Raw genomic sequence first — 72089 nt, 5'->3', positions numbered from 1 at the left:
CGAGTTTTATATAAATTATCTTGATTTCAGTATGAAGATACGCTTACACGTACGAACAAAGCTATTACATCACTTTCAAGCACATAGTTTTTATAATAGGTTGGGTTATGAATGCAACTAAGTTGACTTTTACCAAAACACTATCTTCTTGAACAAAACCACTATAACGTGTTGTTTATCAGTAGGTGTCTCAATGAACAATTAAAAACAAAAGGTCAATGACCCAGAATGGGCTTAGTTAGGCCTACGTGTTTTTATTTATTTTCATTTATCTGTTATCGACATTTTTCTAATGTTTCTTCTGCAAATAAATGAGGCTACACTTCATTATCTGAAGTTCCAGCCACACCAACAAATCGACTCTTAACCGACCAATGGAATGCCATTCGAAATTATGTAATAAATCTGATCGCCTTAAAATCGGTTTCATCTGAGTGACTCTAGCATTATTTGTAGAGGCAGATCTATTTCAGTCACTCAGGGGGTGCTGCAAGAATATATTTGCAATCAATTGCAAATATTCTGTTGCAATTTTACAACTGATAGATGAACGTTAACTTTATAACAGATTAAATTTCTTGTTTCTAGGAGCAAATTAGCAATCAATCACTAATTTGCAATTAATTACAAGACATACGACTGACTTAGGGATCTAAAATAGACTTGCTAGTTTCGCAAGTTTCTTGTAACACCCCATAAGTATCCCATTTCAAAAGTACGTCATTCAGATTATGTCATGCTAGGATCGTACACCTATCACCAAATCAACAATTGGGGTGGCATGGCGGTGCAAATATTGACAGTATTCTATTTTCAAGCACATTCGCGAAGCACGTTTGTCAACACGGATTACCGGATCGCTTGCTTTGAAAACAAACCGAGGTTTTTCGGTTCACGTATCGTTAAGTGGGAGTAACCGAAGATAGAAAGAGAATGGACCAAATTTGGAATCGCGGTTAATCCGGCGAGGCAATTGAGCCTGCACCTAATTAGCCTAGAGGCAAAATGCTGGACGTTTTTATTTAAAATACATGATTGTTTGTGTCTTGGCGAATTGAGTTGCCGTTACCAATAGAGTAACCGTTTTAAATTCTTGATAAAAAGGATTTGAAAATTGAGTAAAGTTTTAAAACGCTTTGATTTCCTTTTCGGTATGATAATATGCTTGTTAACAGCAATCTGCCTTATCACGGATTCGTAGTTATTGTAGTTGTTTTTTAGCTTTTATTTATTTTTTTCATAAATGTTTTTCACACTTTTGAACGTTATCGATGTTTTTATTTTTCATGCCGAAGTTTCCGTATTCTATTACTTTGAATTAGTTTTACAAGCCTTAGCTGGATATAACAGGAAACAAAGTCACTATAATATCCTCCTTGAACAGGAAAACACTTGATATCACCTGCATGAAATTCCTGGTATAGGAGATTTGCCCTCACCATGGGTAATCACCTGATTTAATTCCAAAATTCATTTAATTTTCCTTGCATCGCATTATCTGTTTAACGACCCATCGCAGATATTTCAGTCCCATCTATAGATAAATGTGTTGTTTCCATCGATGTAGAGATGCGAAGGTATAGCTACCGAGGCGTAAGTGACCTCGTGGACGCACAGGCCACCTGTTATGAGAAGAATCCTACATCTGCCTAAATGTTTACGATTAATAATTGCTTGGAGATCGTTTTACCTGTCTATCTCCCAACTCCCTGTTAATACCAAATACATGGCGCTACATGTGTTTTCCTTCGTTGTTTCTGTTGTCTATTCGGAATATATGCCATATACTTCAAAATAAATATTTATTTAAGGCACAATGTTTGTATGACGTGTGCGTTAGAATTATAGCGTCTGGTAAACGAGACTAGTCGCACAGAACGCAGGTGACCGCGACACGGCGATTATTAAAGCAATTTTTCAGATTAACAATTCCCTTTAATAAAGGCAATTACCAAAACAACAATTTGGTTATTAGAATCCTGATATAGATTAGGTAATGTTTATTGAAGCAGTGATGAGCACTGATCGACTTGGATTCTAGCTAAGGACCTCCACGTATTAAAAGTCCTCAGTCTTACCAATAACCCAATCAAATTGGCGCCGCTATCTTCTAAAAGTCCATCTCCCGGGATCCATCTTTTCCGATTCTTTTATCTACCAACAGTTGCTGTCCTGCTAAAATATATTTATAGTGCAAAGTAACTGCAGATGTATGGGCATCTTGCAAAACATTTATAATCTCTAATCATACTTAAATGCTTTGCCACGTAACCCCAAACATAGACATAACAAAACTGCAATAGGCTACGCGTGATCTTTCTCTTCTCTCTTAACTGCTGGACGGCAAGTATTACAACGTCCATCTCGGACATAATGATCTTCAAAGGGGAAGTTCACCCTGACAAAATTTTATCGTAAAAATTAAAACAAAATATTGGTGAAGTTTTGAGGAAAATCTATGAAAGCTAAAAGTTACTTTATTTTTGCTTGATTTATGACGTCGCATGCGAGCAGTTTACCATGTATCGACAAATAGAAAAATTGATAAAATGTCAATTTCTCAACAAAAATGAAAATGAGCTTCATTGTACCTTTAGTAAAGAAAGCTTATAGTCAGCATGAACCATTCAAAATTAAATTTACTTATACCACATATTAATGTATGCGGTAGCTGCTCGTACACTGTTGAAATAAAACTGTAAAAAAATATATTACTCGCAGCTGGGACTAGCAAAGAGTATGAACACTGTTCAATTGAGATGGGCTGTAAAAATGCAAAAAAAATAACTAAAAAAAACCCACCATTCAACATTCATTTAACATGAAAATCGCCGTTAACTTACAAATACGCACACTATTTACATGATAGATGCGCTGCAATCAACGCAAAAACACGATAGTTCGTTGGTATTTTTACACAGATTATTATTATTTTACTTTTAATTCTTGTAATTTAACTTGTAATTCTACGTTACATATGACTGCATAAATACGTTTGATTTGTTAAATCATTGTGTCGTCTATTTTTAAAAGGTAAACATCCTGTAAATTCATTATTTTTTCTTTATAACTTTATTAGTATTTTTAACAGTGTAGATGACGTCAGAAATCAAAATCTTAAAATTCGAATAACTTTCCTAATCTTTAACTGACTTTCTTGAAACCTTCACCAATATTTTCTTCATAGTTTTTTCTTCTTTTTTTACAATAAAATTATCGTCAGTGTCAACTGGCGCGGTGAGTATTGGGGGCAAACGAGAAATATTCCTTCCCGAAACACTTAGAACCGTTCTACTTTTCATTGCATTTAATAATGCATTCAGAGTAGCACAAACTGACAACAAATCTCTCAATAAAACTGTGTTGATAACGCGAAGGTTCTCTTCATGGCCAAATCGATCGATTTACTAACTCGCTTTGATCTATACTTGTAGTGCTTGATTTTGCCCCTCCTAAAAACAGAAAGAAACTGCATCATCCAAAATATTATTACCATTAATATATTTTTTTTTGGCGTCACCTGTGCCTGGGAGGCACAAACTAGAAAAGTCCACCATTTGATGCCAGTGTATTTTCATTTGGGTATGATGGGGGGGACACCACAAAAGAAAATTTTCATTTATGTTTGTTTGAATAATAAGGGTATCGTAAAAAAAGTGTTAAATCGATAATTACACCATCAATCATTTATCTCTCGCTTTCTTCCTTACATTGGTTTACCCTTTCCTTCTTTTTTTTTAATCACACGAAATCATTATAGGAGGGGCGATCGCCCAACGAAACCAAGGACACTTTGGCAACATTTATTTTCCCTGCGTATTGATCACGACCATAGACATTAAAGATTAGTTCATGACCATTTAATACATCTAACATCACTCCTTAGGAGGGGAAAACTTACACTTTGATTTCCAATTTTCATCTGATTATGAATCAATGCCGGTTCATGGTCTTAGGCAGTAGGTCAATATAACCTTTAAATTAGCCAAAACACACATTGTTCTACCACCGCTACTCGTGTTCTTGAGCTATTAATTGGTAATGAAATAATACCTATTATGACCCGACAGAAAAACACGAATTGATTTGACTGTGAAGTACTCGACTTATTTAATCAGGGTATTTATCACTGCAGTCAACATCAAAGGCAGTGTCATCGTGCCTTTAATTTGTGCATTCATAAATTCAATATTTCCATTTGTCGAAAACGACTCCCCCCCTCCCCCCCCCCTGTGGAAAACGTCATCAGCTGGATGGCGTGCATCCGGGTCACTTCCCATTCCGTGCGATAACAACGCTATATTGCATGGTAAGAATAGCAATGCGAACAGAGTCTCTCCCAACCATAATGGTTATGATTGCATAAAAATGTGCAAATGATGAAATACCAATAAACCAATAAAAGTATTGCACTGTGGATCAAAGGGGCGCCGAAATACCAGATTAACGAGGGGGCGACTGGCGAATAGGCTATGCCTTTAATAGATTTACATGAAGGTGAATGTGAACGATTGGTTACTATCAAATAATATAAAGAACAGATATCCAATAATCATTCAAAGTTCCATGTTCCATGTTGTGGCTTAAGGGGGGGGGGTGATCAATATTGTTCTGGTATTCCATTTACAGTGTGTTAAAAACAGCTAGTGGTAAAAATACACATTTTAGGATGGGTATTACTAAAACAGAGAATATATCAGCTTATTCATCTATACAAAAAGACCAACAATTTTGAGAGGGAAAAAACTTAGTAATCATGGTAAACTACTTGGTAACATATCTTTTACCGCGTACTTACACTAATTGCACAATATTAAACTTATTAATAACAATCACCAAAAGCCACATTCGCGGATGCAATGCATTCTTTGAAACGAAACGGTGTTCATCATATTACAAAAAAACATGTATAATAAAATGCATTTAATACATGTGATAATTGAACTTTTCTTGTATACAATTCTCTACACATGCAAATACAAAAGCGAGGATTTTTTTACGATTTTCTTTGCAACTTAATAATGATAATAATAATAAACAGTTCTTGTATAGCGCATATCACAGTTATGAATAATGTCTCTATGCGCTTCCAAAGGACTTGGATATTATTACCCCAGCTGTAGCTTGGCTGCCGTAATTACTTTGATTACAGCGCACACGCATTTCAAGGAATAAATTCCTGCCAGGTACCCATTCACCTCACCTGGGTTGAGTGCAGCACAATGTGGATAAATTTCTTGCTGAAGGAAATTACGCCATGGCTGGGATTCGAACCCACAACCCCCTGTTTCAAAGTCCGGAGACTAATCCACTGGGCCACACGCTCCACACTTATTTAATCACGGTTTATAAAGCTTGCTTCCAGTTAAAATGTGTGGTTTTTGTCATGTAGGCCGTGATGGATTGACCCAATGAACCATGCACTGTAAAAGTAGCCCAATTTAACACCTTGATGGTAATTATAGCTGGCTCTTATCCTGGCTTTCTAATCATTATTTCCTTTCTTAATTTCTGATAGTCACCGTGTTTGAGTAGGGGGCATGAAAAAGTTCACTTGGGAATGAACGTCAAATATAGCTCCAACGCGGTTTAAATATTCGTCGGGCACCTCTTCCCGAGACACGTCAACTTCCCTACGCTAAGGTGATTAATTAATTAATTGTCAATTAAGAGGTTGTCCTAGCTTAATTTCCGGTTCCTCTTGATTTATCGTTCACTATATAATCGATCAAGATTAGTGTCTCCTAATAGTTTGACCGACGCTCTTATACGTAAATAGATATGTTAGCATATGGCGGTACAAGATCACAAATACGGGCCCGAAGCAAGGGGGGGGGGTAGTAAAATGACTGACCATGAATTTAGAATTGATTGGCCTTTCCATTTACTTTAATCAATTCTTTATTCCATTTTCATTCAAAACATAGTACAAAGTAATATATATAGTAATACAAATAAAGTACCATTTTACAGACGAGCATTCTTACTTCGTAAAAAAAAAAACAGTATAAAATTGAGCATAAATGGAAATTAGGTCAGAACACTAAAAAGCAAAGCTTATAAAGTGTGGATACCCTTTTTTTCTCACACAAACATTAAATAAAAAATAATGAACTAAAATGATGCCAACTCCAAACCAATCTATATTTTCATGCAGAATATCCAGAAAAAATAAATATATATATAATAAAAAATTTTTTTTAAAGAATACTAGAATGAAAAAATGGGCCTACACCAAACAAATTTAAACATTCCGCTTTAAATCTGAGGAGCCAAAATAACAGCAAAAATAAAAAGATTAACGTAATCACCGTCCGGGGACATGAATCTAGTACCCCAGGTCTGGCGAACCAAGTGCCCCAGGCCCCGAGACTTCGAGGGGCAGGATTTTTGGAAAAGATGGTGGCGGCCTCCCTGGATCCTCCTGTAATGTGCTGGGAGGGCGTAGCTTAATTTGGTGATTATTGCACTATTCATTATTAAGTGTAAGAGAGAGAAGTCTGATATGATTATCCGATATGAGAATATGCATGATTTAAAAAAAAATAAACCAAATAAAGTCATGTTGATATTCAGTATTCGATTCAGTAGAATATACATATTAATGATTGCTCTGAAGATTATGATCCAATATAAAAAAAAATACAATTATAATTTTACTACTCTGCTGCTGCTGCTGCTGCTACTACTACTACTACTACTACTACAACAACAACAACTACTACTACCACTATCAATGCTGCTACAACTAATACTACCTCTTTTACTATTACTACTACTGCTACTACTAAGGCCGCTAGTGTTGCTACCACTTCTACTACTACTACTACGTCTACTACCAATACCACCACCACCACCACTACCACTATACTACTACAACTACTACTACTACTACTTCTACTACTACTACTACTACTGCTACAACTACTACTAATACTATTACTACAGTAACTACTCCTATCACAGCTACTAGTGGCGCTACTTATACGACTACCTTAAACTACTTCTAATACTACTTTAATACTCATCACCATAATACCATCATTTTCATTATTTCTTCAATTTCCTTTATGAGAAGCTTGATATCTAAAGCAGATAACTGTACATTTTATACAATTGTCACTACCGCCATCACTACTATTACTACCACTACAACAACAACTACCACTACTGCTACTACTACTACTATACTACTATTACTCTACTACTACTTTAATACCCATTACCACAAAACTATTATTTTCATTATTTTCTTGTCAAATATCTGTATAACTAGCTTAATATCTAACGTAGATAGCTATACATTTCATACAATTACCACTACCATCATCATTACCACTACAACACTACTACTACTACTACTATTATTTTTACTCTTCTACCAATTTAATACCCATTACCATAACACCGTTATTTTAATTATATATTCAAGTTGAATTGCTTAATATCTAAATTAGATACATATGTATTTTATACAATTACCACTACGACCATCACTACTGCTACAAAACTATTACTACTACTACAACACTACTACTACTACTACTACTATTACTATTACTATTACTCTACTACCAATGTAATACCCATTACCATGAAAAGCATTATCTTCATTATATATTCAAGTTTCTTTATAATAGCTTAATATCTAAAGTAGATAACTTTGCATTTCATACAATTACCACTACCACCATCATTACCACTACAACACTATTACTGCTACTACTACTACTACATGTACTACTATTACTACCACTACTACTACTACTATTACTCTACTGCCAATTTAATATCCATTACCATAAAAACCATTATTTCATTATTTATTCAAGTTTTATTTCATAATAGCTTAATATCTTAAGTAGACAACTATAATTTTTATGCAATTACCACTACCACCATCATTACTACTATCGTACTTCTTCTGCTGCTACTACTACTACTACTTTTATGTTATACCTACAAGTACCATCACTATTAACTCATAATTTTCGTCATTTCTTCAACTTTATTTGTAGGTAACTTAATATCTAGAATAGATAGCGACATGCTGCAATTTATACTATAAATGCCACTACTACTACTACTACTACTACTACTACTACAACTACTACTTCTACTTCTACGCTACTACTACTTTAATACCATTCATAATAAAAACTATTGTTTTCAATATTTCTTCGATTTTCGTTATAAATAGCTTAATATCTAAAGTAGATAGCTATACATTTTATTCATTATTTCATATATTATACATTTTTACTATTACTACTACTACTAATTCTTCTACCACCACTACAACTACTACTACTACTGCTGCTACTAATACTACTACTACTACTTCTATGTTATACTAACAAGTACAATCACAATTAAATCGTAACTTTTATTACTTCTTCAAATTTATTTATAGGTAACTTAACGAAGCGACATGCTGCAATTTATACTATAAATGCCACTACTACTACTACTACAACTACTACTTCTTCTTCTACCACTACTGTTACTTCTACTACTACTACTACTACTACTACTACTACTACTACTACTACTACTATTACTCTACTACTACTTTGATACCATTCACCATAAAAAAACATTATTTTCTAATTTCAATATTTCTTCAATTTTTTCGTCATAAATAGCTTAATATCTAAAGTAGATAGCTATACATTTTATTCAATATTTTACTACTACTACTACCAATTCTTCTACCACTACTACTACTACTACTACTACTACTACGACTGCTACTACTACTACTGCTTCTTCTACGTCTGCTGCTGCTACTACTACTATTGTTGATGTTGTAGCTGTTGCTGTGGCTACTTATTGTCCTACTACTATCACTACTACTTCTACGACTACCACCACCACCAACACTAATCATAACTGCTAGTATTAAGATGATATGATATGAGATGGATCAATTATGGTAGCTATATAAAACATTAGAATAAACGGTTTTAGTTACTGTACACTTAAATTTCCAGAATAAAATCAACGAACCGTGTTTGTCAGAGATCACATTTATCATCATTCTAATAACCCCCAAACCATGATTGAGATATCATTGACTCATAAATTATTCTCAGTGATAATAAACAAGTGATGATATATTTGCGTCACCATTCGAGAGTTGCCGGTCTGGTGCCCCCAGTGGGTCGCCATGGAAGAGCCATTTCCATCGAGTTATTAGCCATCTGTGACTAACAAGGCTCCTATCATAGTATTGTATAGCTCTGCACATTATAACATAAATACCTGTATGAATTATTTATTAACTGAGAATAAGATAATAGAGTTACAGATAGTATAATACCTTTTTGTTTGGGCTTGGGGATGATTATTTTTTCTCGATAACTACATGTATTTAAAAAAAAATCTATCTTCTTTAGAAAAATTAACTTAAGGTTAGGGGTGGGAGGGCTGTCAATTTAAAAACAACCATCATTGTCGTCACCATCATCACCGCCACCACCTCCACCATCACTATCACCATCAACATCATCGTCGTCATCATCTCCATCACCTCCAACATCAACATTTAAATTTATAACAGAAATAACAATATCAAAATAATCATTAATTGCCAGAAGTTGTCATCATGATTGCCATTTTTGTCACTAGCATCAAGCTTATTATATTATTACGATAGATCTGATGATTAATGCAATCAAAATAATCCTTTATTTTATCATCTTCAAATTGTTGTTGGCGCTTCAGCTTTCCTTCAATTGATCCCGCCACTTTAATAAAAAAGGATACCCCTAAACAAAGTAAGAGCAAAATCAATTAGAGTCGGTCAAATGATTATTATACCAAATGCACTAACAGAGAGCGTGCCTGACTGTAGCGCGAATATAACAGTGTTTTCAAGCGCCGTACATTAATAATAATGATTTGTGACACCTTTCCAATTGTTGAGACCTTTTCAATGCAGGCATTGACTTCTATTGTTTGCAAAACAAGGGTGATCGATCGGTAATCAATCATTCAGTCAGCCTGGCTTCCGGTTTTATGATGATTTTCATCATTGCCTATGTGGACCAAGCCAAACCAATTTAGATTTCAACAAAATTAGTTAAGGACTGAAGATATATCATTTAGCAGGTATCTCGTTATGGAAAAATATACTGGGGTGATATTTGGAGGAAATAGCGAACAAAGGCTTGTAAGTGCACCCACCAGCACCATGATTTCAGGGCACAAGGTGTGAAGAAACTCGGGAAAGAGGTTAATTATATTCAGGGCTTTGATTCAATAAAGGGTGAAATCCGTGAGGTATTAAAGTTTTCATGATTGACAAAATACTTCAGACAATAAAAAAAATGAGGTCAAATGACATTAGCATCTCCCTGTAAGAATAAAAATACATACACACACACCACCACCTTTTATGACAAGCTTTAAAAGGGTCGTAAAGAGTATTTCGGGGTGGGGTAAACTGCTCCCTACATGTCATATAACGTTTGAAAGATGCAAGCGGGGGAGGATTGGGGGTTCCATGTACACTGTAAAAACTGCGGTGTTAAAACTGACACCCATTGCTGTTTATAGAGGACCGCACCCTGAGGTGTTAAAATTACACCCTAGAGATTAAACATAACACCAACGAGTGTCAATGTAACAGCAAAAGGTGTTGTAATAACACCTATAGGTGTAAAACTAACACCACCAATTTAACACCGGTGTAAAATAACTGGTGTGGTCCTCTATGTACACCGGTTAACACCACAGTTTTTGCTGTGTACCCTTCGCCCTTCTCTGTGTACTCCAGTGCGCGCTCTCCGCCCACGTAAACAACAACGTGCAGTGGTATCCCTCGCGGTAGTCACACCAATGAAACTGACTCGTAATTGATCGATATCATTTCATTCGATATGACGTTACATCTTTGTACGGTCTGGTATCGTTTCACAAGTGTGACTGTCCCATTGGTTGAAGGTGACAAAACAATTAGATAGGCCATCTATTTATCAGAATGGCAAGGCACGCTAATAACCTCACAGGCTGCCTACAGTTTCACCACGCTCGCTGGATTGACACGTCGTAAACATGGCATACAACGTGTTCTCATTTTAAAACTTTTAATTACCAAGAAGGGAAATAGCGTAATCATTAACTGCAGGAGAGCTAACTAATCCCTAGTCACTCTCCTGTTGTAATGGAACTAATTCCTTTAGAGTGAAGCGTACATCCGTATCGAGTGCTTTATTACTCTTTCTGGAGTGAATTGTGCATCTTTTTATCTTTAGATACTTTCACTCAAAAACATATCCAAAGGATGTACAATCTACCCCTAAAAATACAGATTTCACTCAGAAAGGAATGATTCATCGGCTTACTCTTGAAAAGAGTGATCAGGGACAAGACTGACTCTTGTAATCAGAGCGCAAGTGTAAGAATCGTCCAAAATATAGTTGTTTTGGGGATATTTAAGCTATCAAATGTGTATTTATGTTTCTTAGCTGCTGTGAAATGGTCTGGTCAATCCACTCTTCGTCTAAAGGTTTGGGGATTGAAAAATTCACTTTATGATATATAGAGTCCTATGCCAAGACACTTGTCCACTTGTATAAATCTCCATGAGAAAGTGCGTTATTTGAAGATGATGCTTATAAAAAACATTCCAAGGCCCCGTCGCTATAAAAATTACTATCAAAGTAACCTGCGCCATCCAGTGGGATTTACCATGGCAACGATGATCAACAGCTACTCAAAATCAAGGATTCCATTGCAAGTTACAATGCATGGCAAAGTTACCATATTGGTAACTTTTTATGCAACGGAGCCCTTGAGGTTTGTGCACTTGCATGTAGAACAGTTTGTTAATTTGATGAATGGGATATAATAATTGCGTGTTATTTAAATACGTTTGTGCTATCATTCATGTAATTAACAATCCTTAATTTTTTTCATCCTCCCCCTCTTTTTATCATTCTATCTTGCTTTCTTTCTTTCTCACTTCTCCTCCTCCTATCTCTATCCTCTCCTGCTCATAATTCCTCCCCCCCCCCCCTCACTCTACAGAGGAAGAATCAAGGAGATAATTCCGGATAGAAGACGCAGATAGAAACGAGGGGGCCAGCAATCCACACCGGATACCCGCTTGCATTCTTTACACACAAAAAAACAAAACACACACTGACGTCTGCTTTAGCAGAACCGGATAAACCGTCAGCAAATTCGGTTTTAAACTCTTAGACCGGTCTGCCAACGACACGGATCTTTTTGCAAATGCCATATCAATACGAAACTTTATCATGCTAATATTCGTATTCCTATTCTTTAAACATGAATACACCAAGGAAATGTAAAATGTATTAATTATAAGTACATGATAACAAACGCCTAGAACAGAAGAGAAACAAAATAAAGAAAAGGAAATATGAAGAAAAAAAAATGGTGAGCAAAGACCTCATTAAATTCCATTGTTGTTCTCATTTCTTTTCTCTTTGTTATTTTGTTATTGTTTCATCAGCTGTTATGTATATCCCCTCAATCAGAATGAAGATAGTAGTCTATCAAACTATACTCCTAAAATCGTAAAACTTCTTTTGAAAAAATAGATGTTTCATTTGATTATAGGCCTATACATATCACGAATTATTAACCACATTTTCTTTTTGTTTCAGTATACTTTTCCATTGATGCAAACAGTGAATATTATACGTCAATCTATACAACGCTTAAAAGTGTTTCCAAGCCGTTTTGTTCTTATAAAATTGATATCAATAAATGAAATATATTGTGAATAAGATCATTCGGTTCTAGCAGTTTTATCATTACATTTGTGGATTTACTTTTGAAGAAATAAGTGATCAAATGTTTTGCCATCGTTTCTTGCTTGAGGTAAAGACAAAATACACAGGAAAACAAATTAGGAAACAAACGGAATACAAATTATAACAAAACATTATGTAATGTGATATAGGCTATGGTATACCGTCCAGAATTGATTAAGCAAAACTTGTAAGAGCAATGGATAACATGGGCATTATTATATGTAATGTACAAGACTGAAATTTTGGCCATTAAAATAAGTCAAATTTGGCAAATGCTTGTTAGCGCCAACTATACTTTGTTATCCTCACGCCTGTTCCTACGTTCACAATTCTGTGTATCTAATCATTGATCGTAATCACTACGCATTCGCTTTCTACAAAGCACACCAATTCATTTGAAAATGCATGCAGCTGAGAGGGGTTTTTTCAATGGTTGGTGGACCGGGACAGCGGAACTTCGGAAGATTCCGACTGGACGAAAAATTGCAAATATGTCGTGTTTTCCAAGAGTTCAGAACTGCTGTTAAGGTTCACCGATTTTCGACAAAGGCTGTTGTGTCGTTGAAGAACTTTTGACAATAGATCCTATGTGTTATAAAAAGCGTCTGCGTAAAGATTACGAAAACTCCCTACTCCATATTGGAGGTAAGACGTAGCTGGCGTTTCATTCATTTGCTAAATTCAGTCCCCTAATAAACGAAAATCACGACACCACCTTTTACACGTTGATTATTGGAATTTCACTATGATCCCCTTCACTGCACTTTCAATTCAACTAGATAAATGATGTGATTTCCTTGAAACTCCAAACATTAATTTATTATTTGAATATCTATCCTCTGATTGTAACATGGTCATGTAATATATTCGAATTGACCATTTGATGCGAGAGAAGTACGCGCATTCCTGCACTATGGCGAGCGTACTGGGCTATGCAGCTGTTCTCTAAATCCCGTATTCTAAGGTCAGGTTTAATTCAGACCAAAATTATGGAAAGCCAAAACAGGCAACACTTTCCTGACATTGTATGTTTCTAATGGCGTGCTCCGCCAACTTGTAAGTGGTGAAGCAATCTATTTTATTTATCCTTCAGAAAGAGTTAAGAATGATTTGAGAGTCAAATGAGCTGATACTATGAACCTCCACTACTAGAGATTTATTGCACTCTTGGTTATCCATAGTTAAACTACCACTTAAGACCAGAGTTTAAATCAAACCTGGCTTCAGAATACGGGCCAGAGTACATAAATTTCAATGGGTCAATCACTGGTATGGTTTTATTCATTGTCAACCTGTAATTTACAAGCGATACGATGTTTTAAAGACGCTACCTGAATGAATTTTAAGTTATTTCGAAACTTTGGGCAAACTCCCATTGTTCTAAATATTTTTTCATTGCCGACTAGTCTCTTTCCACTCACCTAGCGTGACTGGATACATCATTACAACGTCTCGTTGCCCCGTAGAAAGGCTAGTCAAAATACAAACAGAATGAGCAATTGTAGATTAATGATAAATGCTTACATAAATAAAGATCTTTGCTTTCCATTCTTCCGTACATGTGTCACCTTGCGTATATTAGAAATCTATCACTTATATTAGAAAATTATCATTGTTATTTTTTTTATTTTTGTTCCTAAAACCGGTTTATATACGAGTGTCCTATAACTTACATACAAACCGACATGCGATTTGATTCGGATACTTGATAGTGTCAGATAATCCGATTGCATCACTACTGTCGAGTGATGGCGCTATTATACGAATACTGACAGAAATAAATACATATCACTCGATGTATAATAAAACAAACCTTTTTAAGAAACCATGATGAATTCTTGTCAAAACGTGTCAAATTTCCATAGAAAAGTAGGCGAAATTTCGTAAATTACGTGTACTGCATAAGTTAATTTAGGATATTCCTAACATTAGATAAAGTGGTGTAATTTAAAAACTTATAAAATGATAACGCGTACTTTAATAATACGCATGAATAATATCTAAAGATCAATGTGGTATTGAATAAATCCATCATTAAAATTTGGTGTTAGTAAAAACATTGTTAATATTGTCAAGCCATTCGCATGCTCTTGCGATACATGTGTATATTAAAATTGAAAAATTTACTCGTGAAATGTAGATTGGTATTACTTTATAAGTTATTAAATATATTATAAACGTGGGTTGAAATTTTTATGAACATGGAGAGACTCAGAGTTAGATTAATAAATTAAATTATTAATTAAAAATTTGATTTTTTTATGTATGAGTCGAGTTCTTTGATTTGTCGTGCTTTGGCCGATTCTTTGGAATAAGCTTGATGGTGAGGGAGTACCGGTGGCAGTGATGGCAGTGACGCCGATGGTGGTGATGATGATGATGGTGGTGATGATGATGATGATGATGATGGTGGTGGTGATGAAGATGATGATAATGATGATGATGATACTGGCGATGATGAATAAGATGATGACAATGATGGTGTTGATGACGATGATGATGATGATGGTGGTGGTGATGATGATGATGATGATGATAATGATGATGATGATGATACTGGCGATAAGATGATGACGATGATGGTGTTAATGATGATGATGGTAATGTTGATGATGATGGTAATGTTGATGATGATGGTGATGATGGTGATGATGATGATGATGGTGATGATGATGGTAATGTTGATCATGATGGTGATGATGGTGATAATGATGGTGATGATGATGGTAATGTTGATGATGATGGTGATAATGATGGTGATGCCGATGGTGATGATAATGATGGTGATGATGGCAAAAGATAATGATGATAATGATGACGATGATGATGCTGATGATGGTGATGCCGATGATGATTATGACGATGATGGTCATGGTGATGCTGATGATGATGATGGGGTTCATGGTGATGATGATGATAACGACAACGATGATGGTGATGAAGATAACAGCATTGTTGGTTTTGATGGTTTCACTGATAATGATGATGATGACGTAATAATGATAGTAATAGTTGATGATGCAGTTGCTTCAGGGGAAGAGTGCAAGATGATCCCAGTGACGTTAATCATGTCGAATGATCATAATGGCGATGATGAATAAGATGATGACGATGATGGTGTTGATGATGGTGGTGGTGATGATGATGATGATGATGGTGATGATGATGATGATGAGGAGGAGGAGGATAATGACGATGATGTTGGTGATGATGATGATGGTGGTGGTGGTGGTGGTGATGATGATGATGAGGAGGAGGATAATGACGATGATGGTGGTGATGATGATGATGGTGGTGGTGATGATGATGATGGTGGTGGTGGTGATGATGATGATGAGGAGGAGGAGGAGGATAATGACGATGATGGTGATGATGATGATGATGAGGATAATGACGATGATGGTGATGATGATGATTGATGATGGTGGTGGTGGTGGTGGTGGTGATGATGAGGAGGAGGAAGAGGATAATGACGATGATGGTGGTGATGATGATGATGGTGGTGGTGATGATGATGATGATGGTGGTGGTGGTGATGATGATGATGAGGAGGAGGAGGATAATGACGATGATGGTGATGATGATAATGATGATGGCGATGATGATGATGAGGATAATGACGATGATGGTGATGATGATGATGGTGATGATGATGATGATGATAATGATGATGGTGATAATGAGGAGGATGGTGACGATAATGGTAATGATGACGATGTGATGAAAATAGTAATGATAGATTATGATGATGATTGATGTTGATACTGATAATAACAATTGTGATATTGGTGATCATGAGGATATGATGAAGATGGTGGTGATGAGGAGGAGGAGGGTGAAGAGGAGGACCAACAGGAAGAAGAGGAGGTGGGCAAATTTGTCGTGGCATTGGTGATGCTGATGATGGTGGTGACAATAATCACGGTGACTATGAAAAAGGTAAAGAAGAGGAAGATACGGGGAGGTATGAAGAGGTGAAAGGAGAGAGGGGCAGATGGAATGTGAAAGAAGGGAGGAGGTGATGAAAATGAAATGGGAACAGTGACCTGTAACTTAAAGAAGAAGAGTACAATGCGCCTCATACCACGCCTACACATTCCCCGCGTCAAGAAAAGAGGATAATTATATACTGTCTTCTGGCAACCTCGAGCTTTGCTCGACAAAGCAAACAAATTCTACTCCCAACTCCTTGATATACCATTAGGTGTTGACTAAATACCGACGAAGACAGTTGCAAAGTTGTGAATGACGTCATAAACTTCCACTCAATTAACTTCCCGGGATGATGTCATCGGTAATCATTTAACACCGCTTTCATCGTGACGTATGGAGATGCATTGTGAAAGCATGATTGTATATGGTTTCTCTAGATTCTATATACTCAGTTCACTGTAAAAGAGGGCTGATCTTACCCCCCCCCCCCCCTCATCACCCCTACCCCATGAACATAAATGAATAGATTGTTAAATAAATAAGAAGGAAAAGAAGAGAAAAAATGAAATTTAAACGGGCGAAACATGCGATTTATGACATCACTTTTAGATCACATAAAAATGTTTCAAAAACTATAGATTTTCATTTTAATAAGAGGCCTAATTTCTTGGTAGTTTGAGACTGTTTTTATCTTTAAATGTTGCCCCATTACGTCATCATGCATGTCATGCACCCTCTGAAAATATTTCGTTCATTATACCACTATACATTTGCGTTGCACTGCATACATCTCCGCATGCGTTTACTGTCCCAAATACTATTTTCCCCCATTTCAACATAAGTTTTTTCGAACAAAAATACTCATATCTTAACATTTCATGAAAATTATATATGTTTGGCAAAATTTAGGCAAACGGACAACCCGCCCCCCCCCCCCAAAAAAAAAAAAAAAATTGGGAAAATACACTAACTTGCCCACTGCAGCGGTAGTTCTTCAAGATCCCGTTTTCATCCACACTCGCACGATCAGTGGCGATAAGTGCAGTATGGGGGAAAAGTTACCTTTGGGTGAAGGTAACGGAATCGCGAATGGCCAGTGTTCGGACGGGGGGGGGGGGTAGATTTTGGATTGTTTGTAAAAATTCATGAACGTGATAGGTATTTTACTAAAGCATAATATAAGTTCGAAGCGAGAGCCGATTTCTTTTTTTAAGATACTGATCTGAAGAAATGGGACATTTTAAGGAGTATTTTCAGACATTCAGTATCCTACATACCTCTACTTAATCTAATTTTGTGATAGATTCTGAAATATTCTTGTATAAAATTTTGTTTCCATATTTGAGCCTGTTCGGCTCCCTTTCCCTCTTAAATATTTTTCATTCTAACCCCTTTTGTGGGGCAGTGCCCCCAGCCCCCCCCCCTCCCATTTATACGCTGAGCGTGTATCCGGAAACCAAAATTTTCAAGCTCCGTGAATGAAATTTACCAATAAAACACTAACCGCTATTTATAGACGAAATCATCTTCCAAGAGTAAGTCTTTCAAATTCACTCTTGTAAATAGGCCGACGAAATTAAACCGTCACGCTTCTTTCAATCTTAGTTTGGATTTTAATCGGACGACGCTAATGAAATTTAAATGAAGTTTGACCATCGCAACCGGTAAACTCATCAGCGAAACATTTTTGTACAATTTTGGGCCATTTTGGGCTGATATGAACTCTTCGGGTAAAGTACGCTCTGACAAGAAAAGAATGTGAAAGATTATTGGGAGAGACATTGGCCGGATGTTATCATTATGAGCGATAACCATGGTGAATAAATTGGTTTTCCATGCTCTAAGTACCCCCCCCCCCTCCCCAAAGTATTTTATGTACGTTGTTAGAGAGGGTGAGTTAAACACTAAAAAAAAGGAAAACGTACGTTTCTTGAGTAAATCGTTCGACCAAGGCTCTTGAGTTTTATACCAAATAAGCATTTGTCGAATACACTGTACAAAACTACTATACAACCATGCATTTATTGTCTATGGTTGTCCAGTTTGGGGTAATTGCTCTGAAAAAAAAGAACAGAAAGCTTATCCACACACTTAAAAAAGAGCAGTCCGTATTATTACCAATCAATTCGATTTTTTCGGCGCCGATCTATTATAGGAATTAAAATGGCAGCCTTTTTGAAAAAAAACCCGTGACTATTGTTCAAGTATATTAGCATATCAATGCATTTATGGGCTTGCACCTTCGAGAATGTGTTATGAAATCGAAATGTATTTTGACAGACATTTTATCAATACTACAAATTACAACTCCTTAAACGCAGTCTTGCCAAAACCCAATAAGGAAAATTTTAAACTCCATCCAATTATGCTGCTATAAAAGAATGGAACTCTTTGCCAACATCAACGCAAAATATCCAAGCCCTGCAATCTTTTAAACGTTGTATATAAAGCTGCTTTTTTAAAACTAATCTTATTTTTTATTATTTTGTCAATTGTTACCTTACCTCCTGAATATTGGTTTCATTTAAACATTATTTTTTGTGAATGATTAATATATACTTTGATTTAACTTGTAATTCTGTTAGATTACGATATTATTTTGGGGGGATCTTTCTATTATGATTTCAGTCATTTTGTTAAATTGAATTGTATTTGTTACTTTTAATCTATTTAATGATTTTTATTATATTCAATTTTTGTAATTTTTTGTATCAGGACCATGATGTAAAACAGCTGTGCTGATCATGTTTTTTCCCCTGTTTAAATAAATTCAAATGAATAAATAAATGAATAAATAAATAAATAAATAAGAAAAAACACGCAACATTGTTTTTAAAGTTAGGACTTGGTTTCCTAATGCTAATAAGCAAAATCCACCCATCGAGACGAAGGTCAAGTACAGCGATGAGAAAGCATGCTAGCTTCCTGGGAAAATTGTTAGATAAATCCTGTTTCATGCACACATTTCTTACTCAACATTGAATAAAGTTTACCCAACATGTTGTATCTTAGGGGAACATGTTATCCCTTTATCGGACTGTACCTGGAGTGGTACATTAATTAGCGTCCAACAAGGGGCCCGTAACAAAAAGCTTAGCAATGATCGCAGAACATTTTTCTACGATTTATTGCATTGACTACAATGTATCAATCATGAAAATCAAGAGTACGATTAATCGTTAGCCTTTGTGTTACGGGACCCAGATCAGACTATCGAGCATTTTTTTACTTTCTCTTTTTCTTTCTTATAAAAATCCATTTATTTAATGCTCATTGACCTGTTCAAATCGGTGACTGGGTTTTATTTTGCATCTCTGATGGGTCGGTCGTTCTGAACTTGAAATAGATGAATGAGTTTTCTTCCTAACATTTTGATTTGTATAAATATTCGTGAAAGAAATTGTTATTACTTTTATAGATTATCATAACTTATGTGTAACAAAATATACTACTACTACTACTACTACTAATAATAATAATAATAATGTCAATTTGTTACCCAGGGTAGCCACTTCAGTTCTGAAAACTGTTCTCCCTGCTATAAGCTATAACGTTATTTCTAATGACATAACATCGATCAGTTTGGAGTCGGATTCGGTTACACTCACACCAACAAACCCGACTCCTAACCGAACAAAGCTATTACGTTATTACCAATGACATACCATCGGTCGGTTTGGAGTCGGATTCGGTTACACTCACACCAACAAACCCGACTCCTAACCGAACAAAGCTATTACGTTATTTCCAATGACATACCATCGATCGGTTTGGAGTCGGTTTCGGTTACAGTCACACCAACAAACCCAACTCCAGACCGATCAAATCTATTCCGTTATTACCAATGACATACCATCGGTCGGTTTGGTGTCGGTTTCGGTTACAGTCACTCCAACGAAACCGACTCCAGACCGATCAAAGCTATAACGTTATTACCAATGACATACCATCGGTCGGTTTGGAGTCGGTTTCGTTGGTGTTACTGTATCATCAAAGGTGAGAAGGAAATGAAATCTGGACAATAAGAATCATTTATGAAATTTGTTTGAAGAAGGTCTGGTAAAAAAAACACACCAAACAAACAGGAAAGGCGCCAGGCCACTGGAAATTGACAGCAAAATATTGCGTTGTAATAAATAAAATACTCCTTAGCACTGCTGAAAAACAAAACACGTCCCAATTAACCCCCCCCCCCCAACAAAAAATGTAAAAAATAAATCAGAGCCGCCATAGAGAGGGCGACATTGCGTCGATGATAAACTCCGAGTTTGAGTTTCCCCATTAACGTGGTCAGTGTTTGAACCTACATGTACACCATGGACACTTTATGAGTAAATGCATAGCAAATTATTATTACTTCACCGCATGATTGGCTAATGATTTTACTTTTATCGCTTAAAATAAGACCCTTTTTCATTTCAATATCACAAATAACATAATTGAAAATATTTTTCAAGAAATTCATACAAGTTAATTTATGATTTATCGTTTTATTTCAAATACTTTTCATGACTATTTTTAAGGTATCCAAGCTGAAATTTGTATACAACTCCTTCTATTTCAATATTTAACAGAATCTATGAATGTTCTCAATTTTGACATCCTTGTGTTTATTTTGTACCAAAAAGAGGACTGAAAAATCAGACATTAAAATCGTTCCTCTCAAAAAGCAGATTTTTCATTCCGGTATCTTTTGTGGACGTAAAATAAAAACGATGGCATTAATAACCACTAACATACATAAAAAGATGAAATTAATTGAGTTTAATTATTGTAGAGGCATAGGCGGATCGGGGGAGGGGGGCAAAATAAAAATTTGAAATGTAAATATACCTTTTTACCCAAGTGCGCCCCCCCCCCTCCCGCCCCTATGGAAGTGAGGATCCTTTAAGTTTTTTTGCTTGTATAATTTCTCGGGGACCAAATTATCTTCATTTTTAGACGAAAACCTTTTTTTTCTTTTTCTTTTTTCTTGTCAAATTTATATCAGAAAAATGTGCTCCCTCTTCTTTTATAAAATCCTGCATCCCCCATATTTGGAGGTTCCAGTACAAATCCTATTATCACGCATGCAATCATAATACAGTCATCAACATCTGACACACTTGTTAACAAATCTCAACCTTGCACGCATGTCTGTGAATAGGAGAATGTCTAGTGCATTTCGTGCTGCAGTTCCCGCGAGTATGTTGTCAGGTGACCTCATTGCTAACTTAATACATTGTTGTCTGCTACTACTACTTCGCAAACTATCCCAAATATCATCACAGTACATGAATTCACGTTTTTGAACATTTCTGTGTCTACGTGCATATGTATTAGAGATTTTGTGTAATTTCAGGCGGAACCGCGTCGTACCCGGGGTCGCGAATTTGGTCTCGAAAGTTGAGACTTGATTAAAATAAATACAGTAGTCAGCGAGCTGCGCCATCAACAGATTTTGCGCGGCGGCTTGATCCCGAGAAATATCGGGACTATATCAGCCCCTTGTCTTATTAGGGTTATTCCACAAGCTTAACTTAATAAATAATGCATGAATGATTTTGCATTAAGTCATAATACTTATATCCTCAGTTTGATTTTTTGTTTTGGAGGGGGATCACTCCGACTTATCAATTCAAAAACATGTTTTCAAAATTGTTGGTAAAAAACAGATAGTACGATATTTATATTTATATTCTACTTCTTCTTTAGGTATACTGCCCAACGCCCCACAGTGGGAGCCAACTGGGCAGGAAGTGCGAAGATGTTAATGGCGCGGAGAGAGATGTTTTTTTAGTCTTTGCTTTGCTTTGTATAGATTTGAAATAAGTTTCGCTTGAAGGTTTCTATGTTCTTGATTTCGATGGTTGGGGGAGTGAGGGAGTTCCAGTCTGGGATGGTTCTTGGAATGAACGAGTACTTGTAAGTTTCTGTTGGTCGAGATGGAAATGAAGCTTATGGATGAAGATTTCCGAATGGGCCTTTGGAGCGGGCTCAGGACTTTTCGCACTGGAATGGCTAGGCGACCCGCAAGCGCCTCGCACAGAGTTGTTACTTACTTTTCGGCGCAGTTGCAGCGGCTCCCAGTCAAGCCTCTGCTTCATGGCCGAGACACTGTTATACCTAGAATAGTCTCCGGTTACAAATCGATAGACCAATCATTTTCGTCTTACATCTATGCATTACTTTTTGTGATAGGTTCTGAAATAATCGTGTGTGTAGAATTCAAGTGGAATAACAGCTTCTCTTTTACTTCGAAAAACATTTTTTTTTATCTTACGACACAGGAAATATAACTCTTGGTAAACACTGCCCTCAACGTACATGTATGTAGCAGATGCAACTACTTGAATTAATTGCGGTCAATTCAAAAACACAAATGAACTGGTCACAAGGCACATAATTTTGCACTCATATCTCAACATTTACATAACTACACGAATTAATACTTTAGTATATGAAAAATGAATATCTGATAATTGAAACTTACTTTTTTGGCAGCGTACATACTCGACGGGAATGTACTTTAGGGTCATCATCCTGTACCTCTGGTCTTAATTTCCGACTCGGCTTCAGAATGAGCAAGAAAATGGCTGCCGCGACACATTATATGGTGTCTTCAAAACATACAATTTGCATGGGAAGAAAAATATAAAATCAATTTACGGAAACTTTTGTTGCAATTAAATCAGTATTATGATGTGGTGTATGAAGTATTGGTAACCACTGCAAGCGAATACAAAGCTAAAAAAAATAAATAACAATAATAAAATATAATATCATGAATAAATAACATCGATTGAAAATACGATATTCTTTATTTGCCCAAATTTATTCTCCCTTCTTTCTCCCCTCTTTCCCTCCCTCATGCCCTCTCTCATCTTTCTTCTCCTCTCCCCTTCCCCTCCAATCTCCCTTGATCTCTCTCCCCCTCTCTCATTAGCACTCTCCCCTCTCTTAAGGACTTATCCACGAACAGCCACCAACACTCAATCACAGTCGCACATAGAGCCACTCAAACTTTGCGTAAAGACTCGTAAAAATGCAAGTATATAGGTCGTCTCATCATCATCATCATCACCACCACCGCCATCATCTTCGTCATCCACATCATCATTATCATCATAATCATCATCATCATCATCATCACCACCATCATCTTCAAAATCATCATCGTCCTCATCATCATCATCATCATCATCACCATCACCATCATCATTATCCTCCTGATCATCATCATCGTCATCACCACCATCATCTCAAAATCATCATCGTCTTCATCATCATCATCATTGCCATCATCACCACCATCATCATTATCCTCCTGATCATCATCATTGTCATCACCATCATCATTATCATCACCATCATCATCCTCATCATCCATATCATCATCATCATCACCATCATCATCATCATAATCATTATCATAATCATCATCACCATCAGCATTAACCTCATCTTCATCACCATTATCATCATCATCACCATCATATCTATCATCCTCATCATCATCAGCATCATCATCATCATCAGCATCATCATCATCATCATGCTCATCATCATCATCATGCTCATCATCACCATCATCATCATTCATCATCACCATCATCATTTTCCTCCTGATCATCGTCATCATCATCAACACCGTCATCATCATTATCATCATCACCATCATCATCATCATCATTATCATCATCACCATCATCATCATCATTATCCTCCTCATCATGATCATCCTCACCATCATTGTCATCATGATGATGACAATCATCATGATGATGATGATCATCATCATTATTAGACATCAGTTGCGTATATAATTGCGTCACACCTATTCATGCTATTGTTCAGGGAGGGGATGATCTATTGTTCCATTTTAGAAATACTATCATTATATGCAGTTTACACGATAAAGATGAAATATAATATTTTTATCATAAGGACGCAGGGGATTAAAGATTATTTCCCGCTACAAAACAATGCTTTGACTCATTATTTCTTTCTTTTTAATTGTTTCCGCAAGGCAAATGTCGAGGCCTGGAAAAGACGGCAAATTAATATTCGTCGAAAAGGGAAAAGTCTAAAATCTAAACATACTGAGTATATTCCACTACACGCTTTGCAGTTTAGTCGAATTGGGAATGACAATTGGTTTTGCTATCGATAGTTATCCTTAGTACTATTTGGAACTTTATGGGCTTTATAGGTCAATTGATAAAGAAACGCCGATTTCGGAAATTATATTTTAATGAACCCTCCCTATTTACCGTTTTACGATCGATCCTTATCGTACTCTACACATTTGCATATTCTATGTTATTTGGGCCCATTTAAAAGGAAAATTCACTCTGACAAAATGTTTATTTTGAAAATAGCACAAAAACAATATATATTGCCAAGGTTTGAGGGCTATCTGTCAAAAATTGTAAAAGTTATTAGAATTATATGTTTTTTATGTGTGACCTCATATGCAAGCAGTTCCCATGAATTGTGAATTAAAAAAAATGATTGAAATGTCATTTTCTCTAAAAAAAATGTTAATGGTTTTAATTGTACATTCAGTGTATCAACAAACACATTATTTCATACGCGCTCCTGAAAATAAAAAAATTCTTAACAGTCATGAGCCATTCAATTTTTGTTTCATTTCATATGGCATAACATATTGGGCAGATGCTGGTAAATGACGTCACAAATTAAAACTTCAAAACCTAGTAAGTTTCCTTATCTTTGATGGATTTTCCTCAAACCTTTCACCAATATCTTTGAATTAATTTGCGTCTGCTATTTGTATAACAACCTTTTCCTCAAGGTAAACTTCTCCTTTATATGCCATCGCTCAATTTACAGCATTCGCAATTATTGCATTTTGTTCATGCTGCACCGTTACAGTGTCCGATTTTATGGGGTGCTTATGGCTGTTCTTCACTATAGCGCTTCTATTATGTTAAGAAAAATCCTAATTAAGCATTTTGTCCAGAAATACCGGACACAAAACATAGTGTGTGGTAGCTGGATATCAAAATGAATCATTAAGGCGAAATATTATAATGAATAAAACCATTGGTGTGTAAAGAAAAAGAAGGATAAGATAAACTGATAAGCAGTGAAAAACACCACATAATGATACACTATTAGCCCCCGGTTGCAGATCACCTACAGACATGCAGGTATCATTTTAAAATAAATAATTTATTTCTCCCCTCTTTTCAGTGTGCACGACGTCAATTACCAAGGCTGGAATAAAAATTGAAGAAAGTGAACATATTTATCTAGCGTCCTCTTGTGTCGGTAGCCAAATTGTTGGAGCCTTAAAAACGATATACCTCTAAATTTGAATTCGCATTCTAAGCGATTTTCTGACGGATTCCCTGTTTCTTTTGATATATTCTTGCGAAAATTCCTAAAGTGGCCCAAACTATTATTGTGTTTATACATGCTCTGTTCATTTCTTTTATGACACAGGGAGACAAAGTGAAAATGTTGATATGTACTTATCCAGGTAATATACTGCAACAATTAAAAATGAATTATCAACCCTTCTTTTTTTGGGGGGGTGGGGAGGGTGGTACGCATTATATGCAAAAATAAAGACCCCCGTCACACTTATTAGGAATCGTAAGAATACTTAGAATGCAGTCGGAGAGCAGTCAGAATGCACTTCGAATTTCGTTCGATATTTCTCCACTTCGAATGCACTTCGAAAGTTTTGAACATGAGCAAAACATTCGGGCCGGCAAAGAATGGACCCGAATGTCTGGAACGCACTCAGAATGCAGTCAGAATATTAAGAATACGCTTCAAATATCCAGGAATGTACCAAGAATTTTCATTCTAGCGGCATTCCGGCTCATTCCGCCTCTAGTGTGACGGAGGTTACATACCACACAAAATGATTACACTTGGAGATACTATTGTTATTGGAATGTGGAAATAAATCAAACCATATACATCAAAGTTTTTGCAAAGAAATTGTATCCACGAATTGTTTTCATATAGTTCAATTGGATATCTTTTAATAAAAACAAGATGAATCCATATGAAATAATCACCTCGAATATTTGTTATTGTTTTAATAGCTGTAGTATTAAAGAAAAGATGCAGTGCCGGCGAAATTAGGTGATATGAAAGTAGGATATTTGAAATAGTGCCTACATGTACTTAATGAGGATGATCTGAAGATTTATGCACTATGAACGCACTGTTTGCCTATCAAATATAATTTCTCACTGAATTCGTCACGGAATATGAACAAATAATTCAGATGAATTGCCTCCCGGCAAACAAGCTGACAATTAATTTCTTTAGTAAATGATTACTTCGATAAATGGACATCTGATAGTTATCTTGAAAAAGCAATTACAGTCCATTAAGGATATTCTTTGTTATATTCATTATGATAAATCTATTCCACTTATCATGTCCAGGGACCTTGTTCTTAAATTAGCGCGTACGATTGTGATAACATCGCCGATAATCGAGCACCGTGACGGATTTTATTTTTTTCAATTTCAGTTTTCTTCAAAGGCCAGTTACCATAATAGTTACCTTAATCATTTTAATGAAAAAATACCATCATTGGCAAGCTGTAGTATGTATCTTTCGGACATTGGAGCCAGTTTGATGGGGCTCAAGGGGAAAAAAGATGGCTGGTTGAAATGCAGAAATCTGAAAGCCCCGCCTCCCCCCAAAAAAAAAATAAATAAAAAAAATAATGATAATAATAACAATAATAATAATAAAATAATGATAAATAAATAAATAGATATTAAAAAATAAACAAAGCAAAAACAAAACAAAACGAAAAATCATTGAACAAAGAAACTTTAAAAGTTTAAACTTTACACACATATATAAAAACAAAATTCCCAACAAGCTGCTATTGATTAAATGTCTTGCTCACAAGCATAGCTACCGTGGCTGGGAATCAAATCCCGGACTTGCATGTATCAGTCAGGCGCCATAGACCACTCGGCCGCAGCACATCAGCCTTTATTCATACGCCAATGATACAATTTGTCCCAGGAATAACTTGTAATGCCTCGCAACGAGCAAAAAATATATACATTTGAGTCTCAAGCTTACAGTATACTGACAGTTAAACGACAAGCTCAACTTCTTGCATTTGATGATACAAGAGAATGATAGAAGGAGGAAAATAGAGGGAGAGAAAGAGAAGGAGGTAGAGAGAGAAAGAAAGAGAGGGGAAGAGAGAGAGGGGAAGAGAGAGTGAGGGGAGGGAGAAAGATTAGGGGCGAAGTACGGAGGAGACATGTCAGAGACTTTGAAGAATTTGAATTGCAAACAAACAGATTAAGAAGAAATATTAGATTAGACAAGTTTCAAAAGTTGACTGTATCAATTGTAGTGTTGATTGTATTAACTATTCAATCGATATAATGCATTTGTCATTAAACCATAAAAAAGGGAGTTTATGGATAAATTAACTTTCGAGAGAAAAACATGTTGAGCCTATTAAGAAAAAAGAACGATAAAAACAAACCCCGTGGCATTTAACTTTAATCATCATAGCGATACAAGACTTCTATTAAGCGTATCCTTGTATCGCATACATTCGTAATTCCGAAGGTTCGTTATTGTGAAGGTTCGGATATTCCGAAGGTTCGTTATTCCGAAGATTCGTATTTCCGAAGGTTCGTAAGTCCGAAAACAAAATAAGGTTCGTAATTCCGAAGGTTCGTTAGTCCGAAAACAAAGTGAGATTTGTAATTCCGAAGGTTCGTTAGTCCGAAATTTTAATGATTAACGAACCTTATTTTGTTTTCAGACTAACGAGCCTTCGGAACAATGATCCTTATTTCGTTTTCGGATTAACGAACCTTCGGAACAACGAACCTTATTTCGTTTTCGGATTAACGAACCTTCGGAACATCGATCCTTATTTCGTTTTCGGATTATCGAACCTTCGGAATAACGCCACAAATGTTCGGATTAACGAACAACGAGGTATAGGCAATTTACGTGTTTCGCAATTACGAACCTTCGGAATTACGAAGTGTAACCTCCTTGTATATGGTCAATGAGCGCGTGGGTATGCATTTGCGTGTGTGTGTGTGTGTGAGAGAGAAAGAAAGAGTGTGTGAGAGAGAGAAAGAGGGGGGGGGGAGATGGCACAATTGGATAGTTGCTATGTCATTCTGGAAGTCTATAATATTAACTGAAACAACACGGTGACAATTTTATAGTTTGTTATATTTCATTTGTATGAAAAAAAAATCATCATGATGAAGACGTTAGGTAAAATGACACCTTATGCTAATACCTAACAAAAAAATGCTTGCCCATGATACAAGCGCACACAGGCACAAAACCCCACACACCCCAACTGCGCACACCTTAGACATCCTACCTTAATCTTCCATGGTCTTAGTCTCACGCATCAAATATAATGCGAAACGATACACCTACACACGTATACACACTCACACACACTACGCACACACATACCCTCACACCCTACGCACACCCCACTCACTTCTACTAAAACATTGCGACGTACAATCTTCGTTCTTGTTTATTCATCGGCATATTACAGTTGACCACACGTATACACACATACACAAGATAGACGCACACATTTCCTATATCCCCTCTCTCTCTCACACACACAATTCCTCACCCTCATCCCACACCCTCACAAGAATGAAACGGACAAAGGATTCATGTTAAATTCATGGTGGGATGGTGGTTATTCCTGCACATCAAAACATTTAAGAAAACTTTCAGTGACAAATAATTATTTCAAAACTATTACTCGAAATTTGAACTCATACTTCAGGATAAACTATAACTATCTTGGTGTTAAGCATAGTCGAATCTGCCTAACAGTACATTCTTATCAATAACTGAATTCTGATGCGTAATATAGTGTGGAGGCGCTGGTACCAAATAATAGATCTCCCAATATCGCGTCTATCATTTGAAGAAAAAAAAACCACACACACAAGAAACACATAAAACATTAATATACCAGCATAACGAGAATAACGTTTATTTCTGTTATTTCTGTGTATCAAATCTTCCTAAATATTATATAGTTAACGGAAAAAAAACAACAATTTCTTTAATGCTATATACTTTTTCGATATTGATATTAACGTTTCAAAAAAAGTAGGTAAATTTAAAAATATTAATAAATACATGGGAAAATAAGATGGTGAGAAATATTTTTAAAAATAGGATAAAGCTATTTATATTCACCAAAATTTGATGTTTTCTCAACACCTCGAATTCTGGCCGGAATAATACTAAAAAAAAAAATAAATGCATTTTTTTTGGTTGGTACAAGACAACATATCAACAATGGATTAGACTGAAAATGCTGGTAAAATGATCCTGTTTATTATTGATATGCGTTCTGTTAATTTGTAATTTAAATGTTGAAATGGCAGTTTGAAGCAAAAATCAAAACTTTGGCCCAAAAATCTTTAATTTGCAAAGTCAGCTTTTCAAAAAACAAATAAAAATAAAATAAAAATCAACAGATGCAAAAGGGCATGTAATGATAAATTATACTGATACATTTTCCATTACCTATAATTCATATAAGCACTCAATATAAACATTAACAACAAATATATTGTTGAATTGAAACAAAAACAGCGTACACACAACATTGAGAATAAAAAACCCCAATGATTGTGGATGTAGACTTTACATTCTTCATGTAGATGTATATATGTTTCTTTCCTGTTTGGATAGAAATTTTCGCCGAATAATTTCTTGTTGGTATCCACGAATCTATTCATTACGTGGTTTCAATAAGAAAGGAATAAAGCTCTACTCGTATACTAGGATATACCCCAAAGCGCTATGATATAATAATTTCTTTTCCTTATAAAGACCTTTTTATGATGAAAAGAGAATTGTTTTATCTTCCATAGATATTTTTTTGAAAAATAATCAATTGTATTCACAATACACTTCACGATGGTATGATAACTGAAGTAGAAAAGGATGATACTTACAGTAATCCATCAACTAGGATGGCACTCGACATTATGCCAGAGGTTCTTAAAAATTGCGCGAAAAATCAAGGTAATATACTACAAATACTACAAACGGAGATAGTAATGACTGTTTTAATTTGCTATGGCATTTTAATACGTGAAATTTAGCACAGCTGAGAGCACTTTCAAGAAGCCATTAAGATTTGCAGCCACTTAAACTTTCGTATTTTCATTTTAACATTTAAACCTGATATATTTCACGACTTCTTCATGATATTCGTCCCTCACTATTATCAGTAGAAGAGCGTACTTCACAAGAGGAATTCATGCTAAACAATAATAGACTCATACAATATCAAGGGTCGTTCTAACATTTCATTGCATAATTCTTTATATTAAAGTGTTAATGCCATCTCTTTATTTCTCTTGTATGGGCATAATTACTACACTTTACGCTCATTCGAAGAAATTTAAAAATAAGCTGTTACATAAAGCAAAAATATGTTAAATTACAGAGAAAAGTATTCTCAGAATGAAACGTTCATTCTCATCATGAGTATTTGCGATAGTTTTCCGGTAATCCTCTTTCCGGTTGAAAGAGTGATATTGAAATAAAAATACGCCCGAGGAGAGTTTCTCACATAACATGACAGTTAAGGGTTATGATACCATGGACGTGTTAGGAAGGATTGAATGAAATTATTTTCTTATTAAAGGTCAAGTCCTCCCCAGAAAAATGTTGATTTGAATCAATAGAGAAAAATCGGACAAGCACAATGCTGAAAATTTCATCAAAATTGGATGTAAAATAAAGAAAGTTATGACATTTTGAAGTTTCGCTTATTTTTAACAAAATAGTTATATGAACGAACCAGTTACATCCAAATGAGAGAGTCAATGATGTCACTCACTATTTATTTTGTTTTTTATTGCTTGTATTATACAATATTTTATTTTTTACGAATTTGTTGATTAGGACCTCCTTGCCTGAAGCACTAAGTGTTAAAATGATAAATTTCCACGTGTTCAGGGAGGAATGAAACTTCATTTCACATGACAATGACGAGAAAATTGAAATATTTCATGTTTCATATAATAAAACACAAAAGAAAGAGTGAGTGAGTGATGTCATCAGTTCCCTCATTTGCATACCGACCGAGATGTGCATATAACTGTTTTGTGAAATGAAGCGAAACTTTAAAATGTCATAACTTTCTTATTTTACATCCGATTTTGATGAAATTTTCAGTGTTATGCTTGTTGAATTTTTCTCTTTTTATTCAAATCAAGTTTTTGTTGGGGTGGACTTGTCCTTTTACTATCTTGGTCCTGACTACTGGTGATGAAGCCTAGCGTTTCCCCGCTTCCGATAGCATCCTATCGAGTAGTGATCGATAAAGCCTTCCATTGGCGAGATCCTGTCTTACCATCATATAGTCATTCTGTGCTAGTGATCTCTTATCATTGCTGGAAGAGAAAATGAAAGAAATGAGATTGAAAATAAGAGGTTTAGATTTCGTAAAATGATTATAAAACTAACGGTATTCATCAATTTATACCAATAACTTGACAATAATAATATTATATAGGCATATACACTCCGTTTACAACTTGTGTCATGCATGCCGATGCACATAACTCAACGTACACATGTATTTAAAGCTTTATTGTTGTTTGTTATGAAATAGGGTTCCATGACGTTTGCACTGACGAAAATTGCTCCAATGGGAAATCTCTATGTTAAGCCAAAAATAAAATCTAACGTCCAAAACTAAATAAACCCTATTCATTATTGTTACATTCTCCTCTAAACAAAAACGCCTAACTCTAACTATATTTATGCCCTCTAAGATAATGATCGGAACAAATATCGCGTCAACATGAAATAGACGCTCTAAAAAGTCAAATCTTAATTCCAAAAGTAAATTTCAAAATGATTTCAAATGTCAAATGTCAATTTTCAAATTTCAAATTTAAGTTGGACACTCGGTTCTCCACAGATGGATATGAAAATTTTGAGCAGAAAATGTATCACAGCAAATTACCAACCGCACGTTCTTCGATTCATGAGAATTACTGAGGAAAATTATGTGGGGTATATGTATGTTACACCAAATGCAGGATACATAACTTGGCCCTTGGAAGTGGGGGCTGAAGCACCCAACATTTCCTTGGGGGTGCTGCGTGTTTTATTCTCCATAGGCAGCCCCCCCCCTCCAGGTATTAGAAGATGTGTAAAAAATGAAAAATGTAATCAAAATGGCCTTCATTTTGTAGAGAAAACCCTGTTTTGGCTTTTCAAATTTACTTTAGCACCGCAAATGTAAAATCGTTCCCGGGGTCCTGATACATGTTATAATAAAGCCAAAGACGTACAGACAATTAGACTTCAGGAGAAAAATAAGAAGGCTTAGATTAGGGGAAATACAGAGCAAAGACATTTTCACACCAATACGCAGCCCCCCCCAAAAAAAAAAGGGGGTGACAGGGAGGGAGGAAAGATGACGAAGGTAGAGAGATAGGGGGAAGGGGAAGGAAAGGGGAGTGTGAGGAAGAAAGGGAGAGAGAGAGAGAGAGGGGGGGGGAGAAAGGTGGGAGTGAGGAACAGAAAAAAAGAGATGGGGAAATGTGGTGATACAGGGAGAGAGGAGGAAAGGGGGCGGGGTTCATTTTTTTTCTTGGATTTGGGGACATCAATAATAAATATCACGGATATCATTTCTATCAATTTTGCAATTTTTGACGTATCTTCTTTTTTTCAAATAGACAAATAATCTTCATTATATTCAATTTGATTTATCTAGATAAAAATTGACGTCAAGGGAGTGGAAAGTGGGCTCTTGGGCTTAAAGGCGAAACTTGTGTATACTTACTACGAGCGTTTTCCTGCTTTAGCAAACATTTCGTTCATCGCCTGGAGTACCCGGTTTCGCCTTAAGGAATTCGTTCGTTGCTCATGTCGCATGGCGGCAAAGTCGTTATCAGCTATCCTTTTAGCACTATAAAAAAGTAAGAAAAATGCTTATATATATATATATATATTTATTTATTTAGTAAAAATATTGGGTAAAATGTAGGCCTATACAAGGGCTTTGGAAAGAGCACCATCTATTAAACGCAATGGAGGTTTTTGGTTTGAAGCCAATCCAACTCGTTCTAAATGAATAAATATATGCATAATAATAACAAGAGGAAGATGTTGATGATGATGATGAAGAAGAAGAAGAAAATAAATAAAGATAATGATAAATAATAATGATAACAAAATCAATATGAAAAATAACAATAATGAAAATGGTGATGACCATGATGATAATAATGGTGACGATGATGATGAAGATTAATAATAATACTAATAATAACAATAGTAATAATAATGATAATAATAATAATAATAATAATAATAATAATAAAAACAATAATGATGATAATAATAATCATGACAATAATGATAACAATAATAACAACAATAATGATAATAATAATAATAATGATAATAAGAAGAAGAAGAAAAAAAGAAGAAGAAAAAGAAGAGGAAGAAGAAGAAGAAAAAGAAAAAAAAACAGAAGAAGGCCCAAAATAAAGAAAAAGTAGAAAGAGAAAAAAATAATTGAGCGAGTAAAAGAACCGAGAACAAACAAAATACTGTAACTGTCCCTTTCTTAGTATGTTCCTATTATTATGACATTTTCAAACTTCGCTCATGACTTTTCATTCCGTCTTTGTACTCAAAGTGTTACTTTTAACTTGCTATCATCTATTCAAATATTCAGTGGAATATCAAATATGAATGTGTAATAACCAAGTTAACACAATCCCGATAAAATAAATTATATCAGTAATAGGTTCAGCTTCAAATGAGAACAATAATTGCTTTTCATGTTATTATCCCTTCATGGTGGGCAATGTTCAAGGATGTAAAAAGGCAGGTTAATAAAGTTCACGGAGAATGCAAAATATAAAGATGAAGATGATACGAAAAGGGAAGTGAAAATGTAAGGCGAAAAGAGGAAATACAAGTTAAAAACCCCCCAGAAAGGAATATAATGCGACCAAAAATTGAACCCCAATGACGTGCATAAAATTGACGGAGACAAAGGCACACTTCATAAAAATTAGTAAGAACAAAGAACACTGGTATTTCGTCAAAACATATTCATGACGTTAGCAGATTAGCGAAGAGTCATACAATTTTGCGGCGCTATCTTTTCGCGTTTCGGAAATATCGCGCTGAGCGTCGGGGGAGGGGGGCATCATGCCCCCAGTTCTTTTAGGGTAAGCATACTGTAAAGACAAAGTTTGCAAAGATCTACAAAAAAGTCATGGACTAAAATCAGCTTTCGATGAATAATTTTCTGTGAGTTAATGGCGTGATATCCTGATCAGAATGTCGATCTTTATACATTGAACTATCCTTCGTTCATGGATTGATTTAGAATTCATATTGGATATGAAGGGGGGGGGGTCTATTAAGGGGAGGGGAATGGTCATTCTGGCCATAATCAGTTCATTGAATGAGAAAGTTCCTCAGGCAAGTTATTACATCGAATGGTAATGAGCCTTAAATTCTCAGTCAAGCGATCACTTCTCGCTAGCTCTGACTGCTTACTACGCCTCTTCACTACTGAATGAATAGGATCATCTTGTCAAGTTTGTGTCCATGATCAATGCAATTCCCAACAGATATAGAAATAATCGCCTAAAGGCCAACTCCAATCTTCAATTTTAGTCAATATGCCATTTTCAATTATAATCAAAATGTGAAATAATAAATACTGAAATAATTAGCCAGAATTTCAAGTCTTAGCTGTATGGGATTCCATAGAGCAAGGCATCTGGTTCTTAACCTCGGCCATGACCTTTTATGCAACTGAGTGATGATAGGAGGCTCGGGGAAGCTAAGGTCTCCCAAACTTTACAAGAAATTGTGTGTTTAAACCATTGTGGCTAGTAGGCCTATATAATAGCACTCTTTTCTCATGATCTCAATGATCAATGAATTTCTTTTCTTTAAAATATAGACCTGTCTACTTTTACTTTATTGCATTCAAATCAATTTCAGATTCTGAAGAAACCGAATATTTTGCCTCTGCCCGCCCAGTTTGATCCCCTCCATTACGTAACTTCCGGATGCCCCCACCCCCCTCGTTCCCTACCTTCCCACGCCCCTCTCACGCGAAAGTATATTGCCACAGTCTGACCGGCGCAACCAAACCCAGAGCGACATGAGCTTTTACGTTATTACCATCGGCATTTAATCGGTCAGTTAGGAGCTCTTTTCGCTAGTGTGACTGGGGTGTTGTGTATGACGTGTCGATGATGCGTGTTCTGTCACCTTCCTGATGTTTCAATGGCCATCATCGTGTTATCGTTAACTTGTTTTGGTCAGGCACAGGTGGCATGCTACTCGGTTTCTGATTGGTCACGGCCAGTTGGTCACGTGGGTGTACCGCCGTGTGAAAACGATTTGCGTGGAGGCGCCCATGCGTGGGGATAACGTGGCATGCAATTTGGGCCGATAATAAAGCGGCAGTTTGGTGTTGCTGCAGTCACAGACTATTAACAACACATTTAGATTGACCCATCTTGTTTATCATGAAGGAGGAAAGGAATAGTTCCAAGAGGAAGTGAGATGGAGAGAGAGAAAGAGAGAGAGGAGGGGGAGGGGCAAAGGAATAAATAAAGAGAGGGGGAGAGAGAGGGGGAGTGGAGGATGATTCGACTTGCAGATGGAATGACGGATGAGGAAAATGTAGCTGCATTGAATGTGGGGGGATTCGATGCGGAAAATTTGTGTGTGTGTGTGTGTGTGTGTGTGAGGGTGTGTGTGAAAGAGAGATAAAGAGGGAGAAGGGGGAGGAGGGGAGGAGAGAGAGGAAAAGACACACCTAGACGTAAACAAAGACAGGGAAAGAGAGAGGGGAGAGAGAGGAAGAGAGAGAGAGAGTGTGTGTGTATGTGTGTGAGGGTGTGTGTGCACAGGGGAAAGATAAAGACAGATAGACATAATGTAAAGAGAGAGAAAAAATAATATGAATGGGCACAGACAAAAAATAAATAAAAGAAATATTTAAAAGAAGGCTTAAGTATCATTACTTTAACTCTCTCCACAAATTTCAAGGAGACTTAACTAACAGAGGGTTTCCGCATAACCAGATAACATATACAACGCACTTAAATACCAGTTACCAAAATGGTACAAAGCAATTAAGAGGAAACAAACGAATTAAGAGGGAACCTGGCCCTACATCTACATGATACACTTACAGAAACGATTGTATATATTGGGCGGCAACAAACTTACAAAATGCAAGAACGATCAGTAATACCTAGAAAACCCACAAGTATTTCTTTTATCATTCAAGTTTGTATTTGTAGTAACTGATGACTGATCAAAAGTAGTTAATTTGAACACGTTGACGCTCATTATGCGGCAAGGCTTATGCAGTACAGCATCATGATCATCCATTGCTTATTCATCCTTTACATTGTCAATAAACATCATAAAGTTCATTAAAGTTATTTTCTGCAAAGAGGATTAATACGGGGAGCCCGATTAATTAAATCAATCACGCCCTATTAATGTTAATCTGTCTGAAGGCTCGTTTAATGTTCTACGTATACATTACAGAGAAAATGAAAGACGCCATAAACGCTTTGCTATGCACAATGAATTTCCAATTACATATGATATTCGGAAAAGTGGCATAATATATTGGCCAGCAAGGGGTATCCAGTAGATCGTTTCTGAAGTCAATTTCCCTCAATTGACGTAGCTCAAAGTCGTAGTGGATTAAACTTGATTGAACGGGATAAGAAATTCTCCTCTAATTCATCTTTCATTTAAGTCTACCGAGGCTTGATAAAAACGTTCATTTCTTTCTTTGCATAATCAAATTATGATCTACAATTTTCATTCAAAGTTTTGTAGCGTAAATCGAAAACATTAATTCAATTGTTTCATACATGTATTTTGATACTTCCCCAGCAGTTTGAAGGAGCCGGGGGAATTGCATGTCTTCCGAACTAGCAGTGACGTGCATTTCACCCTCAAAAAGTATTGTTAGGTCAAGAACACCGGATTACGTTTCAGACAGTCGAGTTTCAATACACTTTAAACAAATATTGGGTAAAAGTGCTCCACGACGGTAATATGTGTCCAACCGTCGTTGGGCATTTGTTTGGGGCAGTTTTATTTATCCAGTGTGATGAAAATTTTGCACATTCTAAAGCAATTGCTGCTTATTTTTTTTAACCTTAATGGACAATATGCTTCCCGCATTGGGTAAAATACTGCCTAAAATTGGTTGGACCATGGACCTACCATAGGTCCATGGTTGGACACATAACTACCCTCGTGGTGGTAAAAATTTTTACCCATTTTTTTGTATACAGTGTACTGAAATATTTTGTGTCCGATCGACTTATGAAGAGAGAGAGCTAGAGAGAGAGTGAGAGATTCAGATAGAGGCTATTTCACTTGTTTTAATTTGGTTTAATTCATGAATATATATATATTTTTAATTGATTTAATTTAATTTTTTTAATGACCTAGCATGTCTTATTGTCAAAAATTGTGTACGGTAAGTCATTAATCACTTTTTCAAACACTTCAACAAAATGTAAAATGTTATTTTCGATTGACATTATTTGGAAAATATATGCTGTCTTATGTCTTATGGCTAATTTTAAACTATGGTAATTAACGAGTAACTCGTCTGCTATTTCGTGATTAAGATTAAAAAAGATCCATTTATATTTCGAAGTATGAAGGTATCATTTACACACTGCAAGTCTATTCATATAAATCATTATCAAGATCTACATAAATCATTTGGGCAGAACACACTTCCGTTTCAATTTATGTAGTCCTACGTGTATGTTAGTGCGCGGGCGTGTTGGAGAGTTTTCCTTTTTTCAGGTTAACAAATATTTCTTCCCAAACTAAACGGGTTTGACTGAAATCCCCAAATATGCTAATTCATTCTTTATTTACGTGTGCGTAGGCAATGGGCATGCCACCGCTAAAAACCGCCCTCGGTCTGTTAAATCAAGTTCATTAGGGTAACAATGGGATATACAGTCAAAAAAATCAAGGACGACAAAAGGAACGAAGAAGTGATGGTAGAAACAATAAAAAAAGAACAGTGGCAAGAAAGAATGAGGAAGGGTAAGGAGAAGGAAGAAGAAGAAGACGACGAAGAAGAAGAAGAAGATGAAAAAGAAGAAGAAGACAAATGACCAAAAGAGAAGTATCACGGAAACGAGACACTTACTCCCAATCTGTCATTTTGAAAAGAAAAAAAAAAGAAATGACCGTAATTTTTTTTTGACAAACCGTCAAAATACTCACCGTTATTCATACTTTATTCTTACGGTAAACCCCAAAACACTAAAGAAGTTAAAGGCTGTACAGTGACCGTAAAAGTTACGCTGGAAAGTCGGGCGGCGAGGTGCCAGGAATTTACCGGAATGAATACAGTAAACTATGTATTGTTATATACTACTACTACTACTACTACTACTACTTCTACTACTACTACTACTACTACTACTACTACTACTACTACTACTACTACTACTACTACTACTACTACTACCACCACCACCACCACCACTACTACTACTACTACTACTACTACTACTACTACTACTACTACTACTACTACTACTACTACTACTACTACTTCTACGACTACTACTACTACTACTACTACTACTACTACTACTACTACTACTACTACTACTACTACTACTACTACTACTACTACTACTACTTCTACGACTACTACTACTACTACTACTACTACCACTACTATTATTACTACTACTACTACTACTACTACTACTACTACTACTACTACTACTACTACTACTTCTACTACTACTACTACTACTACTACTACTACTACTACCTCTATGTATGATAGTAACTCACTATTCATTTGGTCTGAAGTCATCTACGTCATCTGTACCATCCCAGGTTGCCGGTTCGAATCCCTCTAGATCATTTGACGGGGCTCTTCTCTCTCGTTGTTGTCTAAACCATTATGATTAGAAAAATAAAACAACAACCAAGATTGATGAAGAAATACCAGGATTACTGATTATCAATATATATTTCATGCGTGACCATGATTATTGCTTTTTAGCAGACATCTTGGACTGCTGGCCTGAATTTCTTTTTTCAAAAATAAAAATCTGCAACATGTTTGCAGCATCCTCCTCCGATGTTGATGTACCCAACAATACTTTTTTAATAAGTTTATTTACAAACAGAGTAACTCTTAATCTACCTGTATTAACGTCTTGAATATTGGCGATTGAGCAAGTATCTATAAGTATCTATTGGCAGATTTTTTTTTCAGGAAAACTCTCTAGAGTCCTCGCGAAAACATTGTCGTTATAATCATTACAGTCGAAGTATGATTATTGACAAACCCCAAAATGTAATACAGTGATAAATTGCTAACACAGAGCTCGCTAACCCACCCCCCCCAAAAAAAAAAAAAACGATTACACTAAGGCGTATAGGGAAGAGATGGGCATGAGATGATACATGGATAAAGATAAGAAAAATACCACTGAGAAAAGGTCAGTCTAAAGGCGACCACACACCTTACGATTGGTCTACGACCCGATTTCAGAATAAAATGTAGTAGAATTTGATGCTAACATTGAGACTTGGAATATCTTACTGTGTTATTTCTAAATCATCATACGAATACCTATGTTCAAATATGTGATTATGCTATCATCCCTCTTAGAATAAAAGCAAATTTAATATCTAGTCGTATGACGTCATAGCAGTCGTACGATTGGCTACGATTTGAAACTAATTTTGCCTTTACTCCCAAATAAAGGCTTGCAATGTTTCAAAATGGTTATATTAGTATTCTTTCAATTAATTTAAACCTCAAATGAAATTACATGTTCCATTCACATTTTCAGAAAATTAGCAAAATGCAATTTGTTCCGAAATCGGATTGCGAACAGTCGTAAGGTGTGCGGTGGCCTTAAAAGTCATGTATATCTTATGTTTGATTATCCCCAAAAAATTATTACTACCAAAATCATTAAGGTTAAAATAGTGATTTAGACATACGTGTTTATTCATCTTAATGTTTGCTATAATGTTGAAATAAACGCAGTGACGTCACATTTGAAATACATTTCTTGAATATTTCGCAGCCACAATCGCGTTTTTGTCGTTAAAAAGGTTTTTATTGAACTACATGTATATTCATTTACTTTTTTTTTTTTGCTTTTGGACATTGGAAGCGACGAGGGAGAAAAGGGGATTTAGTTTGTCCTTCTTTCTTTCCGATGATGTTAAAAATCTACCAAAGTACAAATCCCTGTTACTATCATTGAAATCATAGCAAAAACAAACAGACGTGTATCCCAATTTCCAACGAAACCTCTCAAATGTTACCAATTTTTGCACAAAGGTTGCGACTCCTCCAGCGCCGGTTAGGCGAGTTTGGGGGTGTAATTGCTATGATATGATGATATGTGTGGGATAACGATTATGATTTGTTTTCTTCAAATCCTACCTGCAATTGTCTGATAAAAGGAAACAAATATAAGCAAAAATAGAAACGAGCCACTAATTTACACTGACATGCTAAAACCTTACGACGAATGTCTATATTGGGTGTTTGGTATCAATGAATTTGAATAAAACATGGTTTCTTATGAAAAAAAAATTGAATGTTTTTAGAACCCAATTCAAAAGACACAGAAAAGATGGATAATACATGCAAAATAGTGACGAAATGGAATAGTATTAAATAACCCACTTAACATCAAGAGACGTAGTAAAGGTGGGTTAATAATCCCTAACTTTTATTGTTCGAAAGAGACATGAAATGAAATACTACGAAAATTTGGTTTGCCCAATTGATCGTGGGCCCGGCAGCCGCTGAGCAGCGCCAGATCGACGAGGCTCTATCACTCCCATCTTTTAGCGTCTTTTGGTCTGACGCGGCCGGGGTTTGAACCCTCTACCTCCCGGTTGTGAGACGGACGCTCTACCAACTGAGCCAACACACCGGTTAATGTGTTTAAGACATGTAAGAATAGAAATAGAGATGAAATGCCTTAGCTTTAAGAAACCTTTGTATGCCTTGAATCCTAGTTAGCTACAAACTAGTTAGCTAAATTTGTTTTACGATCTTAATTTAACAAATTTTAACTTACTTCACACACAAAAAGTGTATGAACAAAACAGTCAATAACCTTTCTCAATAAATTGTTAAGATAAGTTTTCAAGAATGTCTAAAATTAATAGCTTAATACTTTTTCATAAATCACACGGATACGTTCATTTGCGCGTACATAAATAAAACTAATCACTCTTTTAAAAGAAAAGGAATGAAGTGTCTGGAATGTATTTTTTTAGCTTTCTTGTCAAATAATGGTTCATAGAAATTTCTGATATGGAGCAATATTTTAAAAGAAATTATATTTGGAGGCCAATACTTTGCTGTATACCTTCTTAGAATCAAGGCTTTTGGGTAAATTGCAAATCCGAATTCGGAGCTTCGTGAAGTTGGGTTTTCCTTTAAACAGCTTTCTGTATCTTCGAGTGCAGAAAGCTGATTGAAATTCAACAAGAATCTCGATTTTTCTATACGGATACTTATAGGATTTCCAACCCATCACATTTCATCTTTCCTTTTCAAAAAACTTTACTTTCAGATGAAGGAAAACAGTGCACTCAGAATATTAAAACAATTTTTTCTGAAAAGAATGTTTCTAAAAAAAAAAAAACTGCTACAACTCATCTAAAGTCGTTAAGCACATTATACACAGACTTGTCATGAATAAACTTTATATGGACAAAGTGGATCTACGTAACAGAAAAGTTGAATAATTTAGGATTTCTAGAATCCGATGAGGGAAATATTTGATATAAAAATGATTGTTACGGGAATTCGAATCGGAACATTTTTTTATAGATTACTTGAAACCGTCTTAAAAGAGGAACAAAAAAAAAAGATCAAGGAAGCGCCCCGTGAAGTATCTCGCCAGCAATTTATTCTGAACCGACCACATGGAATAACTTTAGTTGCCTATAATCATACGAGCTATTAGTATAGTGGCAATTAACATGATTAATGGTCCTCAATTGAAAATTCTACACGAGAAAACGAGTTGCGTTCGATGGTGAGGATGATACATGTAGGTTTAAATGAAGCAAATTTCACATTGTGGCTACCACTGTGGTGTGGATGTCACAGTGGTGTTGGCAATGTAGACTATAGTGGATACATGATTCGCACTGCTGAAATGCTCAAATTTAACAGTGTGAAGGGGAATTCACATCGTGCTCCACACTGTGAATACACACTGTAAAACTGCGGTGTTAAAACTGACACAAATTGGTGTTTATAGAGGACCACACCCTGAGGTGTTAAAATCACATCCTATTGATTAAACATAACACCAAAGAGTGTAAATGTAACAACAAAAGGTGTTGTAATAACACATATAGGTGTAAAACTAACACCACCAATTTAACACCGGTGTAAAATAACTGGTGTGGTCCTCTATGTACGCCGGTTAACACCAGTTTTTGCTGTGCACTGTGGCACACACTGTGGGACACTGTGTTTATTGCCAGAAGGGAGCCATGCTACTATTGCGTAGATTCATGTTGTCCTAACAATTATTTCAAAGTAATGTAGATGGATGCAACAACTCTAAATTTAAGACGGCTGCACCCTGGAAATTGTCATCAAAATATCTTAATAGAAAACAACAAAATCAATTTTGAATATAGAATGGTGTGATTTTTGAAAGATGGCGACGCTATTGAATCACTCACTCAGAGTACGGACGTCTTGCCCACGGAATTTTGTTAAAATACCTTCAATAAAAAAAATTAAAAATCGTAATTTTCAATTTGGAGAACTGTGAATTTTTCAACTTGGAGTAGTCTACTTACGGAAGCACATCTGCGGCTGAAGCCAAGCCTAATAGCACTGCCGCGAAGACGGCTGAAAATACAACTATGGATGACTGCATGATAATGTCGAAGGCAAACCTGTAGAAACATAAAGCAGAATGCAAAAAAAAAATGAATAAAAAATTTCATCATCTCTCCGGATATAACTAATCAAGCTGTAATGTTAAAGATTAAGTTGCAGCACATTTTCATATTATGTCCATTATGTTAACTATGTATTTCCTAGTGTTATATACTTCTATATATTATGAGTATTTGTGTTATCTACTACCTTGTATTCATATAATGATATTGTTAAAATGCATGGCTAAACTTTAGTGATTCCCAAAAATTAACTTACAACATATTTTATTGACTGGCACCTATTATCATTCACCAAATATAGACCATGTTAAGGGCATGTGTGTAACATTTACATACATCGGCTTCACAAACGATCATGTTTGATGCCAATCAAATCTGAAGGAAATAACGTATCGTATTGTTAACATAGGTAAAGGTTACTTTGATAGAAACGCCAGAAACGGAAATCATAATAACCAAATATCAGGCAGTGCCGTGAGGTTTCTAATCAAATCTAGGAAACGTGAACGCGGTGAATCACCGTTCGTTTGAGCGGGAAAGACGCCGGGCCATTTAAATCAACGCTGCGAAGCCAACTCAAACAGGAATAATTTGTTTAAGGAACACAATTATGACGTCATCGTCTCCATGAATAGAAAATAATTATGATCGTGACCAATGGTGACCCCTTGGAAGTGATAGATTTTTTATTCGTATAAACCAACAAAAAAAAATGAGTATGTGATGTGTAGAAACCACGCTTTTGGTGGCATTTTTTAAGTGGGCAGAAGTCCAAAATATTAATATCATGATTATTCTTGCAAGGAATTCTTATTTAAAGGAGAATTTCACCCTGAAGAAATTTTTGTTGTAAAAATAGCAGAAGAAATAGTAAAAAAAAATATTGGTGATGGTTTGAGGAAAATCCTTTAAAGAGTAAGAAAGTTATTAGAGTTCAAAATGTTGGATTTGTGACGTCATAAACGAGCAGGTGCTCCATGTGTTATGTGATATAAAATGTATGAATTTCAAATTTTGTATGGTTCCTGATGACTTAATTTTGTTTTCTTTTCATGATCGGGTGCGAAATGATTTGTCTACTGATATACAAAAGTTACAGTGAAAACCATTTTCAATTTTCATTGATTTTTTACCATTCGCCATGTAGGAATGCTGCTCGCATGTGACGTCACAAATCAAATAATTCAAATTTTAATAACTTTTTAATTATTTGATGATTTTTTTCTCAAACCTTCGGCAATATTTTTTAATCACTTTTTCTGCTATTTTTACAATAAACTTTTTGTCAGGGTGAACTTCCCCTTTAAATTATTGATAGAAAACTGTCGGAAATCTACATCGTGTACTACTGTATATGGCAATGCTATACCTCAGCATACATCAAACGTCTAATTTACCAGAAATATGAGCGGATGCAACAACAGTCTCATGGCTTCTTCTCTTTCTTTTTTGACGTTGGTTTTTCGTTCTTAACATATTCAAAATATATATAATGTTTTTTTTTTACTTTATTCCCTTTTTACTTTATATTTTGTCAGAAACAAAAATCTGTAGCGGATGCAAGTTTGACGTATAGAGCTCAAGAAAATCCTCTGTCTCTTTATTCTTGGAATGGAATATCCTTCCTAATCCCACCCCTTTGAAATGTATCTTATCTTTGGATTTTACATATAATTGACCCTATCAAACGAGGACGTCAGTTGCATAAGAGACGCATTTTTAATTCGAAGATTTGAATAGCTTTATGAGAGTTAACCATAGCTTATTAATATATTTGTATATATACTTGTTTTTTTTTCAGAACTTTTAACTACCATTTCGAATTGTCATTAATATTCATTCTCGGGGTCAGCGTTTTACCTTCCCTCGAGGAAATTAATAAGATCATTTTAACGTCACTGTCACTATCAGCTAAGACGACGACAGCTTTCTTTTTCTTCGAATTTTCATTCGACTGATTTGATCCATAACAGATTTTCAAATTATAAATCAATATTGTGATTGATTTGATCCATAACAGATTTTCAAATTCTAAATCAATATTGTGAACTACGAGACCCTCAGACATGCAAATAAAAAAGTACATCAGAATTAAACAAAAATCTGTGTTCAATTGATATTGATCACGCCGCTCTTATGTCACTAATTTTCCATTAGAATGCTTTATAGATTCCATGGCTATTTATCCGTACTCCCAGAGAAACTTAAGGTGTTACTGATTTGGCGATAAGTCGCTACATTTCTGGACATCACGATCGAGCTATCCCGTTACGTGACTGGAAACATTCCGGTCTTTTATTTCTCTTAAAACACTTTCGTGCTTGTGTTTAACCGCCAGCTACTGAACAAATAACTGAGAAAAAATATCAACTACCAGAGCATGCTATGTTTAGGTCTACACGGTGTCCATCGAAACATATTGATATTATGGGAGATTATTTTTCTCCCTTTTATGCTGAAGTTACACTAACAACACTACCTCCATATTGATTGAAATATTGTAGTAATTTTGATCGGTTTTTATCTAAAAAAAGTCGGAAATTCTGTTTGCTTTTTGAAAGCCCAAATTCGTTCATGAAGGCTCATTTATGATTTTTGGTAGATGACGTCCCCGGTTGGTAGGTAAGACATCAGAAAATGTCCCCATAAGTGGTTCAACACACACTGACACTCACAAACGCGCGCATGAAATACAAATGACCAGAATTTATTTACATTTTGTTTGTTCATTTGTTGATAGAAGGTCGTATTTGCTTCCATTTAATATACAATTCTTAGTATTTCAGTCGGTAGGCTATTTAGTTTCGGAAACGATTTTAAGGAAATCGATATCTGACTGATGTTGCCGCACTGACTATTGTACAGGTGTGTAATTCGATTCAATTTAATTTAATTTCCTGTCAAAATGAATGCAACAAATGAAAAGGATCATTTTTTTATATGAGATAAGATCTCTAGAAAAAAAAGAGAAATAAGTCATGATCGCTGAAACGTTGCGCGCTACGCTCCAATTTGCACACGAACGTATGAAATATGCGTTGCAATCATCCGTGCATTACTGATCACAACTTGCAAGTAGATTAGAAACAAAGGCCTTACTTTTATCGATCATAAATATTATGATACAAAATTACTTAGATTTTATGACAGCCAGGTGATTATTATTTTGTAAGACAGGGCCCTGACAAGTAAGTGAAATAAGTCAACATCAGGAGGACACTATTCCCAATTTTCTTACGGGAAAAGAACGGAGCGGAAACCTGTATCATAAGTACATTCGATTAAACAGGTTGAAATGATAATTGATGTATTTCAATAATAAAACATCCAGTCTCGGATTATCATCACACTTTGTCCTCTGATAACATTTCGATGTTATAGTTGTCACATATAATTCCTTTTTACTATTTGTATTAAAATAATTTTCAATCAAGATTTTTTTAATGGCGTTATGGAATATTAAAATAATTTAAATTAAGCTATATCTGTTTAACAACAATATGCGAAGAGTGAATTCATTACATGTCAACAGATTCATTTGTCTGTTTCTGATGATAGATCAAGCGAAAGGTTACAGCAAAGCCATTTCGCTGATGTCATTTACCTTTTGCTTTCTGAGAAACGGCTAACAGACCAGAAGCGCCGTGGCCAGCGAAACTCTAACTTTACTGAAAATAACAAAATAATATCCGACGCGCAGGTAGTTCCTACAAAAAATCAATTCAAATTCAAGTAGCGTTCCCTGAAAGGCAAAGGGTTATTATGTTGGCCTTTAACTTCTCTCCCCCTAAAGGAATTCAACAAGATTAAATCCTTGCCCTTGTTCAAATAAATCTTTGTCCTCATTTAAACAACACTGTAATGCACTTATCAAGACGGCGACACATCGTGCCATGATACGTGCATTTCTTCTCGAATATATTCCTTGAATTCTCTGTATTCATTCTTTGGCGCTACATGAAAGAACTTGCACCAGAGTGCTACTTTCTTTATACTTGCTCACATTAGGTTTTGTCTTCCTCGCTATAATACTTCATTTCCCCTACGCCGACACCCGACGACTCAAGAGTATTTTAAAATGATTATTTTCTTTCATCACTGGAAAGGGGAAGTATTACTGGTCCCATAAATACCTTTCTTTTTTCCAAATAGTGAATGAGGCTTGCAGAAATCAGCTCTCAAAAAATGATGTTTAATCCATATTTCCGCGAACGGTCTTCCGTCGAGCTACCATTTATGAGTACCAGCTACGTACTGAAATCGGTGGTTTGACGGCTGTTTTCGAGTCGCCGTACGGCTGCCGTAGGGGAAAATGTGACTTATACCTTGGTCACATTTGTTCTACGGCGGCCGTACGGCGAGTCGAAAACAGCCGTTTAAACATTTGTTTGTACCAGCTACATATAGGTGGTTTGAATAAAAATGAATAAAACGACTGTTTTCGACTCGCCGTACGGCCACCGTAGAACAAATGTGACCAAGGTATAAGGTGTAAGTTTCAGTAAAGATCGGTATATCCGTAAGGTGCAGTGGTCGAGTGGTCTTATATATGCATGACTATACACATGCAATTTCGGGGTTCGAACCTCGGTCAAAGTACCTAGTGCCTTAACGTTTGAGCAGACTACGGGCATTTTCACACGCGAATCTTGAATCATCATTGTAATGATAACTGCTATTCGTCTTTTAAAATAGAATCATCGGACCTTTCACACGCTCACTCGAAAACATTGATTTGAATTCGAATTCTCGAGCGAAGGCCTTGGTGACTTGTCAATCAAAGCACTGCATCGCAAATACTATACGATGAATACATGACAATTGTATTATCTACGGAAATGCCTTAAAGGTCACGTAAGCCCCCTCCCCCCAAAAAAAAAAAATGTTTTAGAGGTCAAGCCTTTCACACGCAAAATTCGTACCGTAATTTTTAGCGAAACTCAACTAGAATTCACCTCCGGAGTAGAATTTGAACTCGACGTGATCTTAATTAGTGTTCGTGATTCTAATCATGTTCTAGTTTGGTTTCACACGTGCTAATAATTCGTCATTAGCCTTATTTTTTCACTGGAATGGAAGGGCGGTACATGATCCGGTTATAGAACAATGGTACTTAATTACATGTATGTGAATGAACGAAACTGTATGCAATGACGGCTTTAGATCCACGATCTATTTCATCTCTTATGATCCGTAAAAATGAGACGAATTCTTCGCCGCCAACGATAAAATGGGATGATTGAACGCTTCATGTACGAGAAAGGATTGAAGATTAAATTTAGATACATTTTCATGAATATAATCAACAGCAATACAAAAGAACAATGCTTCTATAATATATCAGCTTATTTATGATATGAACTATACAGTCTGGTTTTCTATCCCCTTTCCTTTCGAGGCCTCCATCACTTTCAAGCTCCAAGCTTAAGATGGAGGTCTCCCACATTTCTATACATATATATATGTTCAGTAATTAAAGAAAAATGTATGTATAAATATAATTTTCACAGTACAGTTGATGTTTTATAATGATTTATGTACATTATTCATTATGTTTGAAAAATATTTGCCTATTATGTAACATTGAAAAAATATTACACTTGTATATACTTTGTTTATGTTTTGAAATGTGGAAATGAAATAAATCAAATCGAATCAAAATCAAATCAACTAGAAATAAGTATGTTTGCAGTGATTGCTGAAATATTCGGCTAGTTATTGAAAGGGTGAATTTCCCCATACGTTATTTTTTCACTATTACAAATTAGATAACGAAATTCAAGGATTGGAAACAAAAACTACAAAATATAATTCATTCAAATTATATTCGTGATTATATAGAGAATTAGAGGTGGTTTTAGATCCCCATCTATATTTTATCTTTAATAGCATGGGTAAAATGGACTACCGTCCAATGGAATGTTTGTGTATTCTTGAATAGAAGCTATCCCCTAAAAAAAATATCCAATAACTTGCATGAACTAATCACCATATTCCACATTTTGCATTTTAAACAATTTGAGTATTTAACCGTTGTATGAATTCAATATAAATAAATAAATATATATATATATATATATATATATATATATATCCTATAGATGTACTTTATATGTTCATATGACTTACAATATCAAAGCAAAGAAAATCAAATTGTTCATCCCTGAGAAGCAGCGAGAAGCAAGACAATAGACCAGTTCGTAATTACTTCATGGACAATTTTGGTCAAATGACCTTTCATTTCTTTCATCATGATAGGCAGATTTCAAAGCAAGATATTACGTAAGCTTGCCTTACATAGCAGGATGAAGAAATTGAATAGACCAGGTGACTAGAATAGCACACCAATGAACACTTAATGAAGGTATTTGTTGCATTCCTACTTTGAAAGCATATCTTAGCATGTTGCACAATGTACTTGACAAACTGTGAAATACCAGTCGTTCGTGGAAACATTGTTGTCTTTTGTGGATGTAAATGAAAACGACAATTCAAAAGAATATATGAATAATCAAGACATCAAATTTGGTGCTTATCTCATTAGATTTTAAAACGCCATGTCACTTTAGTACAAATGACCTTCTGATCATGCGTAGAATCTTTTGATCATGCGCAGAAAGGAACTACGAACTGGCTTATACAAGAAAGGCAGGGGAGGAGGAAGGAGGGGGGGGGGGGTAATCTTATAAGCCAGTTCACTGTTAGCTGATGATCAACTTTTCTCAAATGACCTTTGCGATTTTTTCATTAGGATGAGCACTAACATTTTCAAATGAAGATGTTGCGTAAGTTTTCCCGACAAAGCACTCAAATTCTAAGAATGAAAGGCATTGTATAGAGCAGGTGACTAGAATAGTACATCAGGGGTAAAGGCTTTTTGAAATCTGTTTGTTTTGTTGTCTGGCCTGGAACATTTTTTACTATAGTTTGGGCTACTGTCAAATACCAGTGATTAAGGAGACTTTGTTACTCTTCAGCTTGGATGTGATAAAATGAACATTTTGAAAGGAATACATGAATAATAATCAAATCACAAATGCCTATGTCAGTGAATTTGAAAACCAACTTCATGGTTTATCTCAAATGACCTTTTACTGCTTGTGCGCAGTTTACAACCGTGAACAGGCTTATTCACGTGCCGACGCCATATCTACTGTGCGTTCAAATTACCGGGAATACGAATGAAAGTACGCACTAAAACAGCTAAAGTGGAAGGGATTAGTTAACTACATTTAGCATGTTTTAAAAGTAATAGCTTGAGTTTCGTATGTATGTGATCCGTCAGAGAAAACATTGCATGAATAACAAATTAGATTGAGAGCGAGGCTACAGTCACACCAACAAAAACCGACTCCAAACCGACCGATTGTGAGTAATTGGAAATAACATAACGTAATAGATTCAATCGTTCGGTGTCATTTCCCTGTAATTGTAACTGCGGCTTGTCAATTCATTCGATGTCGTATAAGGGAAAATACTGAAATTGGGTTTTTGAACAATCGGATTGTTTATCATTCTCGAGGAGGCGAAGCGAGCGGGCCGACCAAAGATTATTACAAATAAATCACCGAATTTCAAAGAAATCACCGATTTCGTCCTAAAAGTAGCATTCAAAATACTATTATTCATGTTATTGTATTGATAATCATCCACTGATTTTCGATTGCGTCATGATGTTAGTTTCCACACCTTTTTTAGTGTGGAGACGTTCTCCACAACCATGGACCTATACAACGACTATTTCCTTTGAAAATGGAAGTCAAATCACAAGGGAGAACTGAGAGGCTTTTGTCGAAAGTTGGTGGACCGGGACAGCAGTGGAATCTCTTGACTCTGGACAACGACATATTCGCAACTGTTCGTCCGGTGCAAATCTTCGGATGAAGCTGCAGCTGTCCCAGTCCACCAACTTTCGACAAAAGTTTCTCAGCTCTCCGTTGTGATTTGACTTGCATTTTCAAAGGGACCGGTGCATGGTAGAGATCGGCTCCGTCGTAAATGCCAAAACTCCCTAATAACGATATGGACGTTAATTTTAAATGAAGAATTAAAGATATAAGATCAATTACAATTTACAAACATCTATTTGAGTCTTGGAGTTGGTACACAAGTGAATGGAAGTGATTACAAATACACATGGGCCGCGGAACGGTTTTGAAAAAGAGAGGGCTGAACCAAGGGGGGGGGGTAACATGCCCAAAGATATCATAATGAGATGGTCATTTTTACGTTTTTGTAAACGGTTTTGGTGAAAAGTAAGGGGTATGAAGCCCCCACAGCACCTCCCCCCCCCCCCCCGTTTCTGCGGCCTCTGATACAAATTTCAATCAGATTATCTCGCTACATGTCAGTGTAAATCTAATATTGTCGCATTTTAGTATTCATGTTATTGATCGTATATCACCGGAGCAATTTATTTCATTTTTTTAAGAGTTCGTGAGTAGTAGTGTGGGTGGATTTGTAATGCAGTTGAAGTCACATGCAAATCTGAAAGCCATTTTGCCCCTGGCCTTTTGCCTCTTGTTATGACAATGTCAACCTCTTCCTTTCCTAATCGCCCCCTCTTCCATTTATGGACAAAATGGCGGGGACAGAAGTGTGGGGGGGAGGGTGTATACAGCGCTTGTCTCCGCTTTCCGGTCATAAAGAATGGACATGGAAGATGACAAAGACGGAGCAGATAAAGAGGAGAAAATGAAGGAGTGAAGAAGAGGGTAATGTGGAGTGTTGTGGCCCAGTGGATTAGTCTTCGGACTTTGAAACAGAGGGCCGTGGGTTCGAATCCCAGCCATGGCGTAATTTCCTTCAGCAAGAAACTGATCCACAGTGTGCTGCACTCGACCCAGGTGAGGTAAATGGGTACCGGTAGGAAGTAATTGCTCAAAAAGCTGTGTGCGCTACACAATAAAAACACTGTTTTTAGATTTCATACAACGCTGCACCTTACAGTATTTGTTTAAACGTTTAAACAATCATGTCTAATTTATTTAAGACTAGATATAGAAAATTAAACTTTGTTGATTAAGATTTAAACACTTGTTTAAACTGTTTAAGCAATTACTGTAACGATTATATAGTAAACAGCGTTGTATATTTATTTACTGTGTATGAACGCCTAGCTTAGCCGGGTATAGGAGCGCCTTGAGCACCTAACAAGGTGGATATATGTGCGCATTATAAATATCATATATTATTATTAACGATTTCATAACGAGAGAGAGTGAGAGGGGGGAGAAAGGATGAAGAAAAACACCTGAACGAGGAAAAAGCAGAATAATAAGAGGAAGAAGAAGAAAAAAGAAGAATAAGAAGAAGAGGAAGAAGAAGGAGAAAGAAAAAAAAGAAGAAGAGGGAGAAGGAGAAGAAGAAAGAAAAATAAGGAAACGCATAAGAGAGAAGCATAGGTGGAGTGAGTTGGAATGAAAGAGAATTAAAAAAAAGAAAATTAACTTAAGGCAAACCAAACCCTGAACTATCGTGTGCCCAAACACTTTTACGAACGGCGTATGCCAGACGTCAGCGGGGTTAAGTACAAATTCCCCTTAAACCTCAATTTGCTGCTCCGTTTCCACTTTTTCTTAAGTACCGACCTTAACTATTATTTATCTCTACACGGAGAGCATTCAAATTATCATTAAGCATGGGGAGTGAGCGCAAACTGCATTCTAATTTAAGAATAACGTCTCAATTTATATCCGTAAGTATCAATTCTGTTTTTCAGTATTTTAGATTATGAGATAGATTGAATGCGACTGGATTCGAACTTTCCTCCAGAGCTATGATGCAGGCACACACTCGAACCCCAACTCCAATCCGATCAATCGTATGTCATAATATCGATTAATCTGCAATCGGTTCATTTGTGTGACCGCCATATGTGGAGGTGCCGTGGCCGAGTGGTCTAAGGCGCCTGGCTATACATGGAAAGTCCGGAGTTCGATCCCCGGCCGCGGCACCTATGCCCGTGAGCAAGGCGTTTAATATACAATGCTCTTTTATCCTGCTTTCAAATAAATGGAAATGCTATATGCATTATTGGTAACTAGGTGTGCACTTGTTTAAAAAAAAAAAAAAAAAAAAATATTACGGTTCAATAACGCCGCACTCAGACCAATGACCCCATGACCACCATCTCGATTGTCTTTTAATTCGGTAATAACGCAATCGTTTAGTTCAGACTCCGTTCGGTTTTGTTGATGTGACTGTTGCCGCAGGAGTGGGGACGATGGATGAAAATACGTGAATGATAAATGACCCATGATTATGTGATTTATAATCGTATGATCGTTTCTAATAGTGCAATCGTGATGTTCATGCGGAATAGGAGCATGGCTAGACAGTGCGGAATATCATAATCAAACGCTTTGAAATTTCACAGATTCAAACAAATTTAAAGTGATTATGGCTCATCAGCAATCTTCAATAATATTTTGGTAAAATTTAATTAAGTGTGAAAGTGGGATGAAGCATAATAGAAATTACAAAGTGATTTTGAATTCGTCCCTTGCAGGAAGATATCATGTCAAATGGTTCTTCTCAAAACAATTCTTGTCAAAACTGATACAGTCCCAGTTAATTAATAAAGAATCTAGAGTTGACATAGTCACTGGCTCAGAAAACCATTTTGAATCAAACGTTAGACAAAATTTTAAAAAATAACAAATTAAAATTGTTCGAAAGGTTCAACATGTGCTTTCTTATTGTTAATTGAACCTGGATAAAGTCAATTGCCAGTGTGCGTCTTCCGTTTCAGCATTGATATAACACAGTTCAAGAAACCAACAGATGCCCCCAAGAAAGAAAAAAAAACAACGATAATACACTCATATAAATTATAGGTACCTGTGTGTACTAACATCGGAAACTCGATACTTAACAGTTTCTTTTTCTGAAACCATCATGACAGTGGCTTAACAATTTAGGAATATGTATCTATATGATATAATATTCAACCCACCAATATACCCCCCCCCCCCCCGTGCACGTAAGAACTTTACCGAATAGACATTTTATTCATCAAAGTCTTATCTATTATGTAAATATCTTTCAAGCAAGTGTGGACTCATTGTTTGCAGCACTCAAACTATAAAAAATAAATATATTATTCATAGAGGGCACTAAAATATAAAATGTAAAATTCGATTTTTTCGCAAAGAAAGTCAACATACGAAATGAAAAAAAATCATTATATAATACTTCTGTTAGTGTGAAATATGAGATGAAAGTCAAAAAAACAAAACAAACAAAGCTTAAGGAATGATTTAAGACAAAATGTCATAGGTTCTCAACCTGTTTCTAAAGGTCCCTGCAAAGCTTTTCGACTTAAACACTGATAAACAGATCTCGCTGGATAGGATGCACTCTTATCCCCTATCATGCCGGATGTGAAAGTATATAAAAAAAATCAGTTTCGCATGACGCATACAACATTAACACACACCTGGCCCTTGAATATCAAAGTTCCTACCATCTACGTAGCACAAAAGTTTAACCCTTACTCAACTAAACCCTTGTTTTATACTTCAGGATACGTGGAAGATCAACGAAAGTTAAATGGACGTGCAATCACGGGGTTAATCTTGGACCACGGCGTCACGCATCCACCCTTAACGTAATGGCGTTATGAGAGGTACATTGAAATATATTTGCGAAGGGCTCGAAATTGCGCAGGTTAAACACAAGTTGTGAATAATCCTGGAATATTATCCCGAAGTGGGAGGCTTTATGATTCGGATGTTTTAATGCTATTTGTCGGGAAGTGCGATACACGATCACGTCTGTAACCCATGCGATTGAAATGCCTTAACGGGACAGGGTGTGTATTTCATATAATGTAAACACAAGACATTTACTTTATTTTCTCTCGTTTCCACGCCCCCGCTCCTTGCATTCGTGAACTCACATGAAATTGTCAGTTATCATCTGACATTGCAAGATACCCTACTTTGAGGCAATTTACATGAAAATAGATACGGATTTCATATTTGTGTTCGGAAACATTTTAAGCAATGCCAAACATGCCAAGTATGAACATTTCGCCTACGAAGAAAATTTGAGACGATGTGAAAATATGATTCTCAAACACCCGAATGTAGCATCGTGACGATGATTAAACATTGCGTTCCACACTTTTGTTTTTTCTCATTCTTAATTGATAATTTAACAGAACATCTGGGGAACGTTTCATCAACATTTTCGTCCGACAAGTTGTCAGATCTGACAAATTTCCTTGATTCTGATTGGCTGAGAGATACTGTTACTATGGTAACTGTCGGATAAAACAGAACATGTCGGACAAAGTCCCTTCATGAAACGCCCCCCCCCCTGATATTATGTTACTACAGCCATCAAACTAAATATTGGCGGGTGAGGGGGAAGGGGAAGGCCACCACATTCAACGGAGAAAGATCCATCACCCCCCCCCACACACACACACCCTCACGTACCTACATACCGCTCGCTCTATTCCTGCTACAATCCGCACCGTCCCTCAGATGTGTCTCGAACAGACTATCGAATCCACATAAATATCATCAAAACCTTAAACTGAAACTAAGAGTTTTTATTTTGAAAGTAAATAGGTAAAGAAGTTGCTTACACTGTAAAAACAGCGGTGTTAAAACTGACACCAGTTGGTGTTAATAGAGGACCCCACCCTGAGGTGTTAAAATTACACCCTAGAGATTAAACATAACACCAAAGAGTGTCAATGTAATAACAAAAGGTGTTGTAATAACACCTATAGGTGTAAAACTAACACCACCAATTTAACACCGGTGTAAAATAACTGGTGTGGTCCTCTATGTACACCGGTTAACACCACAGTTTTTGCTGTGTATAAACCCATGTGCAGATGCATATTGATATTTTGCTTTTCTTTCTAAACCGAATTGCCAACTCTATTTGTCTTCTACAATAAGTTTATATAAAAATAATAGGCCTATACATGTTTATATCTTCTTTTCTCAGTTGAAAAAAAATATTTGAATGACTTGGAAATAAGTACTATCGGCCGTTTGTAAGACTGGCCCCCTTAAATGTCTCTCTTATAAACATAATATTTCCTGTCTATTTTTTTTGCCTCCCATATTTTCATTCGTTGCTCAAATTATTTGCAAAGATTCCTTCTCTCAATCTCCCCAAGCGATACTTTGTTTTATCCTCTGTGTCATTTATCTGCACGTGGCAGTATTGCACTCTCCGGGGCCTGAGAACTTCGGATTGCATTCACGTAATTAACCCTTTTTCATCCCACCTCTTGATTTCGGTGTGGCATTCAATAACGATAGAGGGTGGTAAAAACACATAAATACTCAGTCTGGTAACCTTTCAAATAGATAAATTCTTCCAACCAAAGAAAGAGAGGGAGAGGTGGAGAAACAGAAAGAGAGAGCAAGTCCTCTGAAGATATGAAATGCTATAGTATTACGGCTCGCCACTTACTATCAAGACGACGGTGAAAATACGTGGATTAACGCGTCGGAGGTTCAACTTCAGTTCGGCCCTCATGGAGTGTCCTTTCTATGACACTAAACGCCGGTGAATTCTCACCGAAAAGGAAATTGGGTCCGCCGTGGAATTATTGCCTTATCGAATGGCCAAGCGGTCAGAAAACCCCCAGAAAGGCCTGTAGAGACACCGTTTTCTCTCTTGCTAAATCCCCAGTATAGGTTAATCCATCTAACACTACATCTAGAATCGTTGGAACACGCCCCTCTCTGCTTAAACAAGGCCCTTTTTTATTTTGAAAGCCAGAGACAGGGATTCGTTTGGTATTTGTAACCAAAGCGCGGTATGATCAGCAGATTTAAATGGGTGCCCCAAATATCTTGTGCAATATGTATAATTGACGATCGCCGTTCAGATTTAAGGAAGGTGACACGATAAGTATGTCAAAAACAGCCTTAAAAGGAGGCAGAGAGCGAACAGGAAGGAAAGAGAAGTAACGAGCGCGAAAAAAACAAGAGATAAAAGAGAGATATACGCATAAATACAGGCGGAAATGGACCAGCAAGCAGGCGGGGATTTCAACAGGAGGCCTTGATTCATGAGGAAGGGGAGGGGGGGGGGGGGCTATCTAGATTTCCAAACAAAAAGGGGAATAAAATCACAGATAGATATGGAGGTGGGTTGCTAGATCTATCCCCGTGAGGGGGGTCTATTGAGGGGCTTTTATTTTGTAAGGTTATGATTGCGTCAAGAGACAGACGCGCTAAACAATTAATTCATATTCATATGTTGTTGTTTCATCATGACCTTTTTTCAAGTTCAAAGACAATGATACATACATATAAAGAGTCAGGTCCACCGCTTCCGTCCCAAAGAAGGTGGCAGGTCAATACATGGACTACAACACAAAACAAGTAACACGTACTAATGAAGGAAATTATTTAGAGTAACATAAATGCAGGGATATAGTCAGTTAAAGCTGTCATTGATATCATGTTGAGAAAAAAAACATTTAATCAATTTTCTAAATCTGAATTTATAAATGGAATTAATCAATTATTGCTTATAATTTGAAATGTACAGATATCATTATTCAGATACTACTTTTCCGTTTTCATATCGATAATAGTTTTAATCGTTCTTTGTAATTGGTATAAAGGAATATGAGTCAACACAGCCTCTGGCAAGTCGCAGAACATGGCTGCTTTCATTTACATCAACATTTCTGCTGGTAAACTAAAAAGTATTATCCCGCTTCAAATGATAATAACACGGCATGCCAGATACGTTCACATCATAAAAAAACCAATCATCACTTACTGCTTGTCGAAACAATAATTTTTTCTCCATTCATAACACCGAGATCATTTCCATGATATTTGTTCCGGCGACAATTGATCCGCTAATACCTTAGCCTCAACCTAACATAAAACCCCATCGCAACCCTTATCCTATATATCTTAGACGGGACAAAACCCGGAGCAATCGTCGCCGGAGCAATTGTCGCCGGAAAAAATGTCGCTCACCCCGAGGCCTAGGGTTACCAGAAATATAACCATTACATATTTACATTTGTCTAGGTCAAGTCATGCGAGATGCAAACCACGTGAAATGACACCTAAAGGTCAAGTCCACCCCAGAAAAAAATTGATTTGAATAAATAAGAGAAAAATCAAACTAGCATAACACTGAAAATTTCATCAAAATTGGATGTAAAATAAAAAAATTGTGGCATTTCAAATTTTCGCTTATTTTTCATAAAACAGAGATATGCTCAATCCAGGGTCATACAAAATGAGTCAGTAGATGATGTCCATCACCCACTATTTCTTTTGTTTTTTATTGTTTGAATTATACAATATTTCATTTTTTTATATAGATTTGACGATAAGGACCAAGTTGACTGAAACATATAGTATTAGACAATGCTAATTCCATGTTCAGGGAAGAATTAATCATTGTTTCACTTGACAATGAGAAAAAGAGATAAATAAAATACAATAAAATACATAAGAATAGTTAGAGGATGACGTCATCAGTCTCCTCATTTGCATACTGACCAGGGTGTGCATATCTGTTATGTGAGATTAAGCGAAACTTTAAAATATAAACACTTCTTATTTTACATCCGATTTTGATGAAACTTTCAGTGTTATGCTTGTTGGATATTTCTCTTTTTATTCCAATCAACTTTTCGTTGGGGTGGACTTGTCCTTTAGTCTAATTGATATGCCATCATTAAGCTTGAATTAGTTACCTCGGTTTTGTGCTCTGACACGCCCCCTCTGTAATTCCTCTGGATCATTTCCCATCATACTTGTTTTGATCTCTCACTAATTAATAACTCGGTGCTGGGTCGTTAGCGCCGATCTTCCCTTTATTACAACCAATAATGAAGCTACAGTCACACCCACGAAACCGACTCCAAACCGACCGATGGTATGTCATTGGTAATAACGTAATAGCTTTGATCGGTCTGGAGTCGGTTTCGTTGGTGTGACTGTAACCGAAACCGACTCCAAACCGACCGATGGTATGACATTGGTAATAACGTAATAGCTTTGATCGGTTTGGATTCGGTTTTGTTGGTGTGACTCTAACCGAAACCGACTCCAAACCGACCGATGGTATGTCATTGGAAATAACGTAATAGCTTTGATCGGTCTGGAGTCGGTTTCGATGGTGTGACTGTAACCGAAACCGACTCAAAACCGACCGATGGTATGTCATTCAGACTAAAGCAATATATTTGATCGGTTCTCGATTCCGGTTTGTCAGTGTGACGGTATACCATACTGTTGATGTTTGATAATTTAACACAGCAATTAAGACATATCTGCAAACAATAAGCGGCGAGAAACCAGTATGTGAATTTGTCTCTGGAATATTCTGTTCCCATTTTGCATCTGCAGAACGACGTTAAGGAATGCGTGGAATAAGCGGTAAGGGGTTGGGGCGTTGAAAAAGCATATAACTATGATGGAATGATTTCGGCACTCGTGCGTACGAGTGTATTGACTTAATACATTCGTATAGTTGACTTTTTTGGCACTCATATTTGAGTTATTTGAGTAAACGTGAATTATTTCCCTGATCTGTCTGCTCATTTTTTTTTTGAAACATTCTCCGGTTTCAGTGCAATCTGCAAATATCGTGATTCCCATTTTACCCTCGCCCAAATTTGTTTTAACATGATTTAAACAAATATATGTATAAAAAGTAAGGTCATTGAAGAAAATCTGCAGATTTGAATAATTTGTACATTGTACGAGAATGCAACCAGGTCTGAATCTGAGGTGACAAATGATGTTCAAGTAAAAACTAATGACCTGTTGTCCAGGGGAAATTCCCTGAAACACGCATGGTTCGTTTCAAGCAAACGAAAAGATCATGAAGGAACTTCCCGAATGGACATGATGGACTGTTGACCGTGTCGTTCGAATGCACAAAGGACCTACTCAATGTTTTATTTATCATTCCCGACACCATTTTCTCGTCTTCATCTGTTCATCGAATGAAACAGACCTACCCGCGAGAGCCTAAGGGAGCCTTTCATGAACGTCTTGTCTAAACGTCTTGTCAGTGGGTTTCGCTATAGGATTTGCCTTCGCGGCTCTAAAATCACTGAGTAACATTTCACCCAATATTGGGTAGGAAGGGAACGTGCATGTTTACTGGGTATTATTTTTAACCCATATTAGGAAAAATGCACGTTTTATGGAGATTTCAACGCAACAATGGGTAAAATTTAGAAAACATTTGGTATTATGAGAACATGCATGTTCTCATTTTACCCAATGTTGGATAAACTCTTTTTTTCAGACTGTTCGTCCAATCATATTCATGTATTTCAGTATTTATAACAGCTGCCAGTGAAACAAAATTTACGAATAACCCTGTGCAGTATTTACTATCGGATCGTAATTATCATGCAAGTTGCATTCGGTTTCTATTTGCACACAACACCGTCACTACTATATACGTGCTTAAGTTTGTCTTCGCAAGAAGAAAGTCATTTTCAGGCTGCATTCCTTCCTAGAATTTCATAAAACATGTAACCAGTGATTTTCACTAATTACGGTTATAAGCTACCGATATCCTTGCATCTGATTGGTTAAAATCATATTTCTTGGTAAACATCGCTTATTACTTGTTTCATGAAATACTTCTCGTAAAAAAATACTCATATCCAATTCCATTTCAGCGAAACTTCAGTATTTTGTTGTTTTCTCACAAGAAAATATCGTATCGCCTTTCAGTATTTTGAATGTCACATCTTTATCAAAAATAAAGCTCCTCTCTTCACAAACAGAAGGGGAGAAAGAATCTGTTGGCCTCTACAATGAAGAGAAAAGATACTGAGCGAAAATAAGGTTCGTTGCTTGTATGTTGATTGGAAGTTGGTTAACTGTGCATTTTTTGTGAGACGTAAAATCAAGATTTTAATATTCAAATCTTACCCTATCATGCTATATTGAACAAAATCAACAATTAGCATTCATAATCTATGTGCATCAATGTATCTAGCGACAGATGGTCCAAAGAGTATTTACAGAGGGTGCCGTTGCAACACATAACGCATGCAACATTGCTTCAATCATTTTGTTGATCTATTTTCTTGTTTGATTTATTGCTTGTTATCAAGGACTGCAAATATGAATGTACAATTGTAAATGGTCCATTTTAAGTGTTTTGAACAACATCATAATTCAACAATGGCTTCGATTTGCCATTGCAATCTAGTGATTGATGGTAAGCTTTTGCGTTAGGAACTCAAGGGCCCGTCTCATAAAGACTCAGACCTGTAACTTTTACACCTTGGCAATCGATTCTCCTATCATTAGTATATTTAGTTTGATATCTGAGCCCTCTAATGATGGTAGTTTCTATAATTAGATAGTTACGGAAGTTTCAGACTCTATCTTGGGCCAAAGGACATGTCCTTATCATTGACACTTTTCAGCCCTGGAGAATAGCGGAGAGATGCACCAATTCTTTACCCATTAACGTGGCCAGTGGACAGGTGGAGAGAGTCTGACCTAGACATGCGACGAACAGCACCCCGGTGAACCTGCCCTAGGCATGCCGTGAGTCGACAGGGAATCCTATAAGATCTATCATCATAGAACCATGATCATACAACAGACATGTCGTTTGTAAAGTCACTCGTTACTATCCGACAGCTTTGTAAAACAGAAGTGACCTGCCCGAATTACTGCGTCCTCCGAGAACGTTTCCAACAGATGATCTAGGTTTAGCTTTAGATGTTACCAGTATACCCACGGGTCCCCAACGACCTGGAAAAACCTCTAGTTCTTGACAGGAAACGTCGAAGCGAGCAAGAAGTTCCGGCTTGTAGTCTCATATATACACAAATCACGACTTCACGCTTTTGTTCTCATTCAATACAATTGAAGATGTCTGCTGGCGATGGGACTTTCTTTGTGGATTCGTGGCTGTGGTATGAATGAAACGTAGGTTTTTTTTGGTTCAAAGGATGTAAATTTGCACCTCCTCTGGAGGATATAATTGTATATCCTAAAAGGGTGCAAAATGTTGGTTACTGGACTGTTCTAGGTGTAGAAAAAAAGCTTCTTGGGGTGCAAAGTTGCCCCCAAAGAAGCTCACATTGCTTCATTTGAAAAATGCAAATTTACACATTTTTTTTCTTGGGGTGGGGTTGACTTGGATGTTGAGATGAAAAGCATTATGCTTATGTGCCCGTCCTTGATTTTCTTATCTTTAGTGAGGTCTGCACTTAGATGACACCCATTTTCATTTTGCCAATAATGATGACTTCTCAATTAAATTAATGAGTATGGTGACCAATACTGCATTACAATGATTTTTAATGACAACTAAGTAGTACCCATTTTTATAATGCAACTACTGTCGATGATCCCCATTTTCTGGTCTAAAATTGTAATCGAGAGAGCGGAGATAAATGTCTAATAAAAATCTATATTGTTACAATAGTCTTAACAACAAACTATACAGTTCATTGTTCTTATATTGAAAATCCAATGGCTCTTGAAACTTTACTTTTTTATTATTATTTCATCAAAAGTTAGTTCATATTATGTATAACGTTTCTCTACATACATTTCTGGAAAGATGACATAAAGTGTGTGTCTTTGTTGGAATAATTATGATACTTCGATTAGAGTAGTCATGATTGCAACGGGGTACTAAGTGTTGAGCGTTTATTTTGGATATTTCGTCAAGAAATAACATGTAAGGAAATTGGCAAGTCATCACGCCGTTGATCGAAAGATCATCTCTGTCACTACATTTCTACATCGAAATGTTCTGTTCCAATTGTAAATACGCGTTTCTTCAATTTCATGTTGGCGTTGAGTACTATTGATACAAAGTCTGTTGGCTTTTAAGGGGTGTCATCAATAACTCTTACCAATACATCAATCAGGATCAGATAACTCATCCAAGAGGCATGCATAAACATACCATAATTTTGCCTTTTGATCATTTTACATTTTTTACATAAAAACGTACATAAGCTATGTGAGAAACACAGAGATAGGTCTTTATGATGATATTCTACTTATATCGTACTTGAACTGCTTGTAATTGAAATTTATTGAATCTTCTTGCCATTTGTAGGGATTTATTTAAATTCCATCTCTGATGGCTGGCGAATAAATCTTTATCAAAAACAAGATACTCACGTAATTATCCATTCTATCAGGGTCGTATCTAGGACTATAATTCATTTTTTTAAATGCCTCCATCACTTTTGTAGGAGGAGGGGAAAACGCACATGTGATTTAAATTCTAATAAAGGAATAAGTTATACTGCTGCAAAGTAACTGTTAAAAATATCAGTCAAAACTTATGCTAGCGATATATTGACCTAAAGAAAAGTAATATTCAATTTCGGATGGTTCTATAATTATGAATGATGTATGGAATTGTTAAATAAAAAAAACAGGGTCATATATTGAATAATTTGAATGATTGATATCGCAATTCAATCCAACATAGCATCTTTTTTATTTTGATATCCGTGTTCCTTTCTTTTTATCAGAGGAAATTGGGGAGGGCATTGAGGAAAGGGCATTGTGTGAACGTTGAACCCACGAGTGTGAGGTTATTTCATGCAGCATCTATCTTGTTCCCGGCCAGCCACGATTTATAATCAATCCCAACCTCAATGGGCATGACTGAAAAAAAAACGATTTAAACGAGACCTCTTGATTGGTATACGTCATGAATGTCAACGAAAAAACTCTCAACAAGGAGTAAACTCACACCACGATGGTTTCAATATGCAGTGCACATGCTGTATCTGACTTTGCTAACTTAAAGTGATTGGTTAACATTGGTTTGACTTTTTAAAAATCTGAGCTAGAAGGTCACACTTGTCACCTGTGTTTGTGATATGTTACAAAAATAAAGCCCAGAATTTCAGGGTTTATTAGTTCTAATACAGACACTTGTTCACATGTTTTATCTTGGTTTGAGATTTTTTTAAATCGGCTGCTCACAAAGTTAAACAATACCTTTAAGTTGAAAGGCGTTTGAATGTTCTGAAAAACACAACATAATTTCACTTTATAGAAAAGAGACAATCCCCAAAACTCCACTTCAAAAGGTGAAGAATTGTATAATATTTGATATTACATGTACAAATGCTTTTTCTGCTCTATGAATTATTTATGCTTCATAATACGTAGTCGTGGTATTTGTGCATCGTATGTAGATGCTGCTCTGTCTAATCTGGTAAGTATTTAGAATTTCTAGGATGTTTAATGACTTAATCAATAAAAAGAAATTGAGAAAAAGAGTGGAACAATCAGAATTTAATCGTTTAAATAAAAAGCTCAGTCAGATAATTCGCATCATAATTATGGAACCGAGTAAAGCAGGTATGGTAGATAAGACCACTAAGAGAAGTACACAAAGAACATAGAAAAGAACAAAAAGAGTTGGTAAAAACATTCCCCATTAACTATGCAGGCTTGCATGGATACGTATTCTGTATAATAGTTTTAAAATGTGATCATTTAAGGTAGAAATTGGCAATAGTTCTTCATCACTGTGTGTATTTCATAAACTTATTACGTCACTTTTCCCAGAACCAGAAAGAGGACAGAATAAGAATTGGCAATGGGGATGACATCTCAATAAAGGAAGGCATGTGTGTGTGTGTGTGCGATGCGATTATTGGATGAAAATGTGAGCGTTGAAAGGGCAATGGATATACGGCGTAGGTGTGGGAGTGGGGTGCATGTGTGTGTGTGCGTGAGGGGTTGTTCTAACGCGAGTGTTTTGGGGAATGGATATTGGATTAAGTTGAGATATGTGTGGGATATCAGCACGGAAGGTTGAGGGTGTGGGTGCATATGTGAGGTATGAGAGTGTGCACATGAACATGTTGGTGCGTGAGGTTGGTTTAAGCGTGTGTGACTTTGGGCAAATCCCAATTGGACTAAGTAGCGAAATGTGGGAGAAATCAACACGAGAGGTTGAGGATATTGACGGGTGGGTGTGCGTGTGTGTGCATGCGTGAGGGTGTATGTGTGTGTTACAGTGCACGGAAGTTATTACACTTTTGTTATAAACCTATATGAACGCGATGGCAACTCGAAGCGCCATAGAAAGAGAAGACACACACAGAACGTTATCTCCCTTATCTACTGCTGATATGAACATGTTGACCCCTAACCTTGGTCACAAAAAAAAACAAAGATTAGCGATTGATCATAGTGTTGATTTCTATGGTTGATGGCATTGATTGTTGTGTATTATCAATCGTTAAATCATCTCCATGATCAATTTCTAAGCTTTGTGTTATGTGGCACTGGGTCCCGTTGCATAAGTTACCATTATGGTATCTTTGCCATGCAATGGTAACTTGTATGGAATCCTTGATTCTATTTGGCTGTTGGACATCGTTACCACAGTAGTGACCATTGTGTGGCAATGGGAAAAGTTAGATTAATAGCAACGTTTCTGCAATGGGACCCAGGCGACGTATACAAGAGGTGCCAAAGATTGGAATCAATATCACAATTGTCATTGACCCAATATTCCCATCTCTTAAATACGCAATTCTAGCTCTATCGCAATCTAAGTTCAATTTGAGTCAATTGAACTCTTTGCAAGGCGGGGTCCTGATATTCATTAACAAATTAACGTCAGGAACCAGCTGATCCATGCAAAAATTATTCAGTATTCAACATCATGTTAAAAGTCATCTAACATCATAAGCATTTAAGGCAGGTAGATGGTGGTCTGTATCTTTCTGAATACAAAAAGAGATTGACTGGTCCCTAATTACACTCTTCTACGAGTGGGATGAGGGATCAATCCCTTCCGAGTGACACTTACATCTATTGAGTATACTTTACCTGCAGAAGGAGCTAAAAAGCACTCCATACGGATGTACACTTCACTCCAAAAAGATTGATCCACAGTTTCATCCGAGAGGAATTTGATAAGGGATAAGATTAGCTGTTTTTGTATTCAAAGAGGTCTTGAAGGTAACGAATTCATTTAAAAGATATTAAACGCAAGACGTCAGTAAAAGCATGGGGCTACTACTCCGACAGAGCAGTAGGTTCATAGTATGGGCGATAAAGTAATAACATCCCTGTCGATTTCAATCACGGAAGCACACTGATATGAAGATGTGTTATTAGATAGTGGAAAGTTTCTCCAATCGCCAGATAAGTAGCCATTACGAAACTTAATGAGATTTTTCAATATAGTCTAAAGCGATGGGCACATTAGCGAACCGTTCATTAAATAAATGCTTAATATTCAATACCATGAACCTGTCTATGTGGATGAAGGATGCAGTCTTTGTGGTTAAGATGCTGTTTTATGAAGGAGTATCTCAGAGCGTTAAACTTTTTTTGTTGTTGTTTAGTTGAAATTGTGGAAACAGGGAATGAACTTAATGAGGCAGAGATAAACAAAAAATGCAGCCTTTGAAAGACATGCACGTAAGGGTTTATTTCCAATTGGCCTAATGCCAATTCGTCTAATTACCAACTCGTCTACTATCGTTGATTTTGGTCTATCATCAATTCGTTCACTATCCACATGGTCTAAATGCCATTTCGTCTAATAAACAGTTGATCCAAAAGCCATTTACTTCATAAACCATTTGGTCTAATTGGATAAGGGTTGATTGGCGAAATAAATGAAAAAAAATGGGTACTAGAACAAATGATTGTTAGAAGAAATGCTGATGGACGGAATGGCATTTAATAGACTAAATGAAGGTAGACCATGTGATGAGTGGACCAGTTGGCAAGGGAAAGGGAAAGTAAAGTGTTATCGAAACATTCGATTGATTTGAACTAAGACGTAAAAAAATGTATAGGATATACTATTTAAGCGATATATAATATATGAATTTTACTACATAAAACAAATATCAGTGAATACCGACAAACTTTTTGAAATTATTATATTAAGTTTTTATTCATGTAGTGGATTGAGTCGTTAGTCCTGAAAGAGCGTGGGTAATCGTGTAATCTATGTGTTTTGATAGAAAAGTAAAATTTACGTTTTCTTTTCAGAGAAAACTCCCAATAACAATGATTTACAAAGTCGTTGGGTATTTCATAAGAATGGTCACACATACAAGTTTAAGAACAAGCACATGTATAAGGAAGCCTATCTGGCTGCTTAAGCAAAAACGTATTTTGCATTCCTAATCAAAGTCAGAATATTAAAATTCTTTGGCAATAAGTGAGCAAAAAAAGTTAACTGTAATATAAACATTGATTCCAATCGGCATAGCTCAGACATGTTTTTTATTGTCATAATGCCCCAAACACTGCGCAAGTTTTTTTTTACATGCTAAACTAACAAAAAGTCATCTCTAGATTGATTTAAGGAACAGAAAAACATCAAGCTCGAAAAGTTCTACACGGACAACAAAGAAGCATATAAAACATATAAATCGTTTTTAGTAATTCCCTACCGAAAACAAAGAATCACTTGAACATGTCAATTAATATTTCAGTTAAACCCCTACCGAATGATTCCATTGGAATATGATAACAGAGGTATGTGCATACATTGTTCATTACAGAGATAAGAAGTAAAACAATAACATTTACTACGGAGAATATAATATCTAAGCTATCTTTTCGAAATAAGACCCCTTTCACATTACCTGAATTTGGAAGGTGCTCCGGTGGCACAAGAGAGTGATTGGCTGGAATGGAGCTGGCTATGGCAGTGTGAATGCACGTTACCTCTCCAGAAATAAAAGTCGGAAAGACAGCGAAAAATAATACCGCGGACTATGAAGAACGCTTAGCGTGGAAAACAATCTTGGTGTATTTTGTGCCTTCTTGCCAGTGCGATTAAGTGCATCAAAACGTATTGCGATAGAAATGGACGAGAGACCGGAGCTTTTCGCTTTTTATATCAGAAAAAAAGTGAATCGTCTGCTCCGATTCGTGATGTCGCCAAAAGTGCGTTTTGTCGTAAAGGCGCATGCGCAGGAAGTTCGGTAACTGAGAAAGACCACGAGATCTGCAGTGTATTTGCAATGCGATTCTTCACAACACACAGATCTAAAAGATGCTGTTTTCCTATAATGAAAATTATCCAACTGTACGTTATGGTAATACCAATATTACAGAATACATGTTTGAAGTCGTGAATTGTCGATAAAACTTTGTGGATGACTAAAACCATTCCATTGTAGGCCTATTCCTTTATTTCGATTATTTTCTTTCTTAATTATTATAATAATCCTAAACAGTTGTTTAAGTACCACGATTCTTGGTTCACAGTTTTTTTATGAGACAGTAGATGGAAAGTTGTAATTAAATCTGCGTTAAAATGGTAATTATGAGATATTTGTAAAAGTATATCGGTTATCCATTTATATTACAATTAAAATGAATGAATTATAAACTTAAGAAACAATCTATATTTTATCTACGTATCAATGTTTGTTTGAAAATAAACACAACAATGATGAAAATGATAATAATAAATGATAAGAATGGATATAAAACCTGGATTACGATGGTAACGATAAAAAAAAGGTTCTCACATTTGCATGAACGACATATTCTTATTACAAACATATGCTTTCAAGGGGGGGGGGTGCACACTGTTTTGTGTTAGAACGGCATATTTATATTAAAAGTTGTGATAATGACTCTCAAAAGGAGAGGGGGAACGGACCGGATATGCCCCCCCCCCTCGTCCCCTTGATCCTGCAGTGATAATAATTTTGATGATGATAATAATAGCAACGATAGTAAAAAAAATATAGATGGATATGAATAACTATGATGACTAGTAGTATTTATTTATATATATATCCATTTTCAATTGTAAAAGGACGGTTATTCATTTTGTATATTGACATGTTAAAACATAGCGCTCAATATTTTAAAACCCACAGCAATTATCTAGTACAAACCGAAAATATAAAACTAAAGTATTTGAAGATAAATTGTAAATTTTTTTAAAAAAATTAGGAGGAGCGTTGCCTTTATTTCTGAAATCTAGGTTTCCTTAATTTGATAAGCAGAAGCACTGATAAAAATTGTCACGAATGGTGAGTTCATGGAAATGATGCAAAAAAAATGGGCGATAACTTAGACAAGCAAAAGGAAAATAGGAGTAAATGCAGGACATCGCAAAGCCCTATTGTTTGGCAATTTGAGGCCGGATATTGAAACTATATCAATTTAGCTATCTTGTGGCATTAAGAGCAGGCCTACATTTTTTTTTTGTTCTTGTGTGTCACCTGATTAGTTATTGCCCTTTTACATTTGGCCTACGGTAAACGTATTGTGATTGTATCCTAATAATCGTACGATCTCCGTAAGGCGGCGCATGGTGGTCTTTCGCCGATCGTACAAATTTGTACGGATTCACGATCATCGTAGTGTCTGCGATATCGTACAGCGCGGAGTTATACCAATTTTTTTCAAAATCGTTGGGCCGTAATAAAATAATGCATGGTACGATGAAAGCAGAGTCACCGTATGGTAATGGAAAGGGCATTTTATTCAATATTAAGGACATCCTAGATCAGCTCGGGGTTATTGAACGATTAGCTTAGGGACACGGATCTTCGTAGATTCTCTACATGTTTTTGCCTTTAGCCCATGCACTACGATGCAAAACACAAGAAAGTGTACAATAAATGAAGCATGGTATATGCCATAACAAATCGTAGACTAATATATGGTAAGATGATCGTAGCAAATGTAAACGAGGCATTAGTGCAGTCGAGAATGCCTTTTAAGTAAAAGAAAGATATTCATTCACAATTGACTATGTGCCTGAACTTGATTTTGAGGTTAAAAACAACTCATAAAATGAACGAGGGGACTCTCCCTGATTGAAACTAAAACATCGGTCACATTTGCTCTACGGCGGCCGCACTGATAGTCAAAAACAGCCGTTCTAACATTTTTTATACCAACTACATTATAGGTTTTGATAAAAATGAATAAAACGGATGTTTTCGACTCGCCGTACGGCCACCGTATAGCAAATGTGACCGAGTTATAAGTCAAATATCATAATCGCTGTGAATTGGGGAAATTTGCTTAAATTGTAATGTTTTGTCTATCAAATGAAGATACAATGGAATACTACATCCTCGTAATCTTACAGTAAGGATTGATCAGAACTTTTCTCACGGATAGTGAAATAGAATGTTATCTCTGGGTTTTTTGTATCCAATTAAAAGTTAGTGACAAAAACGAGAATATAAGATAAGACTGAACAAGTGATTGTCCATATCGCAGAAAATTTATCATCAATTTGAAGGAAAAAAAGTTCTAGTTCCGATCGATGCTAAGTGTATAACGATGGACGTTAAATGCATCTACTTTCTTTGACATTCCGATTACAATAAGGCCGTATGACACTACAAAGACAAGTAGAGCAATGCGAAAACAATTTTGAGGGGGGCAGACAGGGCGTATTGGGCAAGATTTCGAAAAAGCTGCGAGCAAGTGAGACAACAATCGAATTTTTAATACAAAAACAAAATTTGGTGAAAGATTTTGATGTAATAATATTCAGAAAATTGTATTACATTTCAAACTTGTTTCCTTTCAATTTCTTTCGCTCTTTTTTTTCTTAGTTGTGATTTTTTTGCCCCCTCCCCGGCCCCATATCTGAACGTCAGTGGCAAAAACAAACAGTGGTTAGTCTTCATGCATCCGGTCCAATACACGCATATTTATCACCCCTGTAACCTCTGACGGCTACACTAATTTATAACTTTAGTACAATTTTACTTAACGCTTTTAACTCTGCGTAGCCAGCTTCGGGGGTAGAAAACAAGATTAATTCTTTCCGTCCAAAATCCCAGAAAAAAAAACACGTCACGAAAGTGACTAAGAATACGGAAGCATCTTCATCTTAGCAACGATGCTTGAACAGAGTGATTGCCCAATGATTGTTTCACGCCAGCTTTTTCCCAGTCAAAGAAGTACAATTCCCAGCTCTAATGGTTGTAATTTATTAGTAAATAAAGTGATCTGAGAGATGGGCAAAGGTCGATGAATGGAGCAACACACCGTCATGTATTGATAGATTTGAGTGATAAAGCAATATTAATCAAAACAGGAGCATTATTTTCCTCTTGCAAGATGCTAAAGATTTTTTTTATGATTCCCTTTCAATTTATTGTCGCAATAAATGTTTCATCGTTGGCTTAAAATGCATGTAATAATGTAAATAAATCTCAGATTATTAAGAGTAGTAAATCAGTTCAGTTTTCAATACTTTTCACTTCTTAGTTAATTGAAATATTATTCCCTTCCCCTAAGTATGTTTGCTGGTCACGAGAAAGAAAAATTGTTACACAAATCATTCAATTGTTGGGTGAATACGGGAAATATTATATCAATAAATGGATCATAGATGGTCGATCTCCCTGTC

The 72089-nt window shown here is 36.1% G+C and overlaps 1 protein-coding gene across 1 annotated transcript; it reads right to left on the bottom strand.

The window, feature by feature from the left end:
• Nucleotides 1–31935: 31935 nt before the first annotated feature.
• LOC121421456 lies at nt 31936–68587 on the bottom strand. Its single transcript, XM_041616151.1, has 5 exons — nt 68335–68587; nt 43629–43727; nt 39615–39716; nt 33550–33675; nt 31936–32143 (listed from the first exon to the last, which is right to left on the bottom strand). The coding sequence occupies exons 2-5, from the start codon at nt 43706–43708 to the stop codon at nt 32026–32028; spliced, it is 426 nt and encodes a 141-aa protein (XP_041472085.1). The 5' UTR covers nt 43709–43727; nt 68335–68587; the 3' UTR covers nt 31936–32025.
• Nucleotides 68588–72089: the final 3502 nt, after the last annotated feature.

The sequence above is a fragment of the Lytechinus variegatus genome, chromosome 9, assembly GCF_018143015.1.
Source record: "Lytechinus variegatus isolate NC3 chromosome 9, Lvar_3.0, whole genome shotgun sequence".
NCBI lineage: Eukaryota > Metazoa > Echinodermata > Echinoidea > Temnopleuroida > Toxopneustidae > Lytechinus > Lytechinus variegatus.
This window is presented reverse-complemented; position numbering and strand designations above follow the sequence as displayed.

Coding starts and splice junctions, on each gene's coding strand:
- LOC121421456 (XM_041616151.1), bottom strand. CDS start 43,708: ATGCAGTCATCCATAGTTGTATTTTCAGCCGTCTTCGCGGCAGTGCTA. Junction 39,717..43,628: donor TCAGCCGCAGATGTGCTTCC/GTAAGTAGACTA, acceptor ATAATGGTTTAG/ACAACAACGAGAGAGAAGAG. Junction 33,676..39,614: donor GACTTCAGACCAAATGAATA/GTGAGTTACTAT, acceptor ACTTTTTTATAG/TGCTAAAAGGATAGCTGATA.